The 72089-nt window shown below is 43.0% G+C and overlaps 2 protein-coding genes across 2 annotated transcripts; both read right to left on the bottom strand.

Moving 5' to 3' along the window:
- Positions 1-5516: 5516 nt before the first annotated feature.
- On the bottom strand, positions 5517-16153 carry LOC109865637 (zinc finger protein OZF-like). Its single transcript, XM_020453969.2, has 2 exons — positions 15969-16153; positions 5517-9108 (listed from the first exon to the last, which is right to left on the bottom strand). Exons 1-2 carry the CDS (start codon positions 16120-16122, stop codon positions 7799-7801), a joined length of 1464 nt encoding a protein of 487 aa, XP_020309558.2. The 5' UTR covers positions 16123-16153; the 3' UTR covers positions 5517-7798.
- Positions 16154-27406: 11253 nt separating this feature from the next.
- On the bottom strand, positions 27407-60732 carry LOC109865256 (zinc finger protein OZF-like). Its single transcript, XM_031799096.1, has 6 exons — positions 60706-60732; positions 60458-60485; positions 59603-59824; positions 56466-57419; positions 28360-28545; positions 27407-27420 (listed from the first exon to the last, which is right to left on the bottom strand). The coding sequence occupies exons 1-6, from the start codon at positions 60730-60732 to the stop codon at positions 27407-27409; spliced, it is 1431 nt and encodes a 476-aa protein (XP_031654956.1).
- Positions 60733-72089: the final 11357 nt, after the last annotated feature.

Raw genomic sequence — 72089 nt, 5'->3', positions numbered from 1 at the left:
CTAAATCTAGCAATCTGATTGTTCACCAACGAACAGACACAGGAGAGAAATCTTATAGCTGTGATCAATGTGGGAAGAGATTTACTAAATCTAGCAATCTGATTGTTCACCAACGAACAGACACAGGAGAGAAATCTTATAGCTGTGATCAATGTGGGAAGAGTTTTACTCAGCTTGGCGGTCCGATATTCCACCAGAGAACACACACAGGAGAGAAATATTATAGCTGTGACCAGAGATAATCTGATAAAAGATCTCTGATCAAATATTAGAAAATACATACATGAAGGAGTTGTTTTATGATATCAATGAATTAATGGTACAATGTAGAACCCTAAATGTTTTCCCCTGTTCTATTGATTTCAACATGATGTAGATATTAGCCTCGGGGGGAAAATCCAGGCTCTGAATTGGAAGAGTACTATTTATGAGATTTAACAAAAAGTGACTAACTAAAAAATACTTGTTACACTTACCACATTGGTGACCCACTTGAATCAAAATGCAACACTTCAAAATGTAGCTTGCTGTTTTCTACAAATTGTCCTCTAACCAGTGATGTACACATTACTCCCAGATTCCATGTGGTTTTTGAGCTGTTAGTTTTAAGCAGGACGTGCAACCTCATCTCCCTCCTGTCGCATAAATGATTTTGAAATTATATTTCCATAAAAGATATCAATTTCCATGTTTTTTTTTAGTTGTGTTAGCTTCAACATCATTTACAACCTGATTTCCCCCCTAATTGATATCAGTGATTTATTGCTACTTGTCAAAACAAATTCCTGGTGCTTGTGCAGTTTATAAGGTGCTTGTTTAAGTAATATGATTATTGTGGCAGATGTTTGTATATATAGTACATGTTATGTTTAGGTTTTCAATTTATCCCAAACTGTTTCTGCATATTGGTTATTGATTTAGACACGATAAAACTGTGTTTTGACATTGGAAATATGCCACATAGCAAAATGTCGCTGAAAATAAGTCCATGCAATCAAATATTTTATATTTACATTTTATGAAACATTTAGTTAGAATTAACCCTGATATTCTACCTAGTGGGAAGGTGTTTCACCTGAGCTGGTCCAGGTTCTATATAGGAGTGTCTGGCCCAGTTGTCTTTAGATGTGGAGAGTCAACACCTTTAGTTGCTCCACCTTTTTGGTTTACTTCCTGTCTTTATGTTTGGTGTGGGTTTTTCTTTTGTTTGCCTCTTCTTGGGCAGATTTAGTGGGTCTCATGGTGGGTGTCTTTTAGGTCCCAGTTGTTGTTACTAGTCAATTTTCAGTGGACACCCTTAGTGTCTTTCAGAGCCCCTTCTAAAAAACAAGGTTATATTTTGGGTTGGATATTGCATCATATTGTTAATATTTTAATCAATGGCATTTCCTTAGAATGTTCATTAGTCTTTCATCCTCTTATGTTTGTGTTCTAAATATTTGTGTTTTTTCCTGTGAAGCCGTTGTGTTGCATCCATGTCTGAAATGTGCTATATAAATAAAGCTTGATTTCAACAAATGAACCCAATGAATGACCAATCAACAGACTCCTGGTCCCTCTCCGTATGAAAATCAGTATCAATCCCATGTCAAAGGATTCAACTACTGGAACAAACAAATGGATTAAACGGATCAATATCACTTTTCCAGCCTGCTGAAGACGTGGTGGAGTTGTAAATACCACCCCCGGCTCTACCAGAAATTGGCCAGGTCGATGAATACAGCTGCGCAGTAATGTCTCTTATCGATGGCGGTAATGATATCGTTAAGGACCTTGAGCGTGGCTGAGGTGCACCCATGACCAGCTCGGAAACCAGATTGCATAGCGGAGAAGGTATGGTGGGATTCGAAATGGTCAGTAATCTGTTCGTTAACTTGGCTTTCGAAGACCTTAGAAAGACAGGGTAGGATAGATATAGGTCTGTAGCAGTTTGGGTCTAGAGTGTCACCCCCTTTGAAATGGGGGATAAGCGCGGCAACTTTCCAATCTTTGGGAATCTCAGATGATACGAAAGAGAGGTTGAACAGGCTAGTAATAGGGGTTGCAACAATTTCGGCAGATAATTTTAGAAAGAGAGGGTCCAGATTGTCTAGCCCGGCTGATTTGTAGGGGTCCAGATTTTGCAGCTCTTTCAGAACATCAGCTATCTGGATATGGGTGAAGGAGAAATGGCTTGGGCGGGTTGCTGTGGAGGGTGCCGGGCAGTTGACCGGGTAGGGATAGCTAGTTGGAAAGCATGGCCAGCTGTAGAAAAATGCTTATTGAAATTCTCAATTATAGTGGATTTGTCGGTTGTAACAGTGTTTCCTAGCCTCAGAGCAGTGGGTAGCTGGGAGGAGGTGCTCTTATTCTCCATGGACTTTACAGTGTCCCGGAACTTTTTTGAGTTTGTACTGCAGGATGTGACTTCTGTCATCTGATCACTCCTAGCTGCATTAGGTTCAGATCTACCAGGATGGACCTTTGACATCGTCTGAATGCAGCCAGGCTACTGAATATAAATAAGCAACGTAAAGCGGTGGGGTGAATGAGTGAGGAAAAGAACATTTGACACCAATGACCTTCATAATAACAAAGAACAAATGTGTACCTGAGGGAAAATTAACTTTGATACAGCCAGAATTTGCACTAATGTAAATAAACATAGATGATGGAACATATTCCCCTTTGCTGACGTGATGAACCGCTAAGGGGACATAAATATTTACCATCTAAACCATGTGTGACCTCTCACCTCTCTGGCTATAGAAGTGTTCTTCCTAACCAGTCCCTCAACAGCTCTCTGACTGAGCTCCACCCTCACTGGGTCTTCAGAGGAGAGATGGAAGGATGAATGGATCAGTCAGTCAATAAATTGTAGAGCTGCTGTCTGACAAAATCACTAGTCATTCATTAAAGCAAATAAGGCTTTATGACTGCTGAATACCAACTATCAATCACTTAAATCATGTATTTTCAGGTAGAGATAAATCCTTGGGACATCCCTAGCCTGTTGAAGTTGACATTTAAAATGGTTAAGGTTAGGGTTTGGGGTAGAGATGTCCCAAGGATCCCGGATAGCATTGACCATTGTGCATTCTTCTGTCTCTTTCACATAGCAGGTGATCGGTTCTGACTTCTGAACTTGAAAATACGAAATATCTTTATGTTAAATTGAACGAAACAATAATGTATGTTGATGCTAATATGATGTACAATATTCCATGATTTTTCTATATGATAACAATAGCCTAATATATTTAATATGCCATATACTATTTTTTAACAGTTTCACTAATTCATTTTAATTAACTTAATTATTATGATTCAACATCAGTTCACCGTCTCACCTCATACTGTATTGGAGCAGCAGCAGCTGACTTGATCGTTGATGCTAATCAGCATGTTAGAAAATGAGAGTAAATGGATCCGACTACAACTCTAAAAATGAAGGGTTCAACTGGAGTTGTTCTCAGATCCCCTAAGAACCGTAGGGTTCTTGGTGAATGAAAAATAGCCCCAAAAGGTTCTTCAAAGAACTTGTTAGAAGGTGGGTTCATCGAGGAACCTCCGTTGTTGCTGGACTTCTTCCGGGAACTTCGCAATTACAACTGAAAACGACGGTGACAAGTTTGGATGCGACAACAAGTTAAAGAGGTTAAGTTGGGTTGATGTTTGGCTCTGAATATGTCTCGAAATAATTTATATATAATAATAAAACATACTAAAAATGAATAACAAAGACAATGATTGTTTTCTGTGAATATCTTCCATAACGTTACTATAGTTAATTACCGTAAATATTAGAAAGCCGGGATTGACCGTCGGCGTTGTACGAGCTACAGTACAGTACCGTTATCTAGCTGGATAACGTTATGTCCTAACTAGGCAGAACTAGGTTTGGATTATTTCCCTGAACTACATTCTTCCCCATATATTGTATATCGTTTCCATAAAGCCAACATGGCTTTACACTCATTAACGTAAGTTTCCAATCTAGAGCAGTTCTCACTTTTGTGATAATGAACTAACTAACGTTAACTAACTAACTAACTAACTAAGAACGGTGACCTGTCCAGACGAGATGTTACGACGAACTGAATCGTCAATGGATGTCTTCCTCTTATATAGCCTGCTACAGCATGCAATACTATTAACTCACAAGGGGCATGACGTTACATGTACAATACTATCCCATTTTGGAGACGTTACATGGACAATACTATCCCATTTTGGAAACGTTACATGTACAATACTATCCCATTTTGGAGACGTTACATGTACAATACTATCCCATTTTGGAGACGTTACATGGACAATACTATCCCATTTTGGAAACGTTACACATCCGCCACCTTGTGGAGGGAAATTAATATCTTAGATGGTAGCTGTAGATGGGATTCAAATGCATAATGGTATTAATGTCTAGCCCTTTTGGATAAATGCCCTTCAGAATCCAAACACAGTATTGTCACGATTGCGATCTTTCAAGTCAGCCTGAGAAATATTGAACAATTTGTGTACAAAGATATCTTGAAATGTGATACTAGGCCTGTGTGGCAGTACTGTTACTGTATGGCAGTACTGTATTGGCTAGTGCTTTCTCCAATATGTTCTTCTATTTTACATTACATTCTATGTCAATGTCATTTATCTTTCAATATTTCATATATATAAACTTTTTTTTTTTACACTTGTAAGACTATTCTTTGAAACATTTTCTCTCTGTGAGGAACTATAGATCTCTAGGAGGAACTATAGATCTCTAGGAGGAACTATAGATCTCCATTAGGAACTATTGTTCTCTGTGAGGAACTGTAGATCTCTGTGAGGAACTATAGATCTCTGTGAGGAACTATAGATCTCTGTGAGGAACTATAGATCTCTGTGAGGAACTATAGATCTCTGTGAGGAACTATAGATCTCTTTGAGGAACTATAGAGCTCCGAGCTCTCATATCACAGTCACACAATGCTATTCTCAAACACACCTAATCAATTAGTTGTTTTTCAACAATATTTTAACCTGCAGGAATATTTTCACATTTCTATCTCATGGTTAGTTCCTAGGATAATGCAACTCATACATTTACATCTTTCAATACCTCTAAAATGGGGTCCAGGTTTAAAACAAATAAAGGTGCACCTTACTATCTTATACTACATCATAAATGGTATTTAGTTGACACAGATTCTAGTTTTCATCCCGTTCACACAGATAGCTGCCTCAGCCTCAGACCCTTCTGACTGGGCCCTGTTTACACCTCCATACAGGAATACACACTCAGAGCCTATGGGGCATTTCTAAAAACTACACTTTGCGTGTTTCGCTCACCTCTTTTTTTTAAACTAGGTTTGAGATGTGATATCCACTCGGCTCGCTGCCTCTCAGATCAAAGGTAGGTCCATCTGCTCCATTCCCAAAGTGTGGTCTCCCTGGTGCACCATTTACCCAGGTTGTCAGGAGTGGTCACCATTCGAAGATTAACATCCCCAAATGTGGTTAATTTCTTTCATATCAAATGAGGAAACAAAGAGTTATTCTTAAACTAAATCTTTATTCACTTAATAATAATGGAGCAGGTCAATACAACACACACATATAAAGTGAATCAATTGAGTGCTCTACGATAATGATGGCTGGTCGATGAATCACCCCCAGATGATTCGTTGAGAGCCACGAGACAAAAGTACAAAGGTCTTTTACAGCCAAGATACACCCCTTTCAAACTACATGACAAACAGATGTATAGAACGGGTCACAAGGTTTAGATTTGAAAGATACTTATAGTTCTCAGCACACAGTATCTGTGTGTATAGACCAGGGTCTGGCTCATCTCTGCCTGGTAGCATATAGAACAGAAACATTAACTTATGCTCTGGAATGCAGTCTCTAGGTTTTATCACCCAAAAGACATTGTAAATCTCCTGTCAGTGTTTTCTCCCAGAGGCCCATCCTCAGTAGAACACACAGACACAATAGTTCTAAGAACCCTCTATTCTGTTGCATAAAACAAACATTTGATCCAACAAAAGTATTTTAACATAATGTTGCAGTTTTGCTCTCAGTGTCCACTGAAAGTTGCCTAGTAACAACAACTGGGACATGAAAGACACCCACAATGAGACCCACTAAATCTGCCCAAGAGGCAAACAAAAAGAAAAACCCACACCAAACTTAAAGACAGGAAGTGGAGCAACTAAAGGTGTTGACTCTCCACATCTATCAAGACAACTGGAGCACTGGGCCAGACACTCTTAAATAGAACCTGGACCAGCTCAGGTGAAACACCTTCCCACTAACGAGTTGGACAAGCCAGCACAGGTGTAACACATACTGACTAACATAAATGGAAAAACCAAACACTAACACCTTAATAAGAGAATGCTTACCACCAACAGAAAACAACTTCCATTTCACATTATAATCAACTACAATGCTTCACCTTCACCAATATAAACATGGGGTCTACTGGCTGTGAACAATTCAAAACAAGAAAAAAAACTTGTCTTCCTAAAACTGACTAGCTTCTAGAACTCTCGTCCCCTTGGAACGAGCCCAAACAAAACTCATCTCCAATAAGGAAAAACGTGCAGTCAAAATAAATGGCAACGCACTGGCTAAATGCAAAACACAAAACTTTTTGACTGCCCAAACATCAACCAAGTTGTCCTTACCACGGACATGTCTGATTTCAAGAGGAAACTCTTGCAATATCCGTAATAACTTTCAACCTCACCGCGGAGCTTCTCTCTCTTTTCAGGTTTCACTCGATAGGCATGTTGTTAGATCGGGGCCCAGTCCCCAATGTCATGCTCTAGTGCATTTGGGTTGGCACATCTGAGAATCAACCTTGATATTCTAAAATCAGGGCAACAATGTCAATATAATTGTACCCAAAAAATTGTCAGTTGGTTGCATGAATAAATATCACTACTAAATGTTTCATGAAATGTAAATATGAAATATTTGATTGCATAGTCAAATTTTCAACATCTTCTCAATGACATGTTGCTAGGTGGAAACAGTTTGGGATAAATTGAAAACCTAAACATAACATGTGCAATGTACACAAACATCTGCCACAATAATCATATTACTTGTATTTTTTTAAACAAGTACCTTATAAACTGCATAAGCAACAAAAACCAAGTTGTCCTCACCATGGACACAAGTAATAGAAATGCTGTTGTTTTGACAAGTAGCAATAAATCACTGATATCAATTAGGGGGGAAATCAGGTTGTTCGTGCTTTTGAAACTAACACAACTAAAAAAAACACATGGAAATGGGAGATATCTTTTACCTCACTGGTTAGAGGACAACCTGCAGATGACAGTCAGCTACATTTTGGAGTGCTGCATATAAATTTACAAAGGAACGCAACACTTATTTGTCATCACTCATCGATATCATGTTGAAATCAATTGTGCCGGGAGGGGGGAGATGAGGTTGCACGTCCTGTTAAAATTAACAGCTAAAAAACCACACGGAATCTGGGAATAATGTGTACATCACTGTTTAGAGGACAACTTGTATAAAACAGCTAGCTACATTTTGAAGTGTTGCATTTCGATTCAAGTGGGTCACCAACATGGTAAGTGTAACAGCTCTTTTTGTGTTAGGCACTTTTTTGTTAAATCACATAAATAGTAACTCTTTCATTTCAGAGCCTGGATTTTTCCCAGGGCTAATATCCATATCACGCTGAAATCAATTGAATGGGGCAAACATTCAGGATTCTACATTGTGAAATACCTTAAAATACTCATACTACAATGTTAAAAACATTCTACATTGTGACATTTTTTCATTGATATCATGAAACAACTCCTTCATGTATTTTCTGATGTTTAATCAGACATCTTTTATCAGAGTATCTCTTCCCACATTGATTGCAGCTATGAGGTTTCTCTCCTGTGTGTGTTCTCTGGTGTCCCGTCAGGCCATCTAGCCGAGTAAAACTCTTCCCGCATTGATTACAGCTATAAGATTTCTCTCCTGTGTGTGTTCTCTGGTGTTGAGTCAGATGGCTAGATGCAGCAAAACTCTTCCCACATTGATCACAGCTGTAAGATTTCTCTCCTGTGTGTGTTCTCTGGTGTCGAGTCAGATTGCCAGTTCTACCAAAATTCTTCCCACATTGATCACAGCTATAAGGTTTCTCTCCCGTGTGTGTTCTCTGGTGCACTGTCAGATCTCCAGATTGACCAAAACTCTTTCCACATTGATCACAGCTATGAGGTTTCTCTCCTGTGTGTGTTCTCTGGTGTTGAGTCAGATGGCTAACTGCAGCAAAACTCTTCCCACATTGATCACAGCTATAAGATTTATCTCCTGTGTGTATTCTCTGGTGTAGAGTCAGAGTGCTAGATGCAGCAAAACTCTTCCCACATTGACCACAGCTATAAGGTTTCTCTCCTGTGTGTATTCTCTGGTGTAGAGTCAGAGTGCTAGATGCAGCAAAACTCTTCCCACATTGACCACAGCTATAAGGTTTTTCTCCTGTGTGTATTCTCTGGTGAAGAGTCAGAGAGTTAGATGCAGCAAAACTCTTCCCACATTGACCACAGCTATAAGGTTTTTCTCCTGTGTGAGTTCTCTGGTGTCGAATCAGTACTCTAAATGCAGCAAAACTCTTCCCACATTGACCACAGCTATAAGGTTTTTCTCCTGTGTGTGTTCTCTGGTGCACTGTCAGAGTTCCAGATTGACCAAAACTCTTCCCACATTGCTCACAGCTATAAGGTTTCTTTCCTGTGTGTGTTCTCTGGTGTCGAGTTAGATGGCTAGATGTTGCAAATCTCTTCCCACATTGACCACAGCTAGAAGGTTTCTCTCCTGTGTGTATTCTCTGGTGTACCGTCAGAGAGCCAGATGTAGCAAATCTCTTCCCACATTGACCACAGCTAGAAGGTTTCTCTCCTGTGTGGATTCTCTGATGAATTTTAATGCCTGATGAGGAGGTGAATCTCTTCCCACAGTCAGAGCAGCAGTGAGTTCTCTTCCCTGTGGGTCTCTGCAGGCGTTTCTTGAGGTCTTTTGATATGGAGAGACTCCTCTCTACCTTGTCAGCATCATGAGGTGGTTGAGGCTCCCCAGAGGATCCACGGTAGTCCTGTATCTCTCCTGTGTGAACAACAAAGTCAGACAGATGATTAAAGGCCCACAACAGCGGTAATCCACTGTAAAAGGTGATGCCAACAGCGTAGCCATGATGTTGTACAACAATTGACATCTGTAATGAATGTTAAAATTATTTGACATTTGCCTTACAATGAGCAAGAATAGCCTCCCGGGTGGCACTGTGGTTAAGAGCGCTGTACTCCAGCGCCAGCTGTGCCACCAGAGACTCTGGGTTCGCGCCCAGGCTCTGTTGTAACCGGCCGCGACCGGGAGGTCTGTGGGGCGACGCACAATTGGCCTAGCGTCATCCGGGTTAGGGAGGGTTTGGCCGGTAGGGAAATCCTTGTCTCATCGCGCACCAGCGACTCCTGTGGTGGGCCGGGCGCAGTGCATGCTAACCAAGGTTGCCAGGTGCACAGTGTTTCTTCCGACACATTGGTGCGGCTGGCTTCCGGGTTGGATGGCGCTGTGTTAAGAAGCAGTGCGGCTTGGTTGGGTAGTGTATCGGAGGACGCATGACTTTCAACCTTCGTCTCTCCAATTGAATACCACGAAATTGGGGAGAAAAAGGGGGTAAAAAATTATAATAATCAGCAAGAATAGTCATATTTTTTCTTCGTTTCATATTAGTAGTAACATCTAAGATTGTAGACTAGAAATAAGTTATTAATGTTGTTGAAACTCTAAGCAGTGTGCCAGACGACTTTTGGTCTCCCTTTCTGTGCACGAGGGCAATGCACATGCAAGTTGTAGAAACTCCTCCCCACTAATGAGGAAACCCACAGTTATGGATGTAGTATATTTGCGTGGAGCAAAAATGGTGAGCAAAGATTTTAGTTTTCACAATATATTCTGAATGTGAAATGGGGGAAACTCAGGGGAGTAACCTCCATTTCCAGGTTGCTTATGAGTGCATTTCACACTACTTTGGATTATAATTGTGAGGCTCGTTTGAATGTCCTTTTCAATATAATGTTTGCTACAGTATTAAGAATTATGTGTAATTATTGAAGAACCGCATTAATGACACTATCAATTTGGGTGTTGTCAATAAAGTTAAGATTTTATTTTTTTTAATTTTATTTTTCACCATTATTTAACCGGGTGGCCAGTTGAGAACAAGTTCTCATTTACAACTGCCACCTGGCCAAGATAAAGCAAAGCGGTGCGACAAAAAAACAAGAGTTACAGGTGGGATAAACAAACGTACAGTCAATAACACAATAGAAAATGATATATACAGTGTGTACAAATGGAGTAAGGAGGCACGGCAATAAATAGGCCATAGTAGCGAAGTGATTACAATTTAGCAAATTAACACTGGAGTGATAGATGTGCAGATGATGATGTGCAAGTAGAAATACTGGTGTGCAAAAGAGCAAAAATAGTAAATAAAAACATTGGGATGAGGTAGGCAGTTGGATGGACTGTTTACAGATGGGCTGTGTACAGCTGCAGCGATCGGTAAGCTGCTCAGATAGGCTAAGTACAGGTGCAATGATCTATAAACTGCTCTGACAGCCGGTGCTTAAAGTTAGTGAGGGAGATGTGTCTCCAACTTCAGCGATTTTTGCCATTCATTCCAGTCATTGGCAGCAGAGAACTGGAAGGAAATGCAGCCAAAGTAGGTGTTGGCTTTGGGGATGACCAGTGAGATATACCTGCTGGAGCACGTGCTATGAGTGGGTGCTGCTATGGTGACCAGCGAGCTGAGATAGGGTGGGGCTTTACCTAGCAGAGACTTGTAGATAACCTGTAGCCAGTGGGTTTGGCGACGAGTATGAAGCGAGGGCCAGCCAACGAAAGCGTACAGGTCACAGTGGTGAGTAGTGTATGGGGCTTTGATGGCAAAAATGGATGGCACTGTGATAGACGACATCCAGTTTGCTGAGTAGAGTGTTGGAGGCTATTTTATAGATGACATCGCCGAAGTCAAGGATCGGTTGTACGAGAGTATGTTTGGCAGCATGAGTGAAGGAAGCTTTGTTGCGAAATAGGAAGCCGATTCTAGATTTAATTTTTGATTGGAGATGCTTAATGTGAGTCTGGAAGGAGAGTTTACAGTCTAACCAGACACCTAGTTATTTGAAGTTGTCCACATATTCTATGTCAGAACTGTCCAGAGTAGTGATGCTAGTTGGGCAGGCGGGTGCGGGCAGCGATCGGTGGAAGAGCATGCATTTAGTTTTACTTGTGTTTAAGAGCAGTTGGAGGTCACAGAAAGAGTGTTGTATGGCATTGAAGCTCGTTTGGAGGTTTGTTAACTCAGTGTCCAAAGAAGGGCCAGATGTATACAGAATGCTTTCCAATCTTTAGGAATCTTGAACGATACGAAAGAGGTTGAACAGACTAGTAATAGGGGTTGCAACAATGGCTGCGGATAATTTTAGAAAGAGAGGGTCCAGATTGTCTAGCCCGGCTGATTTGTACGGGTCCATGTTTTGCAGCTCTTTCAGAATATCAGCTATCTGGATTTGGGTGAAGGAGAAGCTGGGGAGGCTTGGGCAAGTATCTGCGGGGGGTGTGGAGTGGTTGGCCAGGGTTGGGGAAGACAGGGGGAAAGAATGCGCAGCCGTAGAAAAAAGCTTATTGAATTTCTCGATTATCGTGGATTTAATCAGTGTTTCCTAGCCTCAGTGCAGTGGGCAGCTGGGAGGAGATGCTCTTATTCTCCATAGACTTTACAGTGCCCCAAAACTTTTGGGAGTTAGAGCTACAGGATGCAAATTTATGTTTGAAAAAGCTAGCCTTTGCTTTCCTAACTGACTGTGTGTATTGGTTCCCGACTTCTCTGAAGAATTGCATATCGCGGAGACTATTCGATGCTAGTGCAGTTCGCCACAGGATGTTTTTGAGCTGGTCAAGGGCATTCAGGTCTGGAGTGAACCAAGGGCTATATCTGTTCTTAGTTCTACATTTATTGAAAGGGGAATGCTTATTTAAGATGGTGAGGAAATTACTTTTAAAAGAACAACCAGGCATCCTCTACTGATGGGATGAGATCAAAATCCTTCCAGGATACCCGGGCCAGGTTGATTAGAAAGGCCTGCTCGCAGAAGTGTTTTAGAGAGAGTTTAACGGAATGCAGGCAATGAGGCAGTGATGCCAAGCTAGATGCCCATGTTTACGGATTTAGGGTTGTACCTGGTGGGTTTCTTGATCATTTGTGTGAGATCTAGCTTGGATTGTTGGATGGCCGGGGTGTTGAGCATATCCCAGGTCACCAAACAGAACGAACTCTGAAGATAGATGGGGGGCAATCGATTCACATATGGGTGTCCAGGGCTGGGAGCAGAGGGGGGGGGGGGGGGGGGGGGGGTCGATAACAGGCGGCAACAGTGAGAGACTTATTTCTGGAGAGATTCATTTTTTAAATTAGAAGCTCAAATTGTTTGGGCATGGACCTGGAAAGTATGACAGGACTCTGCAGGCCATCTCTGCAGAACATTGCAACTCCTCCCCCTTTGGCAGTTCTATCTTGATAGAAAATGTTGTAGATGGGGGTTTCAGAATTTTTGGTGGCCTTCCAAAGCCAGGATTCAGACATGGCAAGGACATCAAGGTTGCTAAAGCAGTGAGTAAAACAAACTTAGGGAGGAGGCTTCTGATGTTAACATGCATGAAACCAAGGCTTTTACGGTTACAGAAGTCAACAAATGAGAGTGCCTGGGGACAGGCGGGACTGGGTTAACCACTACATCACCCGAGGAACAGAGGAATAGGATGAGGGTACAGCTAAAGGCTATCAGAACTGGTCGTCTAATGCTTTGTGAACAGAGAATAAAAGGAGCAGATTTCTGGGCGTGGTAGGATAGATTCAAGGCATAATGTACAGACAGGGGTATGGTAGGGTGCGGGTACAGTGGATGTAAACCTAGGCATTGAGTGACGATAAGAGAGGTTGCATCTCTGGAGGCACTAGTTATGCTAGGTGAGGTCACCGCATGTGTGGGAGGTGGAACAAAAGAGCTCTCTGAGCCATGTTGAGTTGGACAAGGGGCTCCGCAGTAAAAAAACATACCATTTACAACAAACACGTCTTACTGCTACGCCATCTTGGATTACAAGATGACTCAGTTAAAAAAACATTGGATATAGCAAACTCTGAAATTATTTAGTATTTCTGTGCCCACAAACTGTTTTCCCAGCGTACTGAATGATACATTGTTCGGGTGCATTTCAGAATACAAAAAAACTGTCCGACAGCAAGATCCCGTATTTATGTTGAAGTTCATCATATGACAAGCGTAATGTTATGACTATAACTACTGTTCCCTGAAGGAGGGAAACTAGGTACAACATACTATCAAATCCACACCTTCCACAGGTGATGAGCGTGAGGCTTGGATTTATTCCTTAAATTTAATACCGCTCTTCACCGACCCAGGAAAGGGCGGGGACAAACGCGTTGTACCTCGTTTCCCTCCTTCAGGGAAGAGTAATTATAATCAAAGTTACACTCCCTTTCAACTTCGGGTACAACATACTATTGGGAAATAAAATAATTCCCCAACGGATACTAAATGAAACAGCCCCTGGCAGACCACCCAGACCTGACCCCACAAGATGCGTCGGTTTGTCAATTTATTCATTGTCTTTTGTTTGACACACTCCTGTCAATGTTGAGTAAGGACACACACCTGCTTACGCATATAGAAGTAAGACTAGTCTACCTGGCCTGTGTGCAAATGTAGGCCATAAATGTGCCCATTTGGGAATGTCTGATAGTATCCCTCATTGTCTTAACGCACCACCACCACCAATGAGTTGTGGAGCTTCTCAAAGTAACTTTTTCTTCACCTCCAAACAGCAAGTAAAAATCACAATCAAATGCGAATGACAATAGTTCCTAAAAGTATTTTTGTAAAATATTTCCAGCTCTCACCCTTTCGATAAGCACTCAGCATTAAAGAGAAAAACACAATACTCTAATCCAGTGGAAATGTCATAAAATACTTCTTATCCTTTGAACAAATAGCCTACAGCCGTGTCTGTGCAGAACTCACTGGAGCAGGAAACCGAGGGCCTAGAATATTTCATACAATATTGCAAGCTTGCTATCCGAGTTTCCTGACCCAGTTGATAGTTGATACAATGTTTCAAGTTTGTTGTAGACAGGCCATGTGCAGCAGAACAGCAGAATTTACGAAGTCCAGCAGCAGAGGGGGGGGGGGGGGCTCCCCCTGGTCAGGTTATGTTGACGACCGGTTCCCTCTGGTCGGGTCAGGTTATGCTGACGAGCGGCTCCCTCTGGTCGGGTCAGGTTATGCTGACGAGCGGCTCCCTCTGGTCGGGTCAGATTATGCTGACGAGCGGCTCCCTCTGGTCGGGTCAGATTATGCTGACGAGCGGCTCACTCAGGTCGGGTCAGGTTATGCTGACGAGCGGCTCCCTCTGGTCGGGTCAGGTTATGCTGACGACCGCATCCCTCTGGTCGGGTTATATTGACGACCGGCTCCCTCTGGTCATTTTTATTTAATCAAACAGCGTGCTTAGAGCATCAGACAAGTTCAGCACATATAGATTTTATAAAAACACATGGGGCGATTGGTAGAAAGAACAGATGACTCTTGGTTGACCAAGATGTATTTTAGTTGGGGACAGCACTAGAACATGATTTTGGGGCTCCCGAGTGGCGCAGCAGACACTGCATCTCAGTGCTTGAGGTGTCACAACAGACACCCTGGTTGAAATCCAGGCTGTATCACAACCGGCCGTAATTGGGAGTCCCATAGGACGGCGCACAATTGGTCCAGCGTCGCCCGGGGTAGGCAGTCATTGTAAATAAGAATTTGTTCTTAAACTGACATGCCTAGTTAAATAAAGGTTACATTGAAATAAATTAAAAATAGTGATTCATGACAAACCATTTTTTACAAACCTGCCAAGGCACCAACGTTGAGAAGGGTTTCAAACAAAGTTTTCAAACCAATTCATGAATGTAATTGTACCTAGGTATGTCTTGCCTTTAATGTAAGGGCATGAAAACAAATTGGCTGAATATTATACAATGACTTATCAAGAGCTCAAAAAATTTGACCCCCACAGGAAATCTACACTGGCAATTCTATAATATACTATATATCCTAGAAACCTGGTTAAACTATCATTATGACATCATGGATGAATTCTAGAATACACTATATAGCCTAGAAACCTGGTTAAATTATCGTTATGACCTCATGGATGGCCAGTCGTTATATTCATAGTGTATTGAATTTAGGGGGTAGCCCTGGGCTGAACTCAAACCTGGGTCCAGCGACTGTCAAGCCAACACCTTACAACTGTTACGCCAAGATGTCTGAACTTCTTGACGAGGTTGCTAGGTGTTGGGTTAAGGTTTCTACAATATCGTTCTCTATGAATTTGAGAGTGGTTACTCCTTCCCCCATCCCTCAGCTGTTAGCCAAACCAAGTCTCTGGGCAAGCCATTTTGTTGCCGTAAAAAAAAAACACACAACCCAGCAATCTGCTGTTCAAACAATACAAAATCTGTCATTCCACCACTGTTTTTGTAAAAAAAAAATGATTATGGGGTTGGAGAAATGTAACTACAGACCTATGGATGCCAGGACTGACCATCCATGATATCAACATTATAGTTTTAACCATGTTGAGGCGATACAGTGTTGATTTACATTCTTTCTAAACATTAGAGTAAATAAAGCTTATTTGGGGATCTGATGGGGTACAACAGTTGAACTAAGCTCATGAGGCATGTGTTATATTCTTCAAGAATCAATGGCTGTAAATAAATAATTTAAAAGTCACAATATGGATCTCGCAATTGCAGATTTCCGCTTTAACAGCAAACATCAGTTCAACTGCAGAGTTTGTGCCTCTGTTTTTAAGACAGTACTTACTAGTGTTAATCAGGGAACGGTTTCTCAAAACCATCTTATGGCTAAATTCATTGTTTGAACCATTGGATGCCTTAATAAGATGTGTTTGGGAAACCGGGCCCAGATATCCAGGTTCCTCCTCTTCTCCCTCCTCCTTTTTCGATGTAACAGTCATCTCTCCCTTCTCCTCTTTCACTCCATAAACTGCATCCTCCTCTCCTTTTACTGTAACATCCTCCTCCTCTTTCACTCTGAACTCGTCCGCCTCTTCTTTCACAGTAACGGCCTCACTCTCTACTTCTTGTTTTACTGTGATATCTTCCTCTCCTTTAGCAGGGAAGTAGCTTGGTGACCGCATGGTCGGGGATGTTAGCTAGGCTAATGCTAACTTAACCAGACCGCTAGCTGACTAATAACAACACCGTAAATATGAAATAAAATCGGATAACTAACTAGACGACAGAAGTGGGTTTAAAACACAGTGGCTAATATACACTAAAACGTGTAATGTATTGTTTCGGCTATTTTGTCTAGCAAGCTACCGAGGTGTCTGACTAACTGTTTTTGCTGCTGTTGAAAGAAACGTTCCGTCCACTCGATTATACGTCACACCAACAGCATAACCTTAAATTCCCAGACCGCCATCTGCTGACGGGAGTGGGTAACGCAGTTGAGGAAAATGTATCTTGTATTTCAGATAACAAGTTAAAGTATAGGAAGCATGAGTTTTTACTCACCAGTGTAACAATACAGTGTGGTTAAAGACTTAGTAAGCTAGTTGTAGTCACGATACGGTTACCTATAAGTACAAACAGTTATGTTTTTGCGTTGTTACATATTATTTTGTGACTCTTCCAAACTTCACACAATGCAGTATTTCCCAACGTCATATGGATGATCAACTCTGTGCTACCGAGTTTGTATGCCAGTGTAACGGTGTAATGAAGTTACATTTTAAAAATATATTTAACCTTTATTTAACCAGACAAGTCAGTTATGAACAAATTCTTATTTACATTGACGGCCGACCCCTGCCAAACCCTAACCCAGACGACGCTGGGCAAATTGTGCGCTGCCCTATGCGACTCCAATGCGTATGGGATTCTAGGTCATCCACAGCAGATTTATGGAGAATTTGAAAATTGAGTGGTCCCGGGATAGAAATTTATAAAATGGACATTACATCATAACATCCACCTTTTACATCGTACATTAGCAATTTGTGTTTTAGTAACTTATGTTGTTGGTTTGGCGTCAAATAAGCCTCTTGTCAGGTTCTAACCATCGTTCGTGTGTGTTTTCCTTGTTTTAGTGTTGGTCAGGACGTGAGCTGGGTGGGCATTCTATGTTGTGTGTCTGGTTTGTCTATTTCTATGTTTGGCCTGATATGGTTCTCAATCAGAGGCAGGTGTTAGTCATTGTCTCTGATTGGGAACCATATTTAGGTAGCCTGTTTTGTGTTGGGTTTGGTGGGTGATTGTTCCTGTCTCTGTGTTTGCACCAGATAGGGCTGTTTTGGTTTTGCACATTTCTTGTTTTGTTAGTTTATTCATGTATAGTGTCTTTATTAAAGTACCATGAATAACCACCACGCTGCGTTTTGGTCCGCCTCTCTTTAAGCAGAAGAAAACCATTACACCTCTTTATATGTTATTTGCCGAATCTCAGTTTTCCATGTGGGTTTTATACTAAAGTTCCATCTTTCAAGTTGGTAGCTAACTGGAAAATGCATATTCTTTAGGAGTGCTATTTTTACCCTGTCGACTATTGTCTGTCCCGTCAATGCAGGTAATTTATGACAAATGTATATGTTTTATAAACTCATGAACACCAGCCAGTTTATTAGCCCAGTTCTGTTAGTTTAGGTGTATTACACTTCTTTGTCACCAGAGGGGGACATCGAGTAATTTTTCAGGGTAATTTGACATGTTTTGATATTAAAATGGATGAGTTTATTCTGATGTTGTAAATATGAGATTACACATGGAAACAATGTATTAATTTTATTATAGTAAATTAGGAATTCTTAAATCCACTATACGATCACAATAACTAGACATATATATATATATATGACATTTCAATTTCAAACAGACTTACCCCCATCGCGATGTCTCCACCTCCTACATATGCAATGACATCACCTGGTTTAAACATCTCTAGAGACTATATCTCTCTCTTCATTACTCAATGCCTAGGTTTACCTCCAATGTACTCACATCCTACCTTACCTTTGTCTGTACACTATGCTATCATGCCCAGAAACCTGCTCCTTTTACTGTTAGGGTTGCGTAAATTTGAATCTGGTATCAGGATAAATATAACAATGACTCACCGATTGTATACTATGTATTTTTTATTAGCTAAGTAATAAATGGCAAATGCAACTTTCGTATATACGCGCTCACTGTAATACCACGCAGGGCAGAACAGAGAACTGACAGGATGTACGTAAACAGTTGTTCTTATACTGTGAGAGACATAGTTCCAATGTGGTTTAGACTCACCCAGCCTATTATTGATCATTGTCGTACGAGCTGGTACCAGCCCCCGGGCGCTCCAGTTGATAGATGTAACTTGCTGTGAAGAATATCCATGCCCTCGTGCTCGATACCGTTATCTGGCACCTGGCTCCTGTTATCTAACAAAAGACCGCTTGTTCTCGCAACACCCCGATCTGAATGTGCCCTCCCCCAACTCATTGCACAGTTCCTGTCTTCATGCTACTCTGAATTTTTCCATCATGAGAAAGGCCCATGGCCCTGAAACTGTTAACAATGTTTCAAGTCAGCTATGTTGCAAAACACATACATACATCCACACAAGCCAACAGCAGATAATATTCAATCATATATATGGTAATGGTTATAATGTAAAACACAGAATCCAACATTACTGTTCTGAACGTGCTAGACGGCCAGTTCGTATAGTCTTTAGCCGTACCCTTATCCTACTTTTCCTCTGTTCCTCTGGTGATGTGGAGGTTAATCCAGGTCCTGCAGTGCCTAGCTCCACTCCCACCCCCCAGGTGCTCTCATTTGTTGACTTCTGTAAACGTAAAAGCCTTGGTTTCATGCATGTTAACATTAAAAGCCTACTTCCCTAAGTTTGTTTTACTCACTGCTTTAGCACACTCTGCCAACCAAGATGTCTTAGCTGTGTCTTAATCCTGGTTTAGGAAAACCACCAAAAACCCTGAAATCTCCATTGCTAACTATAACGTTTTCCGCCAGGATAGAACTGCCAAAGGGGGCAGTGTTGCAATCTACTGCAAAGATAGAAAGTAATACAGAACTCTGCATGCTAAGTCTGTACCCAAACAATTTGAGCTTCTACTTCTAAAAATTCACCTTTCCAGAAACAAGTCTCTCACTTTTGCCGCTTGCCATAGACCTCCCTCTGCTCCCAGCTGTCCCCTCGATACTATATGTGAACTGATTGCCCCCCATCTATCTCCTATGCTCATGCTACTAGGTGACCTAAACTGGGACATGCTTAACCCCCCGGCCATCCTACAAACTAAGCTTGATGCCCTCAATCTCACACAAATGATCAATGAACCTACCAGGTACAACCCCAAATCAGTAAACACGGGCACCCTCATAGATGTCATCCTAACTTATTCGCCCTCCAAATATACCTCTGCTGTTTTCAATCAAGATCTCAGCGATCACTGCCTCATTGCCTGCATCCGTAATGGGTCTGCGACCAAACGACCACCCCTCATCACTGTCAAACGCTCCCTGAAACACTTCTGCGAGCAGGCCTTTCTAATCGACCTGGCCGGGGTATCCTGGAATGACATTGACCTCATCCCGTCAGTAGATAATGCCTGGCTATTCTTTAAAAGTGCCTTCCTCACCATCTTAAATAAGCATGCCCCTCTCAAAAAATGTAGAACTAGGAATAGATATAGTCCTTGGTTCACGCCAGACCTGTCTGCCCTTGACCAGCACAAAAACATCCTGTGGCGTTCTGCATTAGCATCGAATAGCCCCCGTGATATGCAACTTTTCAGGGAAGTTAGGAACAAATATACACAGGCAGTTAGAAAAGCTAAGGCAAGCTTTTTCAAACAGATATTTGCATCCTGTAGTACTAACTCAAAAAGGTTCTGAGACACTGTAAAGTCCATGGAGAATAAGAGCACCTGCTCCCGGCTGCCCACTGCTCTGAGGCTGGGAAACATTGTCACCACCTATAAATCCACTATAATTGAGAATTTCAATAAGCATTTCTCTACGGCTGGCCATGCTTTCCACATGGCTACCCCTACCCCGGTCAACTGCCCGGCATCCTCCACAGCAACCCGCCAAAGTCCCCACCATTTCTCCTTTACCCAAATCCAGATAGCCGATGTTCTGAAAGAGCTGCAAAATCTGGACCCCTACAAATCAGCAGGGCTAGACAATCTGGACCCTCTCTTTCTAAAAGTATCTGCCAAAATTGTTGCAACCCCTATTACTAGCCTGTTCAACCTCTCTTTCGTACCGTTTGAGATTCCCAAAGATTGGAAAGCTGCCACGGTCATCCCCCTCTTCAAAGGGGGTGACACTCTAGACCCAAACTGCTACAGACCTATATCTATCCTACCCTGTCTTTCTAAGGTCTTCGAAAGCCAAGTTAACAAACAGATTACTGACCATTTCGAATCCCACCATACCTTCTCCGCTATGCCATCTGGTTTCAGAGCTGGTCATGGGTGCACCTCAGCCACGCTCAAGGTTCTAAACGACATCATAACCGCCATCGATAAGAGACATTACTGTGCAGCCGTATTCATCGACCTGGCCAAGGCTTTCGACCCTGTCAATCACAACATTCTTATTGGCAGACTCGACAGCCTTGGTTTCTCAAATGATTGCCTCGCCTGGTTTACCAACTACTTCTCTGATAGAGTTCAGTGTGTCAAATCGGAGGGCCTGTTGTCTGGACCTCTGACAGTCTCTATGGGGGTGCCACAGGGTTCAATTCTCGGGCCGACTCTCTTTTCTGTATACATCAATGATGTTGCTCTTGCTGCTGGTGATTCTCTGATCCACCTCTACGCAGACGACACCATTCTGTATACTTCTGGCCCCTCCTTGGAGACTGTGTTAACTAACCTCCAGACGAGCTTCAATGCCATACAACTCTCCTTCCGTGGCCTCCAACTGCTCTTAAATGCAAGTAAAACTAAATGCATGCTTTTCAATCGATCGCTGACCGCACCTGCTCGCCCGTCCAGCATCACTACTCTGGACGGCTCTGACTTAGAATACGTGGACAACTACAAATACCTGGGTGTCTGTTAGACTCTCCTTCCAGACTCACATTAAGCATCTCCAATCCAAAATTAAATCTAGAATCGGCTTCCTATATCGCAACAAAGCATCCTTCACTCATGCTGCCAAACATACCCTCGTAAAACTGACCATCCTACCGATCCTCGACTTCGGTGATGTCATCTATAAAATAGCCTCCAACACTCTACTCAACAAACTGGATGCAGTCTATCACAGTGCCATCCGTTTTGTCACCAAAGCCCCATACACTACCCACCATTGCGACCTGTACGCTCTCGTTGGTTGGCCCTCGCTTCAAACTCGTCGCCAAACCCACTGGCTACAGGTTGTCTACAAGTCTCTGCTAGGTAAAGCCCCGCCTTATCTCAGCTCACTGGTCACCATAGCAGCACCCACTTGTAGCATGCGGTCCAGCAGGTGTATCTCACTGGTCACCCCCAAAGCCATTTCCTCCTTTGGTCGTCTTTCCTACCAGTTCTCTGCTGCCCGTGACTGGAACGAATTGCAAAAATCACTGAAGCTGGAGACTCACATCTCCCTCACTAGCTTTAAGCACCAGCTGTCAGAGCAGTTTATAGATCATTGCACCTGTACTTAGCCTATCTGTAAAACAGCCCATCTACCTACCTCATCCCCATACTGGTATTTATTTATTTAGCTCCTTTGCACCCCAGTATCTCTACCTGCACATTAATCTTCTGCCGATCTACCATTCCAGTGTTTAATTGCTATATTGTAATTACTTCGTCACCATGGCCTATTTATTTCCTTAAAATGACTTTTTATTTTACTTTGTTCTACTGTATTATTGACTGTATGTTTTGTTTATTCCATGTGTAACTCTTTGTTGTTGTATGTGTCGAATTGCTACGCTTTATCTTGGCCAGGTCGCAGTTGCAAATGAGAACTAGTTTTTTTGTTATTATATCATAGGGCAGATTTATGTAGAATTGCTGTGGGAGTGCTATTTATATCCCGTCACTACTGATCATTCATCCATACTGTGTGTGTCTCATCATTGCAGCTTTGGAAATAAATGAACAATCCATTCATTGCTCCTTCCTGTGTTGACTCACTGACTTGAGGGACCAGGAAGGTCACACTAGGTCGATATCTAGCTCAAGCTTGCAAACGTTAGCCACACCTCATTGCTTTCATATACTGTGTGGTTGTGTTATCTAGTGGGAACACGTTAGCACGGTGGGCTCTGGTGCCTTCTTGCCGTGGGTTCAAAACAACAGAGGAAATAAATTTGCTTGCTCCTTTTTGTTTTGTCAACTTTTCAATAGGGATGTTACGTTTGATACCGGAGCAACAAGGCTTGCGTCCAAATCGCTAAGCAGTATATTTCAAAGCAGTTTGCCGATGCCTGTATCACTTTATCAGCAGCACGTCATCAATGGGGTCTGAAGATTCATTTCGTCTAATAAAACCACCTGATTGGTTTGGTATTGGGCTTGTTTGACATTGCAGCCGACTGCTAGCCGACTGATCTACAAATCACCTTGCATCATAAATAACTACTCATTATTATTTATAAATCAGTCAGCCAGTCATAATTTACCCACAATGCAGCATGGATTTGATGCCCTCGAACATGGCCAGTGGTTTAGTAGATGACATAAAGGCTACACTGCGCACTCGCTACGATGTGTGTGACGTCATCTATAATAATGTGGCTGTTCTAAATTCTGTGTTGCACAAAGCCTTGAGTAATGAACCTATTTTTGACACAATTGGCTGGAAAGAGCCAATGCTTCAGGAAGCTTTGGTTCCCCATCACTACTTTTCAGCATGTTCTCTGTGAAGTAGACTACGGGAGTTTTGTAACTCTTTCCACATTGGCTGACTGCTAGCGCACAAGCTGACTGACATCTGTAATCTTATCTATTTTGGATTTTGGGGATTTTCCCTGCCATCCTTCTGTATGTCTCTGCTCTCTTGATCTGCAGTCATGTTTAGTTGGGTTTCGTTAGTTGGGTTCTAACTGGTCTCCAGTAGTTGGGCTCCAGCTCGCTGACCATAGCTATTTGGCTAAATAGCTAATGTTAGCTGGCTAAGATAACTGCATGTAGCTAACATTCTTTGATTTTTGGTTAGATGGCGTTATGTATTTCCAAAACCTTGATTTACTTTAATCACTCAAGTAATGAGTGCAAACGATTGGTTTAATTTGAAGTTATTTCTGTTGTAGTTTACATAATAGGGAATAGGCTGGTTCTCCATATTACTTCACACCTGACTTTAGCATTCTTCTGATTTCTGATTGTTCTATTTTTGGAGCTATTACATTTAACCAATGAGATTTGACATTCTATAAACAATACAAAACATACACATACAAATAACGACATCAAACAACCATTAACTACATCACACCTGCCCAGACCCACTAGAACACACCTCCATCTCCATTAACTACATCACACCTGCCCAGACCCACTAGAACACACCCCCATCTCCATGAACTACATCACACCTGCCCAGACCCACTAGAACACAGCCCCATCTCCATTAACTACATCACACCTGCCCAGACCCACTAGAACACACCTCCATCTCCATTAACTACATCACACCTGCCTAGACCCACTAGAACACACCTCCATCTCCATTAACTACATCACACCTGCCCAGACCCACTAGAACACAGCCCCATCTCCATTAACTACATCACACCTGCCCAGACCCACTAGAACACACCTCCATCTCCATTAACTACATCACACCTGCCCAGACCCACTAGAACACGCCTCCATCTCCATTAACTATATCACACCTGCCCAGACCCACTAGAACACACCTCTATCTCCATTAACTACATCACACCTGCCTAGACCCACTAGAACACACCTCCATCTCCATTAACTACATCACACCTGCCCAGACCCACTAGAACACACCTCCATCTCCATTAACTACATCACACCTGCCTAGACCCACTAGAACACACCTCCATCTCCATTAACTACATCACACCTGCCCAGACCCACTAGAACACACCTCCATCTCCATTAACTACATCACACCTGCCTAGACCCACTAGAACACACCTCCATCTCCATTAACTACATCACACCTGCCCAGACCCACTAGAACACACCTCCATCTCCATTAACTACATCACACCTGCCTAGACCCACTAGAACACACCTCCATCTCCATTAACTACATCACACCTGCCTAGACCCACTAGAACACACCTCCATCTCCATTAACTACATCACACCTGCCCAGACCCACTAGAACACACCTCCATCTCCATTAACTACATCACACCTGCCCAGACCCACTAGAACACATCTCCATCTCCATTAACTACATCACACCTGCCCAGACCCACTAGAACACATCTCCATCTCCATGAACTACATCACACCTGCCTAGACCCACTAGAACACACCTCCATCTCCATTAACTACATCACACCTGCCCAGACCCACTAGAACACACCTCCATCTCCATTAACTACATCACACCTGCCTAGACCCACTAGAACACACCTCCATCTCCATTAACTACATCACACCTGCCCAGACCCACTAGAACACACCTCCATCTCCATTAACTACATCACACCTGCCCAGACCCACTAGAACACATCTCCATTAACTACAACACACCTGCCCAGACCCACTAGAACACATCCCCATCTCCATTAACTACATCACACCTGCCCAGACCCACAAGAACAGACCTCCATCTCCATTAACTACATCACACCTGCCCAGACCCACTAGAACACACCTCCATCTCCATTAACTACATCACACCTGCCCAGACCCACTAGAACACATCTCCATTAACTACAACACACCTGCCCAGACCCACTAGAACACATCCCCATCTCCATTAACTACATCACACCTGCCCAGACCCACAAGAACAGACCTCCATCTCCATTAACTACAACACACCTGCCCAGACCCACAAGAACACAACTCCATCTCCATTAACTACATCACACCTGCCTAGACCCACTAGAACACACCTCCATCTCCATTAACTACATCACACCTGCCCAGACCCACTAGAACACACCTCCATCTCCATTAACTACATCACACCTGCCCAGACCCACTAGAACACATCTCCATTAACTACAACACACCTGCCCAGACCCACTAGAACACATCCCCATCTCCATTAACTACATCACACCTGCCCAGACCCACAAGAACAGACCTCCATCTCCATTAACTACAACACACCTGCCCAGACCCACAAGAATACACCTCCAGCTCCTGCATCACTCTCCACCACATGGCCTCAAACTGCACCATATTATTTCTCACCGTCCCCCAGCACTTTACATTTTTAGATAATAAAGCATTTGACCTTCTATTGTGTTAACAATGTAGGATTGGTTGATTTCCAGTTTTTAAGTATAGTATTTAAAATGATTGATGAGAAAAGTATAGTCCAACCATCGGGTAACTTGTTTCATGCGCATGAAAGGTGAGGGTGAATTTCAGATGTTCACTGCTTGTATTGATGAAGGAGTAGAATCGATGAAGTTCCTCTGCTGTCCCCTGGAATATAAGGAACACGTCATCAATGAAGACTTTTTCAGAACCTGACGAGGTGCTAGAATGGATTGTTAGGGCTAACAATCACATTCTTCTCTAACAACCCCACATACAGTTAAACATAATTAGATGCTTTAAAAAAAAAACTACAATGACCAGAGCGCCTACTTGTCTTGTCTGTGTTTCTTTTACACCTGCTACGTAAAAGAGACCGAAGAATGTGTAACAGTATAGCTTCTGTCCCTCTCCTCGCCCCTACCTGGGCTCGAACCAGGGATATCTAGTTAATTTCCCCTCAGGCACACATTTGTTTTTTGCTATTATGGTCATGTGTAGAATGTACTTTTCCCCACTCATTCACCTCACCTCTTTATGTTGCTTATTTATATTCAGTGGCCTGACTGCATCCAGACTGTCAAATTTGGGTGCCAGGTATAACTGAAGCTGTACATGCTCCATTATTTTGAGTGTTTTATATAACATGAGTAAATGTGTTTTATTTCTGTGTTGCAGGGGCAGTCAAGAAATGGAACGGCAAGGCCACAGAACATGACATAAGCAGAGCTGTGGGAGACCAACTCAAGCCCCTGGTAGAGCTGGGGCTGGTGTTTACCACTCCACCACGCCTTCAGCAGGCTGGAAAAGTGGGATTAAGAGGGACCAAGAAAGAGTCTGTTGGTCTGTCATTGGGTTCATTTGTTGAAATCAAATCAAGCTTTATTTATACAGCACATTTCAGACATGGATGTTACACAATGGCTTCACAGGGGGGGATTAAAATAAACACAAATATTTGGTACACAACGAACAGAAGACTAACGAACATTAAGGAATTTCCATTGATTAAAATATTAATTGAATACAATATCCAATCGAAAATATAAACTTGTTTTTTAGGAGGTGCTCTGAAAGACACTATGGGGGTGTCCACTGAAAGTTGACTAGTAACAACAACTGGGACATAAGACACCCACCCTGAGACCCACTAAATCTGCCCAAGAAGAGGCAAACAAAAGAAAAACCCACACCAAACTTAAAGACGTAAACTAAAAAGGTGGAGACTCTCCACATCTATCAAGACAACTGGAGAACTGGGCCAGACACTCTTAAATAGAACCTGGACCAGCTCAGGTGAAACACCTTCCCACTAACGAGCTGGACAAGCCAGCACAGGTGTAACACATACTGACTAACGAGGTGACACCAATCAGTGCACCAAAGACACATTTCAGTTGAATGCATTCAGTTGTACAACTGACTAGGTATCCCCCTTTTCTACGTGCTAACGTCCAACCTCAAAACATAAATGGAAAAACCAAAGCCTGTAACACCTTCACCTTTAAGACAACCAATATATCCTATATAATTTGTTGGACAAGTTTGCTCACAACCAACAAAAAACAACTTCGATGTCACATTGTAATCAACTACAATGCTTCAACTTCTACAGTATAAACATAGTGTCAACTGGCTGTCAACAATTAAAAACAAGAAAATCACGTATTTCTAAATAATAATATACAATCGTATAATTTTTGTAATTATTTTTCTTACCATAGAATCCTAAAACTCACTAGCTTCTAGCCCAAACAAAACTCAAATCAAAATGTATTAGTCACATGTGCCAGATACAACACTGGAACTCTTACTTACGAGCCCCTAACAGCACAGATTCAAAAAAATACAGAAAAGAATAAGAGATAAAACTCATCTCCAACACGGAAAAAACGTGTCAAAATAAATTGTGATCCATGGTAACACACCAGCTAAATGTAAAACACAAATCTTGTTGAATGCCAACCCTTGAGACAATCAGCAACCAAATTGTTCTTACCACAGACATGTCTGATTTCAAGAGGAAACTCCTGCGATATCCGTAGTAACTTTCCACCTCACTGCGGAGCTTCTCTCTCTTTTCAGGGTTCACTCGATAGGCATGTTGTTGGATCGGGGCCCAGTCCCCAATGTCATGCTCTAGTGCATTTGGGTTGGCACATCTGAGAATGAACTCTGATATTATGAAAGTAGGGTAACAATGTCAATATAATTGTACACAAAAATGGTCAGTTGGTTGCATAAATAATTATTACTAAATGTTACATGAATTGTAAATATGAAATATCAAAACCAAATGTACACCCCTTTGTTAATATGTATTGGCAATAATTTACTTAATGGTGAGGCATGGAATAATAAAACATGTATCTTTTGTCAGGCTGGATGTTTGAAATGAGGTGATTTGAGTCATGCTTCTTCAGTAGTGGAATAAAGACAATTAGCACTTGGATGTTGTAAAGAAATCCTGGAGTGATGTATGATAATACTGCATCTATGTGTATAGGCTGCAAGTACTTTGAAATTAAGTTGTTTTCAAGTCATTGAAAAAAACAACCCGAAAATACATATTTTCAACATTCACCGAACGAACATTGGACTTCGAGCATAGTCTTAATCTTATTTTCAGCGTCTTTTCAATTACATTTTGCTAGGTGGGACATTTCATTGATATCATGAAACAATTCCTTCATGTATGTATTTTCTGATGTTTGATCAGATGTCTTTTATCGGAGAATCTCTTGTCACATTGATCAAAGCTACAAAGTTTCTCCCCTGTGTGTGTTCTCTGGTATGATTTCAGGATGTGTGACTCAGTAAAACTCTTCCCACATTGATCACAGCCATAAGATTTCTCTCCTGTGTGTGTTCTCTGGTGTGATTTCAGGATGTGTGACTCAGTAAAACTCTTCCCACATTGATCACAGCCATAAGATTTCTCTTCTGTGTGTGTTCTCTGGTGTATTTTAATTTCTGATGTAGAAGTAGGATTTCTTCCCTGTGGGTCTCTGCAGGTGTTTCTTGAGGAGTTCTGATCTGGAGAGACTCTTCTCTGCCTCGTCAGCATCATGTTGTTGTTGAGGATCCCCAGAGGATCCACGATAATCCCGTCTCTCTCCTGTGTGAACGACAAAGTCAGATGGTTAAAGGCCCACAACAGCAGAAATCCACTGTTTATTTGAGGTACAAGGTGATGCCCAGAGCATACCCATGAAGCTGTAAAACAAATTGACATCTGTTAAATTTGACAATTAAGACAGTCAAGCTTGCAACAATAGTCATATTTCGCCTTGTTTTCACATTAGTGGTAACTAGAAATAAGTTATTAAAGTTGTTGAAATCCTAAGCAATGTGCCAGACAACTTTTGGTCTCCAATTCAGGCCCCTTTCTGTGTTAGCTAAAATTGCGGCACGAGGGCGATGCACACACAATTTGATTAACTCCTCCCTGCTAATGAGGAAACCACGAGTTGTAATATGTAATATATAGGATGTATATATCTGCCTGGAGCAAAAAACGGTGAGCGAAGATTTGAGTTTTTCACAAGGTATTCTGAATATTACAGCGCAAGATCAGGAGTGCTACTGAAGGAAACTCACATTAATCTCTGTGTCTATTCACTAGTTCACCACCGTGGGGGAAAACTCAGGGGAGTTCTCATAGGCTGACAGCAAAAATAGCCTCCATTTACAGGTTGCTTATGAGTGCATTTCACACTACTTTTGGATAAAAATTGTAAGGCTTGTTTGAATCTCCTGCTTAATATGTTTGTGTTATTGTCGCAAATCAATTGCTTTATACTTAAAAAACACTTCAACCAGTAAAATGCACGTTGGCTAACTTTTCTATCAGCCTGACAATGAGGGTTTGTACACTAGGTGTTGAATAAACAATAACATAGTAGAGGTCGACCGATTATTTTTCAACGCCAATACCGATTATTGGAGGACCAAAAAAAAGCTGATACCGATTAAAATCGGTCAATTTTAGATATATATTTGTATTAATGACAATTACAACAATACTAAATGATCACTTTTATTTTAACTTAATATAATACATCAATAAAATCAATTTAGTCTCAAATAAATAATGAAAGATGTTCCATTTGTTTTAAATCATGCAAAAACACAGTGTTGGAGAAGAAAGTAAAAGTGTAATATGAGCCATGTAAAAATGATAACATTTAAGTTCCTCAGAACATGAAAACATATGAAAGCTGGTGGTTTCTTGTAACATGAGTCTTCAATATTCCTAGGTAAGAAGTTTTAGGTTGTAGTTATTATAGGACTATAGGCACTATAGTATTGCCAGCCTAATCTTGGGAGTTGATAGGCTTGAAGTCATAAACAGAGCTGTGCTTCAAGCATAGCGAAGAGCTGCTGGCAAACGCAGGAAAGTGCTGCTTGAATGAATGTTTGAATGAATGCTTACGAGCCTGCTGCTGCCTACCACCACTGAGTCACCGCTCAGTCAGACTGCTCTATCAAATATCAAATCATAGACTTAATTATAATAAACACAGAAATACGAGCCTTAGGTCATTTTCAATTTAATATCGCTCTTCACCGACCCAGGAAGGGGCGGGTCAAACAGGTGTTGTATCTCGTATCCCTCCTTCAGGGAACAGTAATTATAGTCATAAAGTTACGCTCCCTTTCAGTCGGTCAACTCGAGGTAACATATGATGGGGGAAAAAAATCATTCCCCAGGCGACCCAAACTGACACTAAATAAAACGACCCATGGCAGACCACCCAGACCTGACCCTACAAGATGCGTCAGTTTTGTCAATTTATTCATTGTCTTTTGTTTGAAACACTCCTGTCAATGTTGAGTAAGGACGCACACCTGATTACGCATATAGAAGTAGGACTAATCTACCTGTCCTGCACACAAATGTAGGCCTATAAATGTGCCCATTTGGGGATGTCTGATAGTATTTCTCATTGTCTTAAAGCACCACTACTAATGAGTTGTGGAGCTTCTCAAATACATTTTTCTTCACCTCAAACAGCAAGTAAACAAAGTCTAATCAAAATCAATTGCAAATGAGAATAACTCCTCAAAGTATTTGAGAAATATTTCCAGCTCTAGCCCATTCAATAACCACTCAGCACAAAAGTGAAAAACGTAATGCGCTGATCCAGTGAAATGTCATAAAATACCTGATTACCCCTTTTTCTCCCCAATTTCGTAGTATCCAATTGTTTTAGTCGCTACTATCTTGTCTCATCACTACATCTCCCATATAGGCTCGGGAGAGACGAAGGTTGAAAGTCATGCGTCCTCCGATACACAACTCAACCAAGCCGCACCTGCTTCTTAACACAGCGCCATCCTACCCGAAAGCCAGCCGCACCAATGTGTCGGAAGAAACACTGTGCACCTGGCAACCTTGGTTAGCGCGCACTGCGCCCGGCACAGGAGTCGCTGGTGCGCGATGAGACAAGGACATACCTACCGGCCAAGCCCTCCCTAAACAGTGATGAGGGGTGGTAGTTTGACTGCTGACCCGCAGCGGATGCAGGCAATGAGGCAGTGATTGCTGAGATCCTGATTGAAGACAGCGGAGGTATATTTGGAGGGCCAGTTGGTCAGGATAACGTCTATGAGGGTGCCATTGTTTACAGATTTAGGGTTGTACCTGGTGGGTTCCTTAATGATTTGTGTGAGATTGAGGGCCTCTAGCTTAGAGGCCCTCATATCCCAGTTTAGGTCACCTAACAGAACAAACTCTGAAGCTAGATGGGGGGGCGATCAATTCACAAATGGTGTCCAGGGCACAGCTGGGAGCTCAGGGGGGTCGGTAGCAGGCGGCAACAGTGAGAGACTTATTTCTGGAGAGTAATTTTTTTAATTAGTAGTTTGAACTGTTTGGGTATGGACCTGGAAAGTATGACATTACTTTGCAGGCTAACTCCTCCCTCTTTGGCAGTTCTATCTTGAAGGAAAATGTTATAGTTGGGTATGGAAATCTCAGAATTTTTGGTGGCCTTCCTAAGCCAGGATTCAGACACGGCAAGGACATCAGGGTTGGCAGAGTGTGCTAAAGCAGTGAGTAAAACAAACTTAGGGAGGAGGCTTCTGATGTTGACATGCATGCATGAAACCAAGGCTTTTTCGATCACAGAAGTCAACATGCATGCATGAAACCAAGGCTTTTTCGATCACAGAAGTCAACAAATGAGGGTGCCTGGGGACATGCAGGGCCTGGGTTTACCTCCACATCACCCGCGGAACAGAGGAGGAGTAGTATGAGGGTGCGGCTAAAGGCTATCAAAACTGGTCGCCTAGAGCGTTGGGGATAAAGAATAAAAGGAGCAGATTTCTGGGCGTGGTAGAATATATTCAGGGCACAATGCGCAGACAGGGGTATGGTGGGGTGCGGGTACAGTTGAGGTAAGCCCAGGCACTGGGTGATGAATAGAGAGGTTGTATCTCTGGACATGCCGGTTGTAATGGGTGAGGTCACCACGTGTGTGAGGTGGGACAAAGGAGTTATCAGAGGTATGAAGAGTGGAACTAGGGGCTCCATTGTAAACTAAAACAATGATAACTAACATGAACAACATTATACAAGGCATATTGACATTTGAGAGAGACATACAGCGAGGCATACAGTAATCACAGGTGTTGATTGGGAGAGCTAGCTAAAACAACAGGTGAGACAACAGCGAATCAGCTAGCACAACAACAGCAGGTAAAATGGCGATGACTAGGCAGAGAGGGTCCGATTAACTACACACAGAGCCTGAGTTCGCAGCTGGGGCCGACAGATAAAACATAAACAAACAGAATGGAGTATCGTGATTAATGGTCCAGCAGGCATCAGTTATGTAGAAAAGTGATCGCAGTGTCCAGCAGACATCAGCTATGTAGCCAAGTGATCACAGTGTCCAGGGGGCAGCAGTAGTTGGGGACGCCGCCACTACGCTAGCGACACAGCGTAGTGTTCTTATGTTTTTGCGTTATTACATATTAATTAACGCTTCCAAACTACCCACAATGCAGTATTTCCTCACGTCATATGAATGATCAACTCTGTGCTACTGCAGTTTTTGAAGTGAAGAAGGGAGGGGAGATAACTGTCACATTGAAAGATGAAGAGGTGGAGATTGAAGATCTGATTAACACCAGTAAGTACCGCCTTAAATATGTTTTTTACTTTCGATATTCGGAGTTGGCTCGTCAATACCTCTTCAACAGAGGGCCCTAGGATGATGACTGATATGTCTAGAATCAGACGACGTAGAGAGCAAGCTACCCCTTGTTTTCTCTGTTCCGTTTCCAAAAAGTGACTTAACATATATAATTGAGAAGGGTCTATCTGCTGACCGCAGACTGGGGGGCACGGCATGTAGTGATTTTCGTGTAGTGATTATTTACTATACACCGAGCCCCCCAATAGTGCCATGTGAGAGTTGGGTTGGCTACACCAAAGATTATGGATATACTGACAAGATGTCTCTCCAACCTAACAAGGGGAGTCGTTGTCCACAAATAGGCACTGCGGGTTGTCTAGCTCCGCCTATCCTTTCTTTGGATTGTTGGATACATCTTCTTATTGTAAACTATTGTTTATATTCTATGAGGGTTGTTGACGGCAACCACCTGTATTCTATGGAGAGAGATGCTAAGCTACTAGCATGAATATGCATAGCGATCTGGAGCCAACTCCTATAGTGTTTTATCAAAGTTGTCAGTATGTCACGTGTCCACATAACAACTTAATCATTACGAAACTTATGTTGGTTCAAGTAATCCTCACGTAGCAATTAAGCCATTCATTTGGTTGTTGAGCAAATTCGACACTTTCCACATCAAATCAAATCAAATTTATTTATATAGCCCTTCGTACATCAGCTGATATCTCAAAGTGCTGTACAGAAACCCAGCCTAAAACCCCAAACAGCAAGCAATGCAGGTGTAGAAGCACGGTGGCTAGGAAAAACTCCCTAGAAAGGCCAAAACCTAGGAAGAAACCTAGAGAGGAACCAGGCTATGTGGGGTGGCCAGTCCTCTTCTGGCTGTGCCGGGTGGAGATTATAACAGAACATGGCCAAGATGTTCAAATGTTCATAAATGACCAGCATGGTCGTATAATAATAAGGCAGAACAGTTGAAACTGGAGCAGCAGCACGGCCAGGTGGACTGGGGACAGCAAGGAGTCATCATGTCAGGTAATCCTGGGGCATGGTCCTAGGGCTCAGGTCCTCCGAGAGAGAGAAGGAGAGAATTAGAGAACGCACACTTAGATTCACATAGGACACCGAATAGGACAGGAGAAGTACTCCAGATATAACAAACTGACCCTAGCCCCCTGACACATAAACTACTGCAGCATAAATACTGGAGGCTGAGACAGGAGGGGTCAGGAGATCAACATTGGGTTGATAATTGTTTCTACTTGGATCCAACCTACTGTAGTCTATGGGCATGACCTAGAGAGATACAACCTACTGTAACCTACTGGCATGACCTAGAGAGATACAACCACTTGGATACAACCTACTGTAACCTACTGGCATGACCTAGAGAGTTACAACCTACTGTAGCCTACTGGCATGACCTAGAGAGATACAACCTACTGTAATCTACTGGCAGGATCGTAATTATAGCCTCAAGCTCATTACCATAACGCAACGTTAACTATTCATGAAAATCGCAAATGAAATGAAATAAATATATTGGCTCTCAAGCTTAGCCTTTTGTTAACAACACTGTCATCTCAGATTTTCGAAATATGCTTTTCAACCATAGCAAAACAAGCATTTGTGTAAGAGTATTGATAGCTAGCATAGCATTAAGCCTAGCATTCAGCAGGCAACATTTTCACAACAACAAGAAAAGCATTCAAATAAAATCATTTACCTTTGAAGAACTTCGGATGTTTTCAATGAGGAGACTCTCAGTTAGATAGCAAATGTTCAGTTTTTCCAAAAATATTATTTGTGTAGGAGAAATCGCTCCGTTTTGTTCATCACGTTTGGCTGTGAAAACCCCCAGAAAATTCAGTCATTAAAACGCAAACTTTTTTCCAAATGAACTCCATAAAATCAACAGAAACATGGCAAACGTTGTTTAGAATCAATCCTCAAGGTGTTTTTCACATATCTATTTGATGATAAGTCACTCGTGGCAGTTTAGTTTCTCCTCTGTTCAAAATGGAAACAGGCACGCACCTGGAGATTACTCAATAGTTTCGACGGAGGACACCGAGCGGACACCTGGTAAATGTAGTCTCTTATGGTCAATTTTCCAATGATATGCCTACAAATACGTCACAATGCTGCAAACACCTTGGGGAAACGACAGAAAGTGTAGGCTCTCTCCTTGCACATTCACAGCCATATAAGGAGACATTGGAACACAGCGCCTAAAAAATCTGGCTCACTTCCTGTATGAAATTTCATCTTGGTTTCGCCTGTAGCATTAGTTCTGTGGCACTCACAGACAATATCTTTGCAGTTTTGGAAACGTCAGAGTGCTTTCTTTCCAAAGCTGTCAATTATATGCATACTCGAGCATCTTTTCGTGACAAAATATCTTGTTTAAAACGGGAACGTTTTTCATCCAAAAATGAAATACTGCCCCCAGAGGTTCAAGAGGTTAAATGAATATTTTCCAGTAATAATGATCATTTGTATCTTCCTATCCACATGTGGATCCCTCTCCTTTGTCGTCCTCTCTACACCAATAACAGACAGCTACTGTGGGTCTCCCAATCACGGCCGGATGTGATACAGCCTGGATTGGAACCAGGGACTGTAGTGACGTCTGTTGCACTGAGATACAGTGACTTAGACCGCTGCGTCCGTGTGTGTGTTTATCTTTTTAACTATAAAATTAACCCAACAATTTTAAATATCGGTTATCGGTATCGTTTTTTGGGACAAGGAAAATATTGGCCAAAAATGTAATATCGGAGCATCCCTTTATTCTAAAATTGATTATTATTTTTTAAATCCTCATCAATCTACACACAATACCCCATAATGCCATCACATCATAATACACATCACATCATAATACCCAATAATGACATCACAAAACCCCATAATGCCAAAGCAAAAACAGGTTTAGATTTTTTGCAAATTTTTGGGAAATGTAAGTTTCAGATAGTTTAACCCATTACAGTCTAAGCCCTGTCTGAGGGGGAGGTCCTTCTAAGCTATATGGAATTGTTTTAAGAAGTTTTAAATAACATGAAGGGCTTCCCCAGTATAGTACTGTAGAAACACCCTCCAATATGAAGGGCTTCCCCAGTATAGTACTGTAGAAACACCCTCCATCATGAAGGGCTTCCCCAGTATAGTACTGTTTTAAGGTTATACCAAGGATAATTAGGCTTTCTGATTTTGAATTGTAAGACTCCTTGAAGTATCAACCAAAAATATTCATAAGTAAATTTATGTCACATTATTAGGCCATACTGCTATAACCCATAGTAACACATTGGATAACATTCACAACATGGAACAACAGTAACCATAGTAACACATTGGATAACATTCACAACATGGAACAACAGTAACCATAGTAACATTGTTTCCCCCAAAACATCTAAAGGAAGTTTGTTCTGAAGTGTCTGGTTTCCTAATTAGCAGGGAGGAGTTTCTACAACCAGATATACTACATCCATAACTAGTGGTTTCCTCATTACCAGATATACTACATCCATAACTAGTGGTTTCCTCATTACCAGATATACTACATCCATAACTAGTGGTTTCCTCATTACCAGATATACTACATCCATAACTAGTGGTTTCATCATTACCAGATATACTACATCCATAACTAGTGGTTTCCTCATTACCAGATATACTACGTCCATAACTATCGGTTTCCTCATTAGCAGGGAGGAGTTTCTACAACCAAATTGCATTTGCAATGCCCTCGTGCCGCAATTTTATTAAACACAGAAAGGGGCCTATATTGGAGACCAAGAGTCGTCTTGCACACCGCTTACAGTTTCAACAACATGAATAACTTATTTCAAGTCTACAAGCTTAGATGTGAAAACAAGACAAAATATGACTGTTCTTGCTCATTTTAAGACAAATGTCTGATAATCATTACATTCATTACAGGCGTCGATTGTTGTACAACATCATGGCTACGCTGTTGGCATCACTTTTTACAGTGGATTTCTGCTGTTGTGGGCCTTTATCTATCTGTCTGACTTTGTTGTTCACACAGGAGAGAGAAGTGACTTCCTCTGGGGAGCCTCAACAACCTCATGATGCAGAGAAGGGAAGAGTTTTACTCGGGTAAGCAGCCTGATATCACACCAGAGAACACAGCTGTGATGAATGTGGGAAGAGTTTTGATACATCTAGGCATCTTATTGTACACCAAAGAACCCACACAGGAGAGAAATCGTAAAGCTGTGATGAATGTGGGAAGAGTTTTGATACATCTAGGCATCTTATTGTACACCAAAGAACCCACACAGGAGAGAAATCGTAAAGCTGTACTCAGTGTGGGAAGAGTTGTTTTTTTTTTTTTTACATCTAACCATCTGAAGATACACCAGAGAACACACACAGGAGAAGAAACCTTTTAGCTGTACTCAATGTGGTAAGAGTTTTACTCAGCTAAGCAGCCTGATATCACACCAGAGAACACACTCAGGAGAGAAACCGGATAGCTGTAATGAATGTGGGAAGAGTTTTACTCACCTAAGCAGCCTGATAGTACACTAGAGAACACACACAGGAGAGAAATCTTATAGCTGTACTCAATGTGGGAAGAGTTTTGTTCAATCTGGCAATCTGACAGTACACCAGAGATCACACACAGGAGATACATATTATATCTGTGGTCAATGTGGGAAGAGTTTTGTTACATCTGGCCATCTGAAGATACACCAGAGAACACACACAGGAGAGAAATCTTATAGCTGTAATCAATGTGACAAGAGATAAAGATCTCTGATCAAACATCAGAAAATACATGAAGGAGTTGTTTCATGATATCAATGAATTAGTAGGAGTATTTTAATAATGTCACAATGTAGAAGCCTAAACGTTTGCCCCCTGTTCTATTGATTTCAACATGATATGGATATTAGCCTCAGGGGGAGAATCCAGGCTCTGAATTGAAAGAGTACTATTTATGAGATTTAACTAAAAGTGACTAACTAAAAAAGAGTTGTGTTACACTTACCGCGTTGGTGACCCACTTGAATCAAAATGCAACACTTCAAAATGTAGCGAGCTGTTTTCTACAAGTTGTCCACTAACCAGGGATATACACATTACGTGTGGTTTTTGAGCTGTTAGTTTTAACAGGATGTGCAACCTCATCTCTCTCCACTCGCACAAATGATTTCAACATGATTTTGATGAGTTATGACAAATAAGTGTTGCGTTCCTTTGTTTAGCGACCCCTACATTTAAATGCATCACTCCAAAATGTAGCTGACTGTCTTCTGCAGGTTGTCCTCTATCCAGTGAGGTAAAAGATATCTCCCATCTCCCATATCTCCCATCTCCCATTTCCATTTCCAACGTGATCTCCCCCCTAATCGATATCAGTGATTTATTGCTACTTGTCAAAACAACTGGGTTTTTGGTGCTTGTGTCCATGGTGAGGACAACTTGGTTTCTGATTGTCTCAAGGTTTGGAAGTCAAAAATATTTGTGTTTTGTGTTTAGCCAGTGCATTCCATGGATCACAAATTATTTAGAATTTCCGTATTAGAGATGAGTTATGTTTGGGCTCGTTCCAAGGGGACGAGAGTTCTAGAAGCTAGTGGGTTTTAGGAAAGAAAAAAATACACGTTTTTTTCTTGTTTTTAATTGTTGACAGCCAGTAGACACAATGTTTATATTGGCGAAGGTGAAGCATTGTAGTTGATTATAATGTGAAATGGAAGTTGTTTTCTGCTGGTGGTGAGCAAACTTTTAAGGTGTTACAGTCTTTGGTTTTTCCATTTATGTTTTGAGGTTGGACTTTATCACGTCTAGCTCGTTAGCACGTAGGGCGCACTGATTGGTGTCACCTCGTTAGTCAGTATGTGTTACACCTGTGTTGGCTTGTCCATCTCGTTAGTGGCAAGGTGTTTCACCTGAGCTGGTCCAGGTTATATTTATTAAGAGTGTCTGGCCCAGTGCTCCAGTTATCTCAATAGATGTGGAGAGTCAACACCTTTAGTTGCTCCACCTTTTTGGTTAAAATGTTTTCATTTCAGGTTGAAGCTTCTTTTTGAAGAGAGCTTTTTTTTTTATTGAAAAATGAATACAAACAAGCAAACCTGGTCGGTTCCGGGGATTGGTATAGCAAATACCGTAAGATTTTCATGGACTGAAAAGGAGATGGAACCTTGGGGCAGGGAAACTTTTGGAAGGACCATATTGATGGGATGCCTCAGGATAGAGGTGAAGGAAGTACTCTGCCTTCAAGGCAACCCAAATGAAAAGGGTTTTGATGTGACGTTTCACAAGCAAGAGAAACATGATGATGTATTGAAGATGGCAAAGGAAGCGGAAAGAAAAGGACCCATGTGCCATTATGCGGTGACCAGCCTGGCAAAGAACAACTTCAGGGTGGTCACCGTAAACATGTACAATCCGCACGTGAAGGATGAAGAAGTGAGGGCCTTTCTGGGGAGATACATGGACAATGTCTCCTCAGCGAGGTACCTCAGGGACTCCCTGGGTTTCTGGAATGGGAGGAGAGGGTTCCAGGCGTTACTCAGGGAGTCCCCGAAGAGTGTGGATGGCTACCTCCATCCTCCGGCGATGTTCTCCCTGGGGGCTGACAGGGGAACACTCTACTATGCACGTCAGCCCCCATTCTGCAGGCGTTGTACGGCCATACCCTGGCCTCGTGCAGCGCCAAGAAATGTCGTTTTTGTGGGTCGGAAGAGCACGAGGCCAAGGAGTGTGACGAGCCCAAGGCTTGCCACGGGTGTGGCTCGAAAGTACACCTGTGGCGTGATTGTCCTCCCGGTTTGCCTCAGCCCCTTGCATTTTAGTGGATGACTCCAGTGAGGGGTCAGTGGGCTGTTTGCTAGAGGGATCCCAACTCCTGTTTGGGGAGATGGGGTCCCCTACATGCAGCCCCGAGGCAAACGGGGAGGGGGGGATGGTGGGTGGGGAGGGAGGACCCAACACACTGCCTGGGTCATGGGTTGGGATGGAGGATGGGGGGGCGTCAGGAGAGGAGAGGACGTCCCCGCCGGTGGAGATGGACCAGGGGAGCATCGGGTGAGTCTCCTGGTTTTTCTTTGTTTTTTTATTTATTTATTTGTTGTTAATAATTAAATGAATAGTTCTGTTTCTTTTTTTAGTCTAAATGTTAGGGGGTTAAGGAATAATGTTAAAAGGAGGGCGGTTTTTTGTTATTTAGAGGGTGTGGGGTTTGATTTCTGTTTTTTACAGGAGGTTCACCTGAGGGATGGTGGGGATGTGTGTAGATTTAAGAGGGAGTGGGATAAGGGGGAATCTTTTTGGGGCATAGGAGGGGTGCACTCAACAGGAGTAGGGATTTTGTGTGGGCATAGAGAGGTTAAAATAGAGAACACTTTTGTAATAATGCAGGGTAGAGTTTTGGGGATAGATGTTAAGTTTAGAGAAGCTAGATATAGGTTAATTGGGGTGTATGGGCCACAGGTGGCGGCAGACAGGAGGGAGATGGTGGACTGTCTGGCGCCCCTGTGTGTTACAAACAGGCACCTGGTGATAGGAGGAGACTTTAATATAGATTTAGGGGTAGGCGGTGATAGCAGTGCAGGTGCCATCTCTGGGCTAATGGCTTGCCATGGTCTGGTTGATGGTGGCCTGCACACTACTCCGGCAATGGTCGGTCCTACATGGCGCAACCCCAGGGGGGTTGCGCGGAGGCTCGACTACATTTTTGTATCCAGGTCTTTGGGTCAGTTGTCTGGGCGGCTGTTGCCTGTTTTCTTCACGGATCACGACGGGGTGTTCCTGCAGGTGGGGTCGCCAGTCTGCCTCTTCGGTAGGGGGTACTGGAAGTTAGATCGGGATATACTGGAGGAGCAGGCTTTCGTTTACGCATTTTTTTGTTTCTTTCGGAGGCTTGACGGCCTCCGGTCCATGTGCGAGGGGGTGTTAGAGTGGTGGGATTTAGTTAAGGTGAGGATTAGGGCTTTTATAATAGGATATTGTAGAAGGAAAAAAAGGGAGGAAAGGAGGGAGGTGGATCGTATCCAAAGGTTAATTGAACTCGAGTACGAGGCAGGCAACCTCGGCGGGTCGATTGACTGGGAGAGATTCGCAGCCCTAAAGGCACAGCTCAGGGAGCTGCAGGAGCAGAAGGCTCGAGCTTTCCTGGAGCGTGCGCATAGTGGCTTTCTAGAACATAATGAGACTTGTTCCGCTATGTTCTTTAAGTCGGTTAGGGCCAGGCAGAGTAGGAAGGTAATGCATGGAGTTAGGGAAGAAAATGGTAGTATAGTAAGTAAACCAGAGGAAATGGTCAGGGTGACAACTGATCATTTCCAAGGTTTATTTAAGGAAAGGGAAATAGATGTAGAGCAGGGAAACGTGTTTTTAGAACACTTGTCCCGGCGGTTGCCAGAGGACATTAGAGACGTGATGGAGGCCCAGATCTCACTAGAAGAGGTTGAGAGCGCTCTTAGGAGGATGGGAAAAGGGAAGGTGCCTGGGATGGATGGGCTGCCGGCTGAGTTTTATCTCAAGTTTTGGGGTATACTTGGACCAGTGGTTCTCGAAGTCTTGAAGGCCATCCTTGAGACGGGGGTCCCGGGGGGATCAATGGCTGTTGGTGTGCTGTCACTTCTTTATAAGAAGGGGGAAGCAACTGACCTTGGCAACTGGCGGCCATTGACCATGCTGTGCGTAGATTACAAGATTCTTGCAAAGGTTTTAGCAGACCGGTTGCGCACAGCCCTTCCCTACGTCGTCCACGAGGATCAGACGTGCGGGGTAGAGGGAAGCTCTATAAGATGGAACCTACAGTTGATCAGGGATTCCATCGCTTGGGTTGAAGATAGAGGGCTGCCTTTAATGGTAGAAGCGCTAGATCAGGCGAAAGCTTTTGATCGCGTGAATAGATATTTTCTATTCAGGGTGTTAGGTAGATTAGGATTTGGGGAGAAGTTTATAGGATGGATCCGTACTTTATATGTCGGAGCGGGGGGTCGAGTTAGTGTAAATAGTCACTTAGGTGACATTTTTTGACCTCTCGTCTGGGGTCAGGCAGGGATGCCCACTCTCGGCTCTCCTCTTCGTTCTGTACATGGAGCCTCTGGGGGCTGCCATTAGGGCAGACACAGGGGTGGAAGGCTTGTTGATCCCTGGAAGCGGTGGGCTGCGTGTTAAGATGACGCAGTACGCCGACGACACTTCCTTGCTGTTGTGCAAGGACTCGTGCCTGACAAGGTCCCTTGCCATCTTTGGGGATTTCACCCGAGCGTCGGGAGCAGTTCTGAACCATGCAAAGTCTTCCGTCAAGTTTTTCGGAAGATGGCGCGGTAGAACGGATGTGCCTGGGGGGTTATCTCTCTGTGAAGGGGCCCTGATGATTCTCGGGGTTCATTTTGAGACCTCCGGCTCAGCGACGCTAAACTGGAACATGCGTATCACAGTGGTACAGAGGAAGCTAGCAATGTGGAAGGCTAGGTATTTGTCTTTTATGGGCAAAGTCCTGGTCCTAAAGGTGGATGTGTTGCCGTCTCTTTTGTATTTGGCATACATCTACCCATTGCCGGCTTGTCTTAGGAGGCCTCTAGGGAGGCTTGTGTTTCAGTTTATGTGGAGTGGCAGGTGCGAGTGGGTCGCCAGGGCACGCATGATCTGTCCCATCGGGGAGGGAGGTAGGGGGGTACCACATTTCCCCCTCAAGCTGGACGCCATTTTTGTTTCTTTCTTGTTGACGGAGCTTGCTCGTCCGGTTATACACCCGTCCGGTTACCTCCTGCGGGTGTTCTTCTCGTATAAGGCGAGAAGCGTAATGGTGTGGTCTAACGCGGGTCCTCGGGCGGAACAGCTGCCGTGGCACTTTGGCCATGCGGCCAAGTGGCTGCGTGCGCACCCCGAGGTTGAAGTTGCCCGAGTAGGTTTAGACCACAGGCACCTGTACGAGGAGGTCAGGCAGGCAGGGAGTCCTGCGCCTGTAGCGGGCATCTCGTCAGTGGTCTGGGAGGGAGTGCAGGCGCGGGGCCTGGACAACAGGCTCAAGGACCTGAATTGGTTGGGCCTCCATAAGTGCTTGCCGGTACGTGCCATCTTGTACCGGTATAGTTTGGTGCAATCCCCCACCTGTCCAAGATCCTCTTGTGGCAGGGAGGAGACTGTGCGCCATGCCTTCTGGGACTGTGCCTTTGCCGGACTAGTCTGGGCTAGGGCACGGGTGATGCTAGGTGTGGTTAGGAGTGATTTTGTTTTGACATGGGCTAGGCTAGAGAGAGGCGTAGGGAGAGCAAAGGGAACGGATAGGGACAGGTTTCTGCTCTGGCTTCTCATGAGTCTCTTTAAAAAGGGACTGTGGGAAGCCAGGCAGAATTTAGTCAAGACAGGGAGAGATTGGGGGGTGGAAGGGATAGTGAGAAGGGTGGAAGGTGATTTGAGGGGGAAGATGAAGAGGGAGGAGAGGAAGTGGGGGAAGCATGCGGCACGGGAGAGGTGGAAAGGGGGTTTAGGGCTGGGAGTGTTAGAGTGAGTTTGGTAAGGGGATAGATTAGGGAAGGGGAGATAGGGAAAGGGTTAGGTATGACGGGGAGGGACGATGCTCCCCTGAGGTTTGTTTTTGTTTGATGTTTTTGTAAATAGAATTAATTAAGAATGAATGAGAATTAGGATTTTGTAATAGTATGAATGGTATTGATTGTAATAAATTATTTTAACCACCACCTTTTTGGTTTGCTTCCTGTCTTTATGTTTATGTTTGGTGTGGGTTTTTCTTTTGTTTGCCTCTTATTGGGCATATTTAGTGGGTTTCATGGTGGGTGTCTTTTAGGTCCCAGTTGTTGTTACTAGTCAACTTTCATTGGACACCCCAATAGTGTCTTTCAGAACCCCTCCTAAAAAAATAAGCTAATATTTTAACATTTTAATCAATGGCAGTTCCTTAGGATGCTCATTAGTCTTCAAGTTGTTATTGTTTTTTTATCCTCTTATGTTTGTGTACTAAATATTTCTGTTTATTGCCATTGTGTTGCATCCATGTCTGAAATGTGCTGTATAAATTAAAGCTTGATTTGATTTGAACATATTGCAAAACAAATTAACCCAATGACTTACCAATCAACAGACTCTTGGTCCATCGTGGTATGAAAAACAGTATCAATCCCACTTTTCCACCTGCTGAAGGCGTGGTGGAGTGGTAAACACCACCCCCGGCTCTACCAGGGGCTTGAGGTGGTCTCCCACAGCTCTGCTTATGTCATGTTCTGTGGCCTTGCTGTTCCATTTCTAGACTCTCCCTGCAACACAGAAACACATTTAGTCATATTATATGAAACACTCAAAGTAATGGATATGGAGCATCTACAGTCTCAGTTACACCTGGCACCTAAATGTGACTTCTGTCATCTGATCACTCAGGGCTGCATTCGGTTCAGATCTACCAGGATGGGCCTTTAACATCATCTGGATCAAGTCAGACCACTGAATATGCATCAGCAATGTAAAGAGATGAGTGGGGAAAAGTACATTTGACACAAATGACCTTCATAATAAATCAAATGTTATTTGTCACATACATATGTTATTGCGGGTATAGCAGTGCAGTAATATCTAACTAAATGCTTGTGTTCCTAGCTCCAACAGTGCAGTAATATCTAACAATTTCACAACAAATACCTAATACACACAAATCTAAGTAAAGGAATAAGAATATATAAATATATGGATAAACAATGTCTGAGCAGCATAGACTGAGATACAGTTTATACATATGAGATGAGAAATGCAAGATATGTAAACATTATTAAAGGGCCAATGATTTCATGATGCCTGTTTAACAGTCTGATGGCCTTGAGATAGAAGCTGTTTTTCAGTCTTCTGGTCCCAGCTTTGATGCACCTGTACTGACCTCGCCTTCTGAATGATAGTGGGGTGAACAGGCAGTGGCTTGGGTAATACCAAAGAACAAATGTGTGTGCCTGAATATAAATTCACTTTCAAACAGGCAAAAGGGGTGAGACATTGCACTAATGTAAATAAACATGGATTATATTCCCTTTTGCTTATGTGATGAACCACTAAGGGGACATAAATATTTACCATCTAAACCATGTGTGACCTCTCACCTCTCTGGCTGTAGAAGTGTTCTTCCTAACCAGACCCTCAACAGCTCTCTGACTGAGCTCCACCCTCACTGGGACTTCAGAGGAGAGGAAAGCTGAGGAGGGATGGAAGGATGAATTTATCAGTCAGGCAATAAAGTGTAGAGCTGCTGTCTATGCAATGGATTATGGTCACTGTAGTTAATTACGTTTTATGCATGAAACTATGGAGGATATTGGCCTGTTGGAAACTACAACTCCCTACTACATCACACAGTTCAGTCTGGGTCTGATTTATCTCTAGAGAAACTACAACTCTCTACTACATCACACAGTTCAGTCTGGGTCTGATTTATCTCTAGAGAAACTACAACTCCCTGCTACATCACACAGTTCAGTCTGGGTCTGATTTATCTCTAGAGAAACTACAACTCCCTACTACATCACACAGTTCAGGCTGGGTCTGATTTATCTCTAGATTTGCTCTAGACACACCCATCGGCCAGACTCATAGTACAGAATGAATGACTGTCTGCCCAGTTCAACATCAGTTCACCATCTCACCTCATACTGTATTGGAGCAGCAGCAGCTGACTGCCTGGTTCAACGTCAGTTCACCGTCTCACCTCATACTGTATTGGAGCAGCAGCTGACTTGATCGTTGACGCTAATCATCATGTTTTGAATATGAGAGTAAATAGAGCCTACTACAACTCTAAAAATGAAGGGTCCAAATGGAGTTGTTCTCAGATCCGTAGGGTCCTTGGTCAATGAAAAACAGCCCCAAAAGGTTCTTCAAAGAACTTGTTAGAAGGTGGGTTCATCGAGGAACCTCCGTTGTTGCTGGACTTCTTCCGGGAACTTCGCAATTACAACTGAAAACGATGGTGACAAGTTTGGATGCGACAACAAGTTAAAAAGGTTAAGTTGGGTCGATGTTTGGCTTTGAATATGTCTAGAATTAATGTATATCATAATATAACATACTGATAATGAATAACGAAGGCAATGATGGTTTTCTGTGAATATCTTCCATAAGGTTACTTTAGTTAATTACGGTAAATATTAGAAAGCCGGGTTTGACGGTCGGCGTTGTATGAGCTACAGTACAGTACCGTTATCTAGCTAGATAACGTTATGTCCTAACTAGGCACAACTAGGTTTGGATTATTTCCCTCAACTATATTCTTTCCCATATATTGTATATAGTTTCCATAAAGCCAACATGGCTTTACGCTGATTAAAGTAAGTTTCCAATCTAGAGCAGTTCTCACTTTTGTGATAATGAACTAGCTAATGTGAACTAACTAACTAACTAACTAACTAAGGACGGTGACCTGTCCAGACGAGATGTTACGACGAACTGAATCGTCAATGGAGGTCTTCCTCTTTATATAGCCTGCTACAGCATGCAATACTATTAACTCACAAGGGGGCATAACGTTACATGGACAATACTATCCCATTTTGGAAACGTTACATGGACAATACTATCCCATTTTGGAAACGTTACATGTACAATACTGTCCCATTTTGGAAACGTTACATGGACACCCCCTTGTGGAGGGAAATTAATATCTTAAATGGTAGCTGTAGATGTGATTCAAATGCATAATGGTATTAATACAGTGTCTAGACTACGTCTTTTGTGTAAATGTCCGTCACAATCCAAACACAGTATTGCCACGCAGCAAAATGTTGCGTATAATCTTTCAAGTCACCCTGATAAAATATTGAACAATTTGTTGACAAAGATATCTTGAAATGTGATATTAGGCCTGTATTTGTTTTATTTATTTTTTATTTCATCTTTATTTAACCAGGGGCCTGTTGCACAAAACTAGGATAAGGGATTAAGCCAGGATATCTTGGTGATCCTGGCTCAATTGATCCGTAATCCGGTTGCACTAAAGATGGATAGGGGGCAGGAGGATATGTTATGGTATAAATTACCATGGAGATTTATTCTGTGGAGCTAGCCTGCTCCAGACCAGGCTAAATTCCAGGATCTATTTAATCTCATCCCTAATGTCAGTCAGCAGTCACCACAAATGGAAACCAATAGTTATTTCACTGCTCACTATACATTGTGATCACATATAACTAGACCCACTGTTATTATTTAAACGTTTGTGATCATTAATTTCAATGATTTTGGATAAAAAATGATTTTTAGATGTTGCTATCATTAGATAATTTACAGTTTCCCATAGACTATAAGGCTATATATAAAATGATAGAATATTAGGGCCACAGAGGGGAAAAAAACACAAGTCATAATATTGTAACCAGTTGTTTTAAAGGAGGACAGTTGTTAAAATGACAGATGTGGGGCATTTCGTGAAATTGTACTTCAGTATGGTTTCATAAACAAAGACATGCTGATGTGCCAGAATATTAAGTATCACATTGTCATAAGTATCAAAACTGTAAAAACAATATGTAGCTTTTCTGCAGAAAGAACCAGCCTCATAAATGTATGACTTTATCCTTTTTCTTCAGTGTGGCCCTAGTACTCTGTCATATAAACAAATACACATTCCATATGAATATAAAAACACAATGTGTAACATTATGTTCCTTTATTGAATAAGGACAAAACAAAGCAGGTAAACCATCAGCTCCTTTCGAAACTGAAGTCACAGTGACTCTACAAGATGGAAAGCACAGAATCCAAGCATATTATACAAAATGATACATACACATTCAAAGGTCTGTATATAACACACCCTGCATGTCTGCACACTAAAATAAATGCAGGACAAATCCATACACATCAACTGAACAGACAAATGAATGGATGCAGTAGCCTCCCTGCAGCCTTGTATTACACACAGTATACCGCACAAACATCATAAGAGGCCAAATTCGTCAAAAAACGAACCCAAAAAAACCCAAATTCCTCTGCCACCGCAGGACATATTTAACCAAAATTGAAAGCACACATACTAACTAAAATAATTCAACACATATTGGTCCCTCAGCAGCCGACCACTGTCGTCATCAGGGAAGATTGCCGGATTGTCCCAGTCCATGGCTGGTGGCACTCTGGGGGCCCTCTCCTTCCTCAGGCAGGCCACATTGTGGAGGACAGCACAAGCCACAGTAATATCACATGCCCTAACAGGGCTGACCCTTAATTTGTGAAGGCAGTGAAAGCGTGCCTTCAGGAGGCCAAAGGTCATTTCAACTCTGGCCCTGGTCCTGGCATGGGCATGGTTGTAGGCCTGCTGTGCTTCCTGGGGGTCTGTGAAAGGTGTCAGGAGAAAAGGCTGGCAGCCATACCCCCTGTCTCCCAGCAACACACCAGAGAATTCACCTGTCAACACAAAATCTCATCATTACTACCTCATAAACACAGTGATATTCTTGACACAGCCATGATGGTTATAAATAGGGGTTGTGTGGCTTACCTTGTGATAGGCACTGATAGATTTCAGAGGCCCGAAAGATTCTGGAGTCATGGACTGAGCCAGGCCATTTTGCCACAACATTGCTGATCACACAGTCAGCATTGCAGACCATCTGAAATCATAAGATGAGGAATATTACACCAATCAATGCACATCACTGGCAATGCAGAGTGTTCGTCAATGGACAATATCAAAAAGTTATGTTCACCTGAACATTAATGCTGTGAAAGGATTTCCTATTCACAAAATCGGCCTCATGGGCACCTGAGGGGGCTTTTATCCTTATGTGTGCAGTCCACTGCACCAATGACATTGGGGAAACCTGTCACACAAAGTAATGAGTATCCTACTATGTGTTAACAGTTGTCCTGTAATTTGTAGATCCTCTTACCTGCAATCCTATAGAACTCCTCTTTGATGTCACAGAGTCTTCTGTGGCCAGGGAAGGAGATGAAGACATCTGCTAATGCTTTGATAGCCAGACACACTCCTTATTGTGCGGCAAATTGTGGCCTTGTTCAGCTGTTCTGCATCCCCCACTGAGTACAGGAAGGCTCCACTAGCAAAAAAGCGCAAGGCCACACAAACCATTTGCTCCACACTCAGTGCATGGCTCCGTGCAGTGCGGTGCTTAATCCTGGGACCCAGTAGTCTGCATAGATACCTGATGCCATCTGCAGAAAACTTGTATCTTTCATATAGATGGTCATCAGGGAAGGCCAGTGGGTCCAACCGGTCCCTGAAGACCCTTTCTCGCCTGAAGGCTCTCCTCAGCACAAGTGCTTCTTCATCCACCACATCTCGCACGAATGGGCATGCCATTGTCAGAGCAGAAAGGAACACACAATTTTGGGCCTTCATATAGGCTAGTGGCCACACCTGGTGCTGGGGGGGTGGGCAAAAGAGGGCGATGCCTTATAACGATGACTTGGTTGTACTGATTGCTGGGAAAATAAAAAAAACCTTAGAAAGATGCCACCGTCCTGTGTGCTCACAATAAGAGCTCATATGTCATGGCTCACTTGACTTTACGAGAATATACCTAATTTTTATTTTGAGCTGTGTCATCTTCTTGGAGCTGGGGGAGGAAAGAAAAATAATGATTAATACATTTGTGTTACAGTTAGCATACAGTGTACATTGAAGGCATATCTCACCTCCCTCTCAAGTTTTTTTATTTCAAGGTCCAGTTTCCTAATTGTCCTCTTTTTTATTTCGAACTCCAGTGCAAGATTTTCCATCTTTTTCTTCTTGTACTGAATGTCTAGGTCTGCCAGTTCTATTTGGCGCCGGAGGTGGTTGCCATACAACTTTCTGATAGCTTGTGAGCTCTGTGAACACAATACAATTAGCGCAGCTGGAATTTGGCATCCTTTTATTAATACGCACTATGTTGCCAGGCTGGTTTTCCCACTGTATAGCATCTGGGTCCTGTAAAAGAAATTAGATTTTTTGATTTTGATGAGGACTCCTCACCATTGTAGAGTAAATAGTACTTTCACAGTCTTAACATGATACCTCATGCCTTCTGGAATCCAGAGAGATGGTCTCCTCCTCATCATCGTCTCCATCATGTGCTGTTGCTGCTGCACTGGGGCCTTCACCCTATCACATTTAATCGGATTCATATTGAAGCTAGTAGACAAGACATGCCAGGCCTACAGTATGCCTTTGATGGAGTACTCACTGGATCAGCATCGTCTGGTGCTTGTGCTGGTGGCTCTAACAGGAACACAGTGCTGCCAGACACTGCAAGGCAATAGGTAAACCAAAGTCAGACAGTCCAAATTGATTCAATATGAATGTGGTTGTATCCCATGTAGAGATGGAAGGACATACCTTGAATGAAGCGGGTGGCATCTTGGGAGGAACCTATGCTCGTCCCTTTCCCCCCAGGGATCCCCTCTAAGACGGGCCTGCCTTTATTTAGCTCCAAGGCCATGTCCTCTGCTGGGGTAAGGTCAGCCTTTGGTGACCCACCACCCGTGCCTTGTCTGTGGGTATTCTTTTTCACTGCTAAAACAGTACAATATATGCTTGTGCTTTGTTAAATATTAGTCAGGGACCATACCATTCTGCAGAATGTTCTTGTATTTGATTTTGACCTGCTGCCATGTCCGTTTTGGCCCGTTCATGTTTAATCTACACACACACACACACACAAACACACACACACACATTTAATGGAGTCACACTGCAAAAAATTACTTGGTATTTTTGTCTTGTTTTCAGTAAAAATATATTTTTTTTTATCATAGCTTTATACAGTGTGATGGAGTTACTTTACACAATTTCACTCATATCTGCAGTGCATTTCAATAAAAAATGTAACCGTTTCATAATTACAGTACAACTGCATTTTTGGAGATGTGAATTAAATATTTGAATTGTAATTGTGATGTTTCAGCGGAGCGGTGAGTGTGTAATTGTGCACTACTTACGCATTCAGGCGGTCTGCAATACTTTGCCACGCTTTTTCTCTTTGCTTTATCACTGTGGCGGTGTTGCCTTTCTTCTTAATTATATCTTTTACCTCCTCGTATGCCTCCATGAGGATTTGTGCTTCCGACGGGGGAAAGTACGCGGCTCTAGTTGCCATGGTAAATCAGTTAATCTGTGATCTGTGGCGGGGTCTATTTGAGTGAGCCGTGAGCGCGCACCTATCCAGGATTGGTTTCACCTGGCTTAATGAATCCGTGTCTGCTCATCCTGGCTTGGTCTTTGTGCAACCAATTAAGCCTGGACGCACATGTTTTGGCTTCATTGAGCTCAGCTGAGTCATTTATCCCGGATGTCTTAATTCTACTTTTGTGCAACAGGCCCCAGGTAGGCTAGTTGAGAACAAGTTCTCATTTACAACTGCGACCTGGCCAAGATAAACATAGCAGTGTGAACAGACAACACAGAGTTACACATGGAGTAAACAATTAACAAGTCAATAACACAGTAGAAAAAAAAGAGAGTCTATATACATTGTGTGCAAAAGGCACGAGGAGGTAGGCGAATAATTACAATTTAGCAGATTAACACTGGAGTGATAAATGATCAGTACTGTTACTGTATGGCAGTACTGTTACTGTATGGCAGTACTGTTACTGTATGGCAGTACTGTTACTGTATGGCAGTACTGTTACTGTATGGCAGTACTGTATTGGCTAATGCTTTCTCCAATATGTTCTTCTATTTTACATTACATTGTATGTCGATGCCTTTTATCTTTAAATATTTATTTAATATATATATTTGTTTTAGTGCTTGTAAGACTATTCTTTGACACATTTTCTCTTCCTTTGAAATCCTTATAGGACAGAACATGGACACAATGCAATTGGGATCAAGAAGAAGGTACAGATATGTTGTAGGACAGCTGCATTTTAAGTAAACATTTAACCTACATAGCAGTCAATACAAACTGACATCTATTAGCATACAAATGTGTGCAAATGATCTTTTCAGATCTTCTCAGAAATGAATCAAGTCCATGGAATGGATATAGACACAGATAATTCAAGGTCTAGCAGAGAGGCGAGGCAGGGGTGAGGACATCATCCTGCTATTTTGACAGTCCCTGAAGGACAATACAGAAGAGGTACTTGCTCTTGTTCCTTCCCTTTCTCTAATGTATTTTGTAATAAAATTAGCAAGATCATTGCTTTACTTTACTAGGACTGGAAACCACAGCAGTGATTCTGCTGCCTATCTGTGCCTCGGGGTAGACTCAGGGTAGACTAGTGGTTAGAGCGTTGGAATAGTAACTGAAAAGTTGTAAGTTCAAGTCTGTCATTCAGCTCCTGAACAGGCAGTTAACCCACTGTTAGGTAGGCTGTCATTGAAAATAAGAATTTGTTCTTAACTGACTTGCCTAGTTAAAAACATTTTTTTAAAGACAACCCGAGTGGCCTTTATGTCCGTGACAAGGTATGCCTATGCACAAATCATGTGTTTCTTCATAAACATAGGAGTGCATGCTTATATAAACCTACAGCTGAACATTTTTTATGTTAATTGTATTCATCTTTTCTTACTTTTGTTGACATAGATTTCAACACTCTTCAATGCACATCGGCGGAAATCCATTTCACCATGAGATCAAAATCTTGCTGGCCTTTGATGGGGAGAACATCCACGCCCTCGAGGACGTCCCCATGGGACTTGGGCTCTGCTAGGGCTGAATCTCCACTGGGATTTTCTGCTTCTAACCTAATTACAGGGGCTGAGTCAGTGTCTTACTGGGGCTCTCTCATGCCGTCCCTAGGTGGGGTGCGTCACTTGAGTGGGTTGAGTCACTGACGTGATCTTCCTGTCTGGGTTGGCTCCCCCCCTTGGGTTGTGCCGTGGCGGAGATCTTTGTGGGCTATACTCTGCCTTGTCTCAGGATGGTAAGTTGGTGGTTGAAGAAATCCCTCTAGTGGTGTAGGCTGTGCTCTGGCAAAGTGGGTGGGGTTATATCCTTCCTGTTTGGCCCTGTCCGGGGGTATCATCGGATGGGGTCACAGTGTCTCCTGACCCCTCCTGTCTCAGCCTCCAGTATTTATTGCTGCAGTAGTTTGTGTCTGGGGGCTAGGGTCAGTTTGTTATATCTGGAGTACTTCTGTTTTATCCGGTGTCCTGTGTGAATTTAAGTATGCTCTCTCTAATTCTCTCGGAAGACCTGAGCCCTAGGACCATGCCTCAGGCATACCTGGCATGATGACTCCTTGCTGTCCCCAGTCCACCTGGCTGTGCTGCTGCTCCAGTTTCAACTGTTCTGCCTGCAGTTATTCTATTTAGCTACACTTTGTAGTACATTTTTTCACTATAATAAATGTTTCTGATGCCACATCAGTGGGAGTCGTTTCAAAGGGAGTCGTTGGTTTTTAGAGGCAGTCGATTTTTGTCTGAAATTATTTTCTCAACTGTGATACCAACTCCAGTCAGCAATGGCAATGTGCGTCTTTCAGGTGATTCTGCCACTGTGACGTATAATCTAGTGGACGTGATGCTTCAATATCAACAGCTAGTCAGCCACCGTGGTTCACTCTAACTTTATGGAAAAAGGTTTATTCAATAAATCTAGCAACTCCTCCCATACTGGAAAAATACAGGAATACACACCCAAAGCCTCCTGACTGGGCCCTGTTTACACCTCCAAGGTGCCCCCCACACACACTCAGACCCTACGAGGCTTTTCGAACTACTACACTTTACGTGTTTCGCTCACCTCTTTTTAAAAAATGAGGTTTGAGATGTGGTATCCACTCAGCTCAGTGCCTCTCAGATCAAAGGTGGGTCCATCTGCTCCATTCCCAAAGTGTGGTCTCCCTGAGATCCCAAGTTAGAGGGATCCCTGGTGCACCATTTACCCAGGTTGTCAGGAGTGGTCACCAAGTGAAGATAACCACATTTGGGGATGGTTAATTTCTTTCATATCAACTGAGACAAAATTCACACAAGTCAGAGTTATTCTTAAACTAAATCTTTATTCACTTAATAAGAGAGCAGGTCAATACAACATACACATACAAAGTGAATCAATTGAGTGCTCTACGATAGTGATGGCTGGTCATTGAATCACCCCCAGATGATTCATTGAGAGCCCCGATACAAAAGTACAAAGGTCTGTTACAGCCAAGATGCACCCCTTTCAATCTACACGACCAACAGATGTATAGAACGGGTCAGAAGGTTATGATTTGTATGAAAGATACTTCTAATACTACTAATTCTCAGCAGACAGTATGTACAGTAAAAACAGTACTCTGTGTAGAGACCAGGGTCTGGCCCTGAGGTCATCTCTCCCTGGTACCATATAGAACAGAAACATTAACTCATGCTCTGGAATGGGGTCTCTTTAGGTTTTAATCACCCAAAAGACATTGTAAATCTCCTGTCAGTGTTTTCTCCCAGAGGCCCATCCTCAGTAGAACACAGACAATAGTTATAAGAATACTCTATTCTGTTGCATAAAACCACCATTTGATGCAATAAAAGTATAATAACAATCTTGCAATTTTGCTCACACAGTGTCCACTGAAAGTTGAATAGTAACAACAACTGTGACCTAAAAGTCACCCACCATGAGACCCACTAAATCTGCCCAAGAAGAGGAAAACAAAAGAAAAACCCACAACAAACTTAAAAACAGGAAGGCAAAACGGTAGCTGATTTGTCACATCTATCAAGACAACTGGAACAGTGGGCCAGACACTCTTAAATAGAACCTGGACCAGCTCAGGTGAAACACCTTCCCACTAATGAGATGGACAAGCCAGCACAGGTGTAACACATACTGACTAACGAGGTGACACCAATCAGTGCGTCCTACGTGCTAACGAGCTGTACGTGCTAACGTCCAACCTCAAAACATAAATGGAAAAACCAAAGACTGTAACACCTTAAGAGAATGCTCACCACCAACAGAAAACAACTTCCGTTTCACATTATAATCAACTACAATGCTTCACCTTCTACAATATAAACATGGTGTCTACTGGCTGTCATCAATTAAAAACCAGAAAGAAAAACTTTTTTCCCTCACTAGAACTCTCGTTTTCCTAAAACTCACTAGCTTCTAGAACTCTCGTCCCCTTGGAACGAGCCCAAACAAAACTCATCTCCAATACGGAAAAACCTGCAGTCAAAATAATCCATGGTAATTCATGGTAACGCACTAGATAAACTCAAAACACAAATCTTTTTGACTGCCCACCCTTGAGACGATCAGCAACCAAGTCATGGACATGTCTAATTTCAAGAGGAAACTCCTGCAATATCCGTATTAACTTTCCACCTCACTGCGGAGCTTCTCACTCTTTTCAGGGTTCACTACATAGGCATGTTGTTGGATCGGGGCCCAGTCCCCAATGTCATGCTCTAGTACATTGGGTTGACACATCTGAGAATGAACCCTGATATTATAAAAGCAGGGTAACAATGTCAATATAATTGTACCCAAAAATGTCAAGTTGGTTGCATGAATAACTATGATTACTAAATGTTACATAATTGTAAATATGAAATAACAAAAGCAAATGTACACCCCTTTGTAATATGTATCGGCAATAATTAACTTGATGGTGAGGCATGGAATAATAAAACATGTATCTTTTGTCAGGCTGGATGTTTGAAATATGAGGTGATTTGAGTCAGGCTTCTTCAGTAGTGGAATAAAGACCATTAGCACTTGAATGTTGTCAAATACTGGAGTGATGTCAGATTGTTAATAAAATTGATTATAGACCAATTTATTATACTGCGTCCATGTGTATAGGCTGCAAGTATTTCGAAAATAAGTTGTTTTCATTGAAAAATATATATTTTATATATATTTTCAACTTTCAGCATAGTCTTCTTTTCAATTACATTTTGCTAGGTGGGATATCCCCAATGTCAAAACACAGTTTTAACGTGTCCAAATCAATAACCAATATGCAGAAACAGTTTGTGATAAATTGAAAAGCTAAACATAAAATTAGCTATATACACAAACTACTGTCACAATAATCATATTATTATAAACGGCACCAAAAACGCTGTTGTTTTGACAAATAGCAATAAATCACTGATATCAACTGGGGGGGGGGGGGGGGGGATTAGGTTGTTCGTGCTGTTGAATCTAACACAACTAAACAAAACACATGGAAATGGGAGATATCTTTTACCTCACTGGTTAGAGGACAACCTGCAGAAGACAGTCAGCTACATTTAGGAGTGATGCATTTAAATGTAGGGGTAACTAAACAAAGGAACACAACACTTATTTGTCATCACTCATCGATATAATTGAAATCAAGTGTGCAACAGGAGGGAGATGAGGTTACACGTCCTGTTAAACCTGACTGACCAAAAACCACACAGAATCTGGGAATAATGTGTACATGCCTGGTTTGAGGACAATTTGTAGAAAACAGCTAGCTACATTTTGAAGTGTTGCATTTTGATTTAAGTTGGTGGCCAACTTGTAACACAAACCTTTTTTTGTTAGTAACTTTTTGTTAAATCACATAAAGAAATACTCTTTCAATTCAGAGCCTGGATTTCCCCCTGACGCTAATATCCATATCATGTTGAAATCAATAGAACAGGGGACAAAAACATTTAGGGTTCTACATTGTGACATCATTAAAACACTCCTACTACAATGATAAAACATTCTACATTGTGACATCATTAAAATACTCAAACTACAATGTTAAAACATTCTACATTGTGACATTGTTTAATTGATATCATGAAATAACTCCTTCATGTATGTATTTTCTGATGTTTGATCAGTGATCTTTTATCAGAGTATCTCTTGTCACATTGATCACAGCAATGAGGTTTCTCTCCTGTGTGTGTTCTCTGGTGTACAATAAGATGGTTAGATGTAGTAAAACTCTTTCCACATTCATCACAGCTAAAAGGTTTATTTCCTGTGTGTGTTCTCTGGTGTGATACCAGGTTGCCTGACTGAGTAAACTTCTTCCCACATTGATCACAGCTATAAGGTTTCTCTCCTGTGTGTCTTCTCTGGTGCGATACCAGGTTGCCTGACTGAGTAAAACTCTTCCCACATTGATTACAGCTATAAGGTTTCTCTACTGTGTGTGTTCTCTGGTGTGATTTTAATTGTCCTGAGCGAACAAAACTCTTTCCACAGTCAGAGCAGCTAAAAGGTCTCTCTCCTGTGTGGATTTTCTGGTGAATTTTAATGTCTGCTGAGGAGGCAAATCTCTTCCCGCATTGCGCACAGATATAAGACTTCTCTCCTGTGTGTGTTCTCTGGTGTAATATCAGGCTGAATGACTGAGTAAAACTCTTCCCACATTGAATACAGCTATAAGGTTTCTCTCCTGTGTGTGTTCTCTGATGTAATATCAGGCTGGATGACTGAGTAAAACTCTTCCCACATTGAATACAGTTATAAGGTTTCTCTCCTGTGTGCGTTCTCTGGTGTTTAGTCAGCCCGCTAGAAGTAACATATCTCCTCCCACATTGATCACAACCATAAGGTTTCTCTCCTGTGTGTGTTCTGTGGTGTGATTTTAAACATCCTGAAGAAACAAAACACTTTCCACAGTCAGAGCAGCAGTGAGTTCTCTTCCCTGTGGGTCTCTGCAGGTGTTTCTTGGGGTGTTTTGATTTGGAGAGACTCTTCCCTGCCTTGTCAGCGTCATGAGGTTGTTGAGGCTCCCCAGAGGATCCATGATAGTCACGTCTCTCTCCTGTGTGAGCAACAAAGTCAGACAGATGGTTGAAGGCCCACAACAGCGGAAATCCACTGTAAAAGGGGATGCCAACAGCGTAGCCATGATGTTGTACAACAATTGACGTCTAAAGAATGTTAAAAAAATTTGACAATTGTCTTAAGACAGTCAAGTCAGAAAGAATAGTAATATTTTGTCTTGTTTTCACATTAGTAGTAACATCGATGATTGTAGGCTAGAAGTAAGTTATTCATGTTGTTGAAACTCTAAGCAGTGTGGCAGAAGACTTTTGGTCTCCAATACAGGCCCCTTTCTGTGTTGCTAAAATTGCGGCACGAGGGTGTAAACAATTTGGTTGTAGAAACTCCTCCGTGCTAATGAAGAAACCACTATTTACCAATATCGATTTTAGTTTTTCACAATGTATTCTGAATATTACAGCGCAATTTGTGTCTATATATGGAAAAATACACGTAATAAATAGGTTGGCCAAGATTTATTTCAGTTGGGGACAGCACTAGAACATGATTTTGGGGCTCCCGAGTGGTGCAACGGTCTAAGGCACTGCATTTCAGTGCTTGAGGCGTCACTACAGACCCTGGGTCGAATCCAGGCTGTATCCCAACCGGCCGTGATTGGGAGTCCGACAGGGAGGCGCATAATTGGCCCGGCATCGTCCGGTTTTGGCCGGTGTAGGCCATCATCAATACAGGTAACAAGTGGAGGACAGAGGAGCCTTTTAAAGAAGAAATTACATGTCTGTGAGAGCCAGAAATCTTGCTTGTTTGTAGGTGACCAAATACTTATTTCCACCATAATTTGCAAATAAATTCATAAAAAATCCTACAATGTGATTTTCTGGAATTTTTTCTCTCATTTTGTCTGTCATAGTTGAAGTGTACCTATGATGAAAATTACAGGCCTCATCTTTTTAAGTGGGAGAACTTGCACAATTGGTGGCTAACTAAATACTTTTTTGCCCCCTGTATTTGTAATGTGGTGCTTCTTGTTCACGGAGCGCAATTCATGCTAATGATTTTTTTTAAAGCTGTTAAGAATTTGTTCTAGTTAAATAAAGTTTGTAAAAAAAAAATATAAATAGTGTTTTATGATAAAGCGTTTTCTACAAATCCGTCAAGGCACCAACTTTGAGAAGGTTCTAAAACAAAGGTTTCAAAACAATTCATGAATGTAATGGAATCTAGGTATGTTTCGCCTTTAATGTAATTGAATCTAGGTATGTTTCACCTTTAATGTAATTAGGTATGTTTCGCCTTTAATGTAAGGGCATGAAAAAAGAAATGGCTGAATATTATACAATGACTTATCAATAGATCTAACAATTTCGTCTCTACCTGAAATCTACATGGGGAATTCTAGAATATACTACATAGCCTAGAAACCTGGTTAAACTATCATTATGACATCATGGATGAATTCTAGAAAATACTATATAGCCTAGAAACCTGGTTAAACTATAATTATGACATCATGGATGGTCAGTCCTTGTATTCATAGTGTAGTGAATTCAGGGGTTAGCCCTGAGCTGAACTCAAACCTGGGTCCAGCGACTGTCAAGCCAACACTTTATAACTGTTACACCAAGATGTCTTAACTTCTTGATGAGGTGGCTAGGTTTTGTGTTAAGGTTGCTACAATAGATTTATCTATGAATTTGAGAGTGGTTACATTTCTCCAGCCCCCATCCCCCAGCTGTTTACCCAAACCAAGTCTCTGGGCAGCCATTTTGTTATTTTTTAAATCCTAGGTTGTCACTTTAAAAAAGCCATACACAATCAATCTGCAGTTCAAACAATAACAAAGCTGTAATTCAAATGTAATTCCACCACTGTTTTGCTAATAAGATGATGGATGGGGCTGGAGAAATGTAACTACTCTCAAATTCATAGACAGACCTATGGATGAAAGGACTGACCATCCATGACATCAACATTATAGTTTTAACCATGTTTTGATGCAATACAGTGTTTATTTACATTGGAGTAAAAAAGCGTATTTGGGGTTCTGATGGGGTTCAGTTGAACTAAGCTCATGGGTTATATTCTTCAAGAATCAATGGCCATAAATAAACACAATTAAAAAGTCTGAATATGGATGTAGCTATTGTGTATTTCCCCTTTAACACCAGACATCAGTTCAACAACTGCAGAGTTTGTGCCTGTTTTTAAGACAGTACTTACTAGTGTTAATCAGGGCACATTCATCGTTAGAACCATTCGATGCCTTAAGATGCCTTTGGGAAATCGGGCCCAGATATCCAGTTTCCTCCTCTTCTTTTTCCTCCTTTATCGATGTAATAGTAATCTCCTCCTCCTCCTCTTTCACTCCAAAAACTGCATCCTCTTCTTTTACTGTAACGTCCTCCTCTTTCTCCTCTTCTTTTACTGTAACATCCTCCTCTTTCTCCTCCTCTTTCACTGTAACGTCTTTCTCTTCTTTCACTGAAACGTCTTTCTCTTCTTTCACTGAAACGTCTTTCTCTTCTTTCACTGAAACGTCTTTCTCTTCTTTCACTGAAACGTCTTTCTCTTCTTTCACTGAAACGTCTTTCTCTTCTTTCACTGAAACGTATTTTTCTTCTTTCACTGAAACGTCTTTCTCTTCTTTCACTGAAACGTCTTTCTCTTCTTCTTTCACGGTAACTACCTCACCCTCTACTTGTTTTTGTATTGTAACAGCCTCCTCTTCTTTGACGAGAGATTCTTTCTCCGTCCAGCAGACCCCCTCTTCTTTAGCAGGAGGAGAGTTGCTTAGTGAGCTCATGGTCGGAGATGTTAGCTAGCTAGGCTAATGCTAACTTAACCAGCCCGCTAGCTGACTAATAACAACAACACAGTAAATATGTAATTAAATCGGATAACTAACTAGACGACAGAAGTGAGTTTAAAACACAGTGGCTAATATACACGAAAGCGTCTATAGAGCTTTATTGGTTCGTCTATTTTGTCTAGCAAGCTACCGAGGTGGCTGACGAACTGTTGCTGCTGTTGAAAGAAGCGTTCCGTCCACTAGATAATACGTCACACCAACAGTACCGTAAATCCTCACACCGCCATCTGCTGACTGGAGTGGGTAACGCAGTTGAGTAAAATGAATATTTTATCTTTAATAACTAGTTAAAGTGTAGGAAGCATTCGTTTTTACTCACCAGTGTAACAATACAGTGTGGTTAAGAATTAGTACGCTAGTTGTAGTCACGATATGGTTACCTATAAGTACAAACAGTTATGTTTTTGCATTATTACGTATTTATTAACTTATTTCCGGATATCTTCTAAACTACCCACAATGCAGTATTTCTCAACGTCATATGGATGATCAACTCTGTGCTACCGTGTTTATATGCCAGTGTAACGGTGTAATGAAGTTATATTTTAAAAATAGATTTAACATTTATTTAACTAGGCACGTCAGTTAAGAATAGATTTGTATTGACATTGACGGCCTACCCCTGCCAAACCCTAACCCAGACGATGTTGGGACAATTGTGCGCTGCCCTATGCGACTCCAAATCACGTCTTGTTATGATACAGCCTGGATTTGAACCAGGTTCTGTAATGGCGCCTCTAGGGAACTGGGGAACTGTTTGGGGTAAAAGATGTGTGCGAAGAAACAATGGGGGACCTTTTAACATACATCGACAAGACCCTACCCAAGACAGACGACCTGACAAAAGACCTGACGAGGACCGAAATCGAACAAGGACTGAAACATTTTAAGAGGGGTAAATCACCGGGGGAGGACGGCCTCCCTTTGGAGTTTTATTTGACCTTTTGGGATGTTTTAGCCGACGAACTTCTGACTGTTTTTACCGACTTTGAACATCTTGACAGATTACCTGACAGTTTTAGAGTGGGGATCGTGACTCTTTTATATAAGAAAAACGACAGGACTGACTTGAAGAACTGGAGACCGATAACCCTTTTAAACTTTGATTGTAAACTTTTTACCAAGGTTTTAACACTCAGAATGTCTTCTGTTTTAGGGGAGGTGATCCACCCGGACCAAACCTGTGCCGTGCCCGGAAGGAAGATCACGGACAGCCTGATACTGATCCGAGATGCCATCTGTTATGCGAGAGACAGAAACATGCGGCTTGTAGTCCTAAATTTAGATTTTGAAAAAGCCTTTGATCGGGTCTCGCACCAGTACCTCTTTAAGGTACTGCAAAAAATGGGTTTCCCGGACAGGTTCTTAGCTTGGGTGGGACTGCTGTATGGGGACATCACCAGCAAAATCCTTGTAAATGGGCATCTGTCAAAAGCAGTGGGAGTACACTGCGGCGTCCGTCAGGGCTGTCCGTTATCTCCTCTTCTGTTCGTAGCCTGTATTGAACCACTGGCACAGGTCTTGAGAAGGGACCAAGGGATCAGTGGGGTGGGTATCCCGGGGAGTGGGGGGATGACCGCCAAGTGCGTCTTTTATATGGACGACGTCAACATTTTATGTACCGACCTTTTATCTGTCGACAGGACTCTGGACAGGACTGACTGGTACGGTCGAGCCTCTGGGGCGAGACTGAACAGAGACAAGACAGAGGCCCAATTCTTCGGACCGTGGGCAGACCCAGACTTGACCAGACTACCTCTGACAGTTAAACTAACGGACATAAGGGTACTGGGGGTAAAGTTTGACCGGGGGGGAGGAGGGAGTGGTAACTGGAGTGGAATCCTGGGGACCGTAAGACAGAGACTGGGTTTTTGGGGACTACGACAGCTGACTCTTGAGGGCAAGGTTTTAATCATTAAAGCTGTGATTTTACCTGTGCTTTTATTAATCAGTTCTGTTTTTATCCCCCCTCGAAGGAGTATTTTAGACCTGGAGCGAATGCTTTTCTACTTCCTGTGGGGAGGCAAGTGGGAGAGGCTGAGGAGGGAGGTGGTCAAGAGGCCCAGGTCCAAGGGGGGGAAAGGCTTGCCTGACCTCTACTTGTTCCTGGGCAGCCGCTACACAGCGTTACATCTGACTCTTGCCACCTCCCCGGTCAACAACAAGACTCAGGCCCTCGCACGGTTCTGGCTGGGATCATACCTCAGGACTCTGAGGCTGATCCCAGTCGACCTGCGAGCCCCAGTCTCTTTCCTGCTACCCCCGCCCTACGTCCAGCTCCAGAAGTTTTTAAGACATTTTAAACTGGAAAAAGAAACAGTCACGGTCTTAACAAAACACCGCTCTCTTCTCTCTCTTGTGCAGGAGCGGGAACCAGTATGTCCAGTGCGCGGGCTCGCTATAGGTGAGCCCACAACGGTTTGGCGCAACGTGGCCCATCCTGCTCTACTGAATCGGCATCGGGACCTGTCCTGGATGGTCGCCCACGAGATCCTCCCGGTCAGGGCCGTTATGCACTCACGGGGCATGGCGAGGACATCCGCGTGCCCCCGAACAGGCTGCGGCCAAGAAGAATCGGTGAGGCACATGCTCTGGGAGTGCAGAGCCGCCAGGGACCTGTGGAAGGAAGCAGGCCCCCTGATTACCTCGTGTCTGCCAGCAGGGGAGGACCTAACACCTCAGCTCGTGCTATATGGGGTGGGCCGAAGGCCCATTTCATCGAAGACCTTCACCAAGCTCTGGCCCACCCTCACGTGCCTGAAGGAAGCACTGTGGTCCTCCCGCAACCTGCTGGTAGCGAAAAACGTAGAGACCACCCCCCAGGCAGTGGCCATGGTAGCCACGGAAGCCCTGGGGTGGTACGAAAGGAAGGGGGCCTCGACCCCAGGCGAAGGGTCCCCCACAACACCCTAGGTCCCGGCGGCCACGGCCTGACAGCGCTGCGGCGCCTAGGGCGATGCGCCTAGGGGAGGGATCTCCTCTGGGCCCCAAAGGATGGGACGATGGTCTATTCAGAGGAGCAGGATGAGGTGAGCTTGATAAAGACTCACCCCGCTCCTGTACAAAGGACTGAAGACAGCTTTTTAACAAAGTGGCTTTTTAACATGTTTTTCATGTCTTAAAAATGTTTTACCTTTTTAGATCATTAGTACACATTTTAAATGGCTTCTACAGATTTGATATTTTTACAAGGAAAGTACTTTTACTCATGGTTGTTTTAACTAATTGATTTTAACAACATGTACTTTTTAACAAATTCAATGTAACTCTCAAATGCTGTGTTTTATGCCTTGTTGCCGTTTTTATGTGTGTAAATGATGTAAAAAATGTATGAGCTGTTTTTAAAGGAATTGTGCCAATAAAACTTTTCCAAAAGAAAAAAATGGCGCCTCTAGCACTGAGATGCACTGACCTTAGACCATTGCTCGTGTGTTTACATTACACTCAGTGATAAAGGTATGGGATTCTGGGTAATCCACGGCAGATTTTTTGAGAATTTGAAAATGTTGTTGTCCTGGAATAGAAATGTATAAAGTTGACATTACATCGTAAAATCCAAGTTTTAAGTCATACATTAGCAATTTATGTTTTAGTAACTACTGTTGTTGGTTTGGCGTCAAATAAGCCACTCCTTATATGTTATTTGCTGAATCTCAGTTTTCCATGTGGATTTAATGCTGAAAATGCATCTTCTTTAGGAGTGCTATTGTTATCCTGTTGACTACTGATAATTCATCCACACTATGTGTCCCGTGAATGCAGGTAATTTATGACAAATGTATAAAGTATATGTTTTATAAACTCATGAACACCAGCCGGTTTACTATCCCGGTTTTGTTAGTTTAGGTGTATTATACTTCTTTACCACCAGATGGGGACATTTATTATTTTTTTCCAGGTTAATTTGATATATTTTGATACTAAAATGGATGACAGTTTATTCTGATGATGTGAATGAGACACATGGAAATAATGTATTTATTTTTATTATAGTAAATTAGGAATGATTAGGAATTGTTAAATCCACTATATGATCACAATAACTTTGATAGACATTTCAACTGTTTTTTTTGTTAGTATATTATAGGGCAGATTTATGGATATAAATAGCACTCCCACAGCAATTCTACAGTCACTACTGAGCATTCATCCATACTGTGTGTGTCCCATCATTGCAGCTTTGGAAATAAATGAACTATCCATCCATTGCTCCTTCCTGTGTTGACTCACTGACTTGAGAGATGGGACCAGGAAGGTCACACTAGCTTGATATCTAGCTCAAGCTTGCAAAAGTAATTTTAGATAGATAGATAAATAGATAAATAAATAGATAAAATAAAGAAAAAACATTGAATTTGTAGGTGTGTCCAAACAATTGATGTCCTTGCCATGTCTGAATCCTGGCTCAGGAAGGCCACCAAAAATTCTGAGATTTCCATACCCAACTATAACATTTTCCATCAAGATAGAACTGCCAAAGGGGGAGGAGTTGCAGTCTACTGCAGAGATAGCCTGCAAAGTAATGTCATACTTTCCAGGTCCATACCCAAACAGTTCGAAATACTCATTTTAAAAATTACTCTCTCCAGAAATAAGTATCTCACTGTTGCCGCCTGCTACCGACCCCCCTCAGCTCCCAGCTGTGCCCTGGACACCATTTGTGAATTGATCGCCCCCCATCTAGCTTCAGAGTTTGTTCTGTTAGGTGACCTAAACTGGGATATACTTAACACCCCGACAGTCCTACAATCTAAGCTAGATGCCTTCAATCTCACACAAATCATCAAGGAACCCACCAAGTACAACCCTAAATCTGTAAAAAAGGGCACCCTCATAGACATCATCCTGACCAACTGGCCCTCCAAATACACCTCCGCTGTCTTCAACCAGGATCTCAGCGATCACTGCCTCATTGCCTGTATCCGCTACGGATCCGCAGTCAAACGACCACCCCTCATCACTGTCAAACGCTCCCTAAAACACTTCTGTGAGCAGGCCTTTCTAATCAACCTGGCCCAGGTATCCTGGAAGGATATTGACCTAATCCCGTCAGTTGAGGATGCCTGGTCATTCTTTAAAAGTAACTTCCTCACCATTTTAGATAAGCATGCTCCATTCAAAAAATGCAGAACTAAGAACATATATAGCCCTGGGTTCACTCCAGACCTGACTGCCCACGACCAGCACAAATACATCCTATGGCGGACTGCAAAAGCATTGAATAGTCCCCGCGATATGCAACTGTTCAGGGAAGTCAGGAACCAATACACGCAGTCAGTCAGGAAAGGAAAGGCCAGCTTCTTCAGGCAGAAATTTGCATCCTGTAGCTCTAACTCCAAAAAGTTCTGGGACACTGTAAAGTCCATGGAGAACAAGAGGACCTCCTCCTAGCTGCCCACTGCACTGAGGCTAGGTAACACGGTCACCACCGATAAATCCATGATTATCTAAAACTTCAACAAGCATTTCTCAATGGCAGGCCATGCCTTCCTCCTGGCTACTCCAACCTCGGCCAACAGCTCCGCCCCCCCCCCCCCCCCCCCCGCAGCTACTCGCCCAAGCCTCTCCAGGTTCTCCTTTACCCAAATCCAGATAGCAGATGTTCTGAAAGAGTTGCAAAACCTGGACCCGTACAAATCAGCTGGGCTTGACAATCTGGACCCTCTATTTCTGAAACTATCCGCCGCAATTGTCGCAACCCCTATTACCAGCCTGTTCAACCTCTCTTTCATATCGTCTGAGATCCCCAAGGATTGGAAAGCTGCCTCAGTCATCCCCCTCTTCAAAGGGGGAGACACCCTGGACCCAAACTGTTACAGACCTATATCCATCCTGCCCTGCCTATCTAAGGTCTTCGAAAGCCAAGTCAACAAACAGGTCACTGACCATGTCGAATCCCACCGTACCTTCTCCGCTGTGCAATCTGGTTTCCGAGCCGGTTACGGGTGCACCTCAGCCACGCTCAAGGTACTAAACAATATCATAACCGTCATCGATAAAAGACAGTACTGTGCAGCCGTCTTCATCGACCTTGCCAAGGCTTTCGACTCTGTCAATCACCATATTCTTATCGGCAGACTCAGTAGCCTCGGTTTTTCTAATGACTGCCTTGCCTGGTTCACCAACTACTTTGCAGACAGAGTTCAGTTTGTCAAATCGGAGGGCATGCTGTCCGGTCCTCTGGCAGTGTCTATGGGGGTGCCACAGGGTTCAATTCTCGGACCGACTCTTTTCTCTGTATATATCAATGATGTTGCTCTTGCTTGGCGATTCCCTGATCCACCTCTACGCAGACGACACCATTCTATATACTTCCGGCCCGTCCTTGGACACTGTGCTATCTAACCTCCAAACGAGCTTCAATGCCATACAACACTACTTCCGTGGCCTCCAACTGCTCTTAAACGCTAGTAAAACCAAATGCATGCTTTTCAACCGTTCGCTGCCTGCACCCGCACGCCTGACCAGCATCACCACCCTGGATGGTTCCGACCTTGAATATGTGGCCATCTATAAGTACCTAGGTGTCTGGCTAGACTGTAAACTCTCCTTCCAGACTCATATCAAACATCTCCAATCGAAAATCAAATCAAGAGTCGGCTTTCTATTCCGCAACAAAGCCTCCTTCACTCACGCCGCCAAACTTACCCTAGTAAAACTGACTATCCTACTGATCCTCGACTTTGGCGATGTCATCTACAAAATAGCTTCCAATACTCTACTCAGCAAACTGGATGCAGTTTATCACAGTGCCATCCGTTTTGTTACTGAAGCACCTTGTACCACCCACCACTGCGACCTGTATGCTCTAGTCGGCTGGCCCTCGCTACATATTCGTCGCCACTGGCTCCAGGTCATCTACAAGTCCATGCTAGGTAAAGCTCCGCCTTATCTCAGATCACAGTTCACTGGCAACACCCACCCGTAGCACACGCTCCAGCAGGTGTATCTCACTGATCATCCCTAAAGCCAACACCTCATTTGGCCGCCTTTCGTTCCAGTTCTCTGCTGCCTGTGACTGGAACGAATTGCAAAAATCACTGAAGGTGGAGACTTTTATCTCCCTCACCAACTTCAAACATCGGCTATCTGAGCAGCTAACCGATCGCTGCAGCTGTACATAGCCTATCGGTAAATAGCCCACCCAATTTTACCTACCTCATCCCCATACTGTTTATCTTTATTTACTTTTCTGCTCTTTTGCACACCAATATCTCTACCTGTACATGACCATCTGGTCATTTATCACTCCAGTGTTAATCTGCAAAATTGTAATTATTCGCCTACCTCCTCATGCCTTTTGCACACAATGTATATAGACTCGCTTTTTTTTTTACTGTGTTATTGACTTGTTAATTGTTCACTCCATGTGTAACTCTGTGTTGTTGTCTGTTCACACTGCTATGCTTTATCTTGGCCAGGTCGTAGTTGCAAATGAGAACTTGTTCTCAACTAGCCTACCTGGTTAAATAAAGTGAAATATATATATATTTTTAAATGACCGGTACTGAATATGCATTGTGGAGGAGAACTGATCCTAGATCTGTACAAAGGAATAACATCTACAGCAGGAACAACTGTCTGAGTTAAAAAGGCCCAGCTGGATTGAATTGAGCCATTTAAAATGACATATTTGAATGTAAAATGATTTGTTTTGTTTGTCAATACAAGACAACGTCTGTAGAGGCTTGGCATATTAGTGGTAGATTTGGGGGAGAATTTGACATGTCAGTTGGAAAAGTGATAGATTTATGGGGGACCCTTAAGTTCTGTTACTCACAACACTTCCCCTGCTTTCATCAACAATGGAGTAGCCCACTGAACTAAAGCCTTGCAATTTCATATCTGGGGTATTTTTTTTTACCCCTGCCAGCATTGTGAATGGCAGTGACATACTAGACCATGGCAGTAAATCTAATACTTAAAGGAGGTAAAGGTAAAGGAGGTAGTCTAGTTGCTCTATACCTATACCCTGTCATCCACCTGTTCTACAAGAGGTAAAGGAGGTAGTCTAGTTGCTCTATATCTATACCCTGTCATACACCTGTTCTACAAGAGGTAAAGGAGGTAGTCTAGTTGCTCTATATCTATATCCTGTCACCTACCTGTTCTAGCAGAGTTAAATGAGATATAGTCTAGTTGCTCTATATCTATACCCTGTCATCTACCTGTTCTAGTGCAGTTGTATCTCCCCCCCTGTCTGGTTCTAAATGGGTCCTCCTACTCTGACATGTTGTATCCCCCACCCCCCTGTCTGGTTCTAAATGGGTCCTCCTACTCTGACATGTTGTATCCCCCCCCCCTGTCTGGTTCTAAATGGGTCCTCCTACTCTGACATGTTCTATCTGTCCCCCCCCCCCCTGTCTGGTTCTAAATGGGTCCTCCTACTCTGACATGTTGTATCTGTCTCCCCCCTCTGTCTGTCTCTGGAGGTTTGGCCCTATAGAGTACAAGGGTCCGTTCATGGATTCCTATGTAGAGAGGTTCATCCTGAGGGTCATCACCCCACTGACCTACCTACCATCACGAGCCACATTACAAGATTTCCTGTCTTATCATGAGGTATGATGGGGGGGGGGGGGGGGGGGGGGTTTGATGCTGAAGGGAATAAGACTAAAGGCAGAGCAGAGAAACAAGGAGATAAGAGGAAATGTGTGTTATGCTTTGGGTGTTATTTTCTGTTGAAAGACAAGAGTTCTATGTAACAATGAGTGACAATATCTCAAATGGAACCCTGTTCCCTTTATAGTGTGCTACAGGGCTATGGTTAACAGTAGGACACCTATATAGGGAACCAGGTGCCATTTGGGAGTGGTCCACTAGGTGTGGTGTACCTGTGGGTCAGGTGTAGTGTACGGTATGGTGGAGGGTGTTATGTTGTTGAGGAGCTGTTTAGCCAGTTTCTTGTTTAATCCTTTCTGTAGTGCCTCTGTCTGTCACAACAGAGAGCCTGATTTGTTTTGCTAGCAGGGTTTAGCCTGTAGATATTACCTAGATAAAAGTGAGTCTTTCTGACATGGCTGACTGCTTCTACTGTTCTATGCCTGTGATGTCACAGTACCTTTCCCATAATGCCCAGGTTGAACAGAAATCCTGTTTGGAGGATTCACAGAATCAGGAGGGAATAAACAGGAAATCCAGAATCCTCTAACCAAGGTTTCTGGAAAAAAAAATGTTTGCAACCCAAGTCACGTGTTTCATTTCTGTTGTCTGTTCTCCTCTCCTGCCTCCCAGCCGGGGGTAGTGGGTTATTTCCATTTCAACTCTTCTCAGCCTCCCGGCTACATCACATTCCTCTCCTCAGCTCTGCAGGCCTTGAAGAGAGGTAAGCTAACTGCTACATGCTAACTCCCTAAAGCCCCGAAGAGAGGTAAGCTAACCGCTACATGCTAACTGGCTAACTCCCTAAAGCCCCGAAGAGAGGTAAGCTAACCTCTACATTTTAACTCCCTAAAGCCCTGAAGAGGTAAGCTAAATGCTACATGCTAACTGGCTAACTCCCTAAAGCCCTGAAGAAAGGTAAGCTAACCTCTACATGCTAACTGACTAACTCCCTAAAGCCCTGAAGAGAGGTAAGCTAACCTTTACATGCTAACTCCCTAAAGCCCTGAAGAGGTGTTTTTAGTCATGCATGAAAGGTCTGGGATGGCAGCTGTAACACAGTACCTGGTCTAGTTCAAAGGGACAAGGGGGACACTAAGAGGGTTCATTTGTTTTGCAATAGGTTCAAGTCAAATCAAGCTTTATTTATACAGCACATGGCAGCACACAACAACTGGCACCTGAAAGACATGAGACCCACTAACTCTGCCCAGAAAAAGGCAAACAAAAGAAAAACCCACACCAAACATAAACATAAAGACAGGAAGCAAACCAAAAAGGTGGTGGTTAAAATAATTTATTACAATCAATACCATTCATACTATTACAAAATCATAATTCTCATTCATTCTTAATTAATTCTATTTACAAAAACATCAAACAAAAACAAACCTCAGGGGAGCATCGTCCCTCCCCGTCATACCTAACCCATACCTAACCCTTTCCCTATCTCCCCTTCCCTAATCTATCCCCTTACCAAACTCACTCTAACACTCCCAGCCCTAAACCCCCTTTCCACCTCTCCCGTGCCACATGCTTCCCCCACTTCCTCTCCTCCCTCTTCATCTTCCCCCTCAAATCACCTTCCACCCTTCTCACTATGCCTTCCACCCCCCAATCTCTCCCTGTCTTGACTAAATTCTGCCTGGCTTCCCACAGTCCCTTTTTAAAAAGAGACTCATGAGAAGCAAGAGCAGAAACCTGTCCCTATCCGTTCCCTTTGCTCTCCCTACGCCTCTCTCTAGCCTAGCCCATGTCAAAACAAAATCACTCCTAACCACACCTAGCATCACCCGTGCCCTAGCCCAGACTAGTCCGGCAAAGGCACAGTCCCAGAAGGCATGGCGCACAGTCTCCTCCCTGCCACAAGAGGATCTTGGACAGGTGGGGGATTGCACCAAACTATACCGGTACAAGATGGCACGTACCGGCAAGCACTTATGGAGGCCCAACCAATTCAGGTCCTTGAGCCTGTTGTCCAGGCCCCGCGCCTGCACTCCCTCCCAGACCACTGACGAGATGCCCGCTACAGGCGCAGGACTCCCTACCTGTCTGACCTCCTCGTACAGGTGCCTGTGGTCTAAACCTACTCGGGCAACTTCAACCTCGGGGTGCGCACGCAGCCACTTGGCCGCATGGCCAAAGTGCCACGGCAGCTGTTCCGCCCGAGGACCCGCGTTAGACCACACCATTACGCTTCTCGCCTTATACGAGAAGAACACCCGCAGGAGGTAACCGGACGGGTGTATAACCGGACGAGCAAGCTCCGTCAACAAGAAAGAAACAAAAATGGCGTCCAGCTTGAGGGGGAAATGTGGTACCCCCCTACCTCCCTTCCCGATGGGACAGATCATGCGTGCCCTGGCGACCCACTCGCACACTCCACATAAACTGAAACACAAGCCTCACTAGAGGCCTCCTCAGACAAGCCGGCAATGGGTAGATGTATGCCAAATACAAAAGAGACGGCAACACATCCACCTTTAGGACCAGGACTTTGCCCATAAAAGACAAATACCTAGCCTTCCACATTGCTAGCTTCCTCTGTACCACTGCGATACGCATGTTCCAGTTTAGCGTCGCTGAGCCGGAGGTCTCAAAATGAACCCAGAGAATCCTCAGGGCCCCTTCACAGAGAGATAACCCCCCAGGCACATCCGTTCTACCTTCCGTTCTACCTTCTATCTTCCGAAAAACTTGACGGAAGACTTTGCATGGTTCAGAACTGCTCCCGACGCTCGGGTGAAATCCCCAAAGATGGCAAGGGACCTTGTCAGGCATGAGTCCTTGCACAACAGCAAGGAAGTGTCGTCAGCGTACTGCGTCATCTTAACACGCAGCCCACCGCTTCCAGGGATCAACAAGCCTTCCACCCCTGTGTCTGCCCTAATGGCAGCCCCCAGAGGCTCCATGTACAGAACGAAGAGGAGAGCCGAGAGTGGGCATCCCTGCCTGACCCCAGACGAGAGGTCAAAAAATGTCACCTAAGTGACTATTTACACTAACTCGACCCCCCGCTCCGACATATAAAGTACGGATCCATCCTATAAACTTCTCCCCAAATCCTAATCTACCTAACACCCTGAATAGAAAATATCTATTCACGCGATCAAAAGCTTTCGCCTGATCTAGCGCTGCTACCATTAAAGGCAGCCCTCTATCTTCAACCCAAGCGATGGAATCCCTGATCAACTGTAGGTTCCATCTTATAGAGCGGCCCTCTACCCCGCACGTCTG

This window comes from Oncorhynchus kisutch, linkage group LG20, assembly GCF_002021735.2.
Source record: "Oncorhynchus kisutch isolate 150728-3 linkage group LG20, Okis_V2, whole genome shotgun sequence".
Taxonomy (NCBI): Eukaryota; Metazoa; Chordata; class Actinopteri; order Salmoniformes; family Salmonidae; genus Oncorhynchus; species Oncorhynchus kisutch.
This window is presented reverse-complemented; position numbering and strand designations above follow the sequence as displayed.

Coding starts and splice junctions, on each gene's coding strand:
- LOC109865637 (XM_020453969.2), bottom strand. CDS start 16,122: ATGACTGTTACATCGAAAAAGGAGGAGGGAGAAGAGGAGGAACCTGGA. Junction 9,109..15,968: donor CCGTTCCCTGATTAACACTA/GTAAGTACTGTC, acceptor TTGTTCACACAG/GAGAGATACAGGACTACCGT.
- LOC109865256 (XM_031799096.1), bottom strand. CDS start 60,732: ATGACGTTGAGAAATACTGCATTGTGG. Junction 60,486..60,705: donor TGAGAAATACTGCATTGTGG/GTAGTTTAGAAG, acceptor TACCCACTCCAG/TCAGCAGATGGCGGTGTGAG. Junction 59,825..60,457: donor TGGCGGTGTGAGGATTTACG/GTACTGTTGGTG, acceptor AAGAGGAGGAGA/AAGAGGAGGATGTTACAGTA.